The sequence below is a fragment of the Callorhinus ursinus genome, unplaced genomic scaffold, assembly GCF_003265705.2.
Source record: "Callorhinus ursinus isolate GAN/ISIS: 27379988/994484 unplaced genomic scaffold, GSC_fseal_2.0 scaffold15, whole genome shotgun sequence".
In the NCBI taxonomy this organism is placed as follows: domain Eukaryota; kingdom Metazoa; phylum Chordata; class Mammalia; order Carnivora; family Otariidae; genus Callorhinus; species Callorhinus ursinus.
The window spans coordinates 33475707-33540445 of record NW_027397077.1 but is presented as its reverse complement, the minus strand read 5'-3'; the positions used below and the strand labels follow the sequence as shown (position 1 = coordinate 33540445).

The window sequence follows — 64739 nt, the reverse complement described above, 5'->3', positions numbered from 1 at the left end:
CCCCCCTTCATTCTTCCCCTCCTATCTTCTTCTTCCTTTTTTTTTTTTCCTTAACATATATTGCATTATTTATTTCAGAGGTACAGATCTGTGATTCAACAGTCTTGCACAATTCACAGTGCTCATCATAGCACATAACCTCCCCAGTGTCTATCACCCGGCTACCCCATCCCTCCCACCGCCCCCCAGCAACCCTCAATTTGTTTCCTGAGATTAAGAACTCCTCATATCAGTGAGGTCATATGATACATGTCTTTCTCTGATTAACTTATTTCACTCAGCATAACAACCTCCAGTTCCATCCACGTCGTTGCAAATGGCAAGATCTCATTCCTTTTGATGGCTGCATAATATTGCATTGTATATATACACCACATCTTCTTTATCCATTCATCTGTCGATGGACATCTCGGCTCTTTCCACAGTTTGGCTATTGTGGCCATTGCTGCTATAAACATTGGGGTGCACGTACCCCTTCGGATCCCTACATTTGTATCTTTGGGGTAAATACCCAGTAGTGCAATTGCTGGATCGTATGGTAGCTCTATTTTCAACTTTTTGAGGAACCTCCATACTGTTTTCCAGAGGGGTTGCACCAGCTTGCATTCCCACCAATAGTGTAGGAGGGTTCCCCTTTCTCCACATCCCTGCCAACATCTGTCGTTTCCTGACTTGTTAATTTTAGCCATTCTGACTGGTGTGAGGTGGTATCTCATTGAGGTTTTGATTTGGATTTCCCTGATGCCAAGTGATGCTGAGCACTTTTTCATGTGTCTGTTGGCCATTTGGATGTCTCCTTTGCAGAAATGTCTGGTCATGTCTTCTGCCCATTGGATCATTTGTTCTCTGGGTGTTGAGTTCGATAGGTTCTTTATAGATTTTGGATACTAGCCCTTTCTTTGAAATGTCATTTGCAAATATCTTCTCCCATTCTGTCAGTTGTCTTTGGTTTTATTGACTGTTTCTTTTGCTGTGCAAAAGCTTTTTATCTTGATGAAGTCCCAATAGTTCATTTTTGCCCTTGCTTCCCTTGCCTTTGGCGATGTTTCTAGGAAGAAGTTGCTGTGCCTGAGGATGAAGAGGTTGCTGCCTGTGTTCTCCTTTAGGATTTTGATGGACTCCTGTCTCACGTTTAGGTCTTTCAACCATTTGGAGTCTATTTTTGTGTGTGGTGTAAGGAAATGGTCCAGTTTCATTCTTCTGCCTGTGGCTGTCCAATTTTCCCAACACCATTTGTTGAAGAGACTCTCTTTTTTCCATTGGATATTCGTTCCTGCTTTGTCGAAGATTAGTTGACCATAGAGTTGACGGTCCATTTCTTGGCTCTCTATTCTGTTCCATTGATTTATGTGTCTGTTTTTGTGCCAGTACCATACTGTCTTGATGATGACAGCTTTGTAATAGAGCTGGAAGTCCAGAATTGTGATGCCGCCATCTTTGCTTTTCTTTTTCAACTTTCCTCTGGCTATTCGAGGTCTTTTCTGGTTCCATACAAATTTTAGGATTATTTGTTCCGTTTCTTTGAAAGAAGTGGATGGTATTTTGATGGGGATTGCATTGAATGTGTAGATTGCTCTAGGTAGCATTGACATCTTCACAATATTTGTTCTTCCAATCCATCAGCATGGATTTTTCCATTTCTTTGTGTCTTCCTCAATTTCTTTCATGAGTATTTTATAGTTTTCGGAGTACAGATCTTTTGCCTCTTGGGTTAGATTTATTCCTAGGTATCTTATGGTTTTGGGTGCAGTTGTAATTGGGATCAACTCCTTAATTTCTCTTTCTTCTTTCTTGTTGTTGGTGTATAGGAATGCCACTGATTTCTGTGCACTGATTTTATATCCTGCCACTTTACTGAATTCCTGTATGAGTTCTAGCAGTTTTGGGGTTTTCCACATAAAGTATCATATCATCTGCAAACAGTGAGAGTTTAACTCTTCTTTGCTGATTCAGATGCCTTTTATTTCTTTTTGTTGTCTGATTGCTGTGGCTAGGACTTCTAATACTATGTAGAATAACAATGGTGATAGTGGACATCCCCGCCGTGTTCCTGACCTTAGGGGAAAAGCTCTCAGCTTTTCCCCATTGAGAATGATATTCGCTGTAGGTTTTTCATAGATGGCTTTTATAATATTGAGGTATGTACCCTCTATCCCTATACTCTGAAGAGTTTTAATCAAGAGAGGATGCTGTACCTTGTCAAATGCTTTTTCTGCATCTATTGAGAGGATCATATGATTCTTGTTCTTTCTTTTGTTAATGTATTAAATCACGTTGATTGATTTGTGGATGTTGAACCAACCTTGCAGCCCAGGGATAAATCCCACTTGGTCATGGTCAATAATCCTTTTAATGTCCTGTTGGATCCTATTGGCTAGTATTTTGGTGAGAATTTTTGCATCCACGTTCATCAAGGATATTGGTCTGTAATTCTCCTTTTTGATGGGATCTTTGTCTGGTTTGGGGATCAAGGTAATGGTGGCCTCATAAAACGAGTTTGGAAGTTTTCCTTCCATTTCTATTTTTTGGAACAGTTTCAGAAGAATAGGTATTAATTCTTCTTTAAATGTTTGGTAGAATTCCCCTGGGAAGCCATCTGGCCCCGGGTTTTTGTTTCTTGGGAGATATTTGATGACTTCTTCAGTTTCCTTAGTGGTTATAGGTCTGTTCAGGTTTTCTATTTCTTCCTGGTTCAGTTTTCATAGTTGATACAACTCTGGGAATGAATCCATTTCTTCCAGGTTATCTAATTTGCTGACATATAGTTGCTCATAATATGTTTTTATAATTGTTTGCATTTCTTTGGTGTTGGTTGTGATCTCTCCTCTTTCATTCATGATTTTATTTGAGTAATTTCTCTTTTCTTTTTGATAAGTCTGGCCAGGGGTTTTTCAATCTTGTGAATTCTTTCAAAGAACCAGCTCCTAGTTTCGTTGATCTGTTCTACTGTTCTTTTGGTTTCTAGTTCATTGATTTCTGCTCTGATCTTTATGATTTCTCTTCTGCTGGGTTTAGGCTTTATTTGCTGTTTTTTCTCTAGCTCCTTTAGGTGTAGGGTTAGGTTGTGTATTTGAGACCTTTCTTGTTTCTTGAGAAAGGCTTGTATTGCTATATACTTTCCTCTCAGGACTGCCTTTGCTGTATCCCAAAGATTTTGAACAGTTGTATTTTCATTTTCAGTGGTTTCCATGAATTTTTTTAATTTTTCTTTAATTTCCTGGTTGACCCATTCATTCTTTAGTAGGATGTTCTTTAGCCTCCATGTATTTGAGTTCTTTCTGACTTTCCTCTTGTGATTGAGTTCTAGTGTCAAAGCATTGTGGTCTGAAAATATGCAGGGAATAATCCCAATCTTTTGGTACCGGTTGAGACCTGACTTGTGACCTAGGATGTGATCGAGAATGTTCCATGGGCACTAGAGAAGAATGTGTATTCCGTTGCTTTGGGATGGAATGTTCTGAATATGTCTGTGAAGTCCATTTGGTCCAGTGTGTCATTTAAAGTCTTTATTTCCTTGTTGATCTTTTGCTTAGATGATCTGTCCATTTCAGTCAGGGGGTGTTAAAGTCCCCCACTATTATTGTATTGTTGTCGATGTGTTTCTTTGCTTTTGTTATTAATTGGCTTATATACTTGGCTGCTCCCATGGTAGGGGCATAGATATTTACAATTCTTAGATCTTCTTGTTGGATAGACCCTTTAAGTAGGATATAGTGTCCTTCTTATCTCTTATTACAGTCTTTGTTTTAAAATCTAATTTGTCTGATATCAGGATTGCCACCCCAGCTTTCTTTTGGTATCCATTAGCATGGTAAATGGTTTTCCACCCCCTCACTTTCAATCTGGGGGGGTGTCTTTGGGTCTAAAACGAGTCTCTTGCTGACAGCATATTGATGGGTCTTGTTTTTTAATCCAATCTGATAGCCTGTGTCTTTTGATTGGGACATTTAGCCCATTTACATTCAGGGGAACTATTGAAAGATACGAATTTAGTGCCATTGTATTGCCTGTAAGGTGACTGTTACTCTATATTATCTGTGTTCCTTTCTGGTCTATGTTGCTTTTAGGCTCTCTCTTTGCTTAGAGGACCCCTTTCAATATTTCATGGAGGGCTGGTTTCGTGATTGCAAATTCCTTGTTTTTGTTTGTCCCGGAAGCTTTTTATCTCTCCTTCTATTTTCAATGACAGCCTAGCTGGATATAGTATTCTTGGCTGCATATTTTTCCTATATAGTACTCTGAATATATCATGCCAGTCCTTTCTGGCCTCCCAGGTCTCTGTGGATAGGTCTGTTACCAATCTAATTATTTCTACCATTGTAGGTTACATATCTCTTCTCCCGAGCTGCTTTCAGGATTTTCTCTTTGTCTCTGAGACTTGTAAGTTTTATTATTAGATATCGGGATGTTGACCTATTTTTATTGATTTTGAGAGGGGTTCTCTGTGCCTCTTGGATTTTGATGCCTGTTTCCTTCCCCACATTAGGGAAGTTCTCTGCTATAATTTGCTCCAATACACTTTCTGCCCCTCTCTCTCTTTCTTCTTTTTCTGGGATCCCAATTATTCTAATGTTGTTTTGTCTTATCGTATCGCTTATCTCTTGAATTCTGCCCTCGTGATCCAGTCATTGTTTATCTCTCTTTTTCTCAGCTTCTTTATTTTCCATCATTTGGTTCTATATCACTGATTCTCTCTTCTGCCTCATTTATCCTAGCAGTTAGCACCCCCATTTTTGATTGCACCTCATTAAGAGCCTTTTTGATTTCGACTTGGTTAGATTTTAGTTCTTTTATTTCTCCAGAAAGTGTTTCTCTAATAACTTCCATGCTTTTTTCAAGCCCAGCTAGTATCTTTAAAATCATGATTCTGAACTCTAGGTCTGACATCGTACTAATGTCCATATTGAGTAGGTCCCTGGCAGTCATTACTACCTCTTGTTCTTTTTGTTGAGGTGATTTTTTCTGTCTTGTCATTTTGTCCAGAGGAGAACAGATGAATGGGAGAACAAAATCCTAACAGGGTTACAACGTCCCCAGAAAATATACTCTAAACAAATCAGAAAAGACCTGAAATCAGGGGAAAAGAAAGGGAAAGAAAGAAAAAAGAAAAACAAAATAAAAAGCAAAAGATAAAAACAAAGAAAAACAGAACAAAACAAAACAAAAAAAACAGAATATGATCACATATGATCAGGCTGGTGCGTAGATCAGTGCCACACACTAGATTTTGGGTTTATTCTGGTCTGTTAGAAGAAAGTGCCTTGAAAAATATATATATGTGCAAAAACAATGGCTGATACGATGAAGGGATGGAATATGACTGTAAAGATGAAAAGTATAAAAAAATTTATAAAAGGAATTGGTAAGAAGTTGTTTGAAAAAAGAAAGAAGAAGGTTAAAAAAAAGAAAAAAAAAGGGAGAGAATATGATCAGGCAGGAGACTAGAACAAAGCCTTACAGTAGAGTTTTAGAGTATATTTTGATCTATTAGAAGAAACTGTATCTCAAAATTTTAAAGAGTGAACAATTTATATATATATGCCAAAAATAAGAGTAAGCACTGTTATGGGATATAATGTGACCCTAAAAATGAAAAATAAAAATATTTTTTAAAAAAGGGATGATGAGATGTTGGTTGAAAAAGGGAAAAAGAAAAATTAAAAAAAAGTTAAAAAAAATTAACTTTGAAAGACTAAAGAATCATGGTAAAAAAGCCATGGATTCTACCTGCAGTATTCCCCTAGTGCTGTATTTCTGCCTTTGTCATTGATCTGTAAACCTGGTCTTGGCTGGCTGTTCTTGCTCATCTTCTCCGGGAGGGGCCTGTTTCCGTGATTCCCAAATGTCTTTGCTGCAGGCGGAATTGCCCCGCCCCCGCTGGGTCCGGGCTAAGTAATCTGTTCGGGGTTTGCTCTCGGGAGCTCTTGTTCCCTGCAAGCTTTCCCTACGGCGCTGGAGGACGAGAGTGAAAATGGCGGCCTCCCAATCTCCGCCCGGGAGGAGCCGAGAACTCGGGGCCCCACTCCTCACTGAGCCCCAAGAGAAAAGCAGTCAATTATTCCCTTTCCCCGGTCTCCGGCCGCACTCTGTGTTCACCTGGCCTGTGACTGAGCATTTCTATCTCTGGCACCCAACCCCGTGTGGAGTCCCCAAACCCAGCAGATCCCTGCTGTGTGCTCCCGTGCCGCTCCTCCCAGGGGAGGAAGGGGAGTCTCCCTGGCTCTGCCGCTTGTTGGGTCCCTGCTGGAGGAGCAGTGGCGCGACTGTGCCATGGATCACGGTCTATGGCAACCCCGAGCTGAGAGCCTGTGCCTCGGCTTGTCTCTGTAGCTGGCTTCCCCGCTGCATTTCCTGGGAGCTCTGCTGCACTCAGGCACCCCTGGTCTTTCTGTGACCCCGAGGGTCCTGAGACCACACTGTCCCCTGAGGGTTCCCCCCCCCCGCTTAGCCACTGGAGCGACGTCCCTCAGCGAAGCCAACTTCTAAAAATTCTGAATTTGTTCTCCGTGGCCCTATCACTTGCCAGAAGTGGCCGATGGAGGCCCCCTCCCCCGCCGTCTATCCTCCCGATTATCGCCTCAGATTCACTTCTCCGCACGTCCTACCTTCCAGAAAGTGGTCGCTTTTCTGTTCAGAGAGTTGCTGCTGTTCTTTTCTTCGATCTCCTGTTGAGTTCGTAGGTGTTCAGAATGGTTTGATCCGTATTCAGCCGAATTCCTGGGACCAGATGAAATCCAGGTCTCCTACTCCTCCGCCATCTTGCTCCAGCATCCCCATTCTTTATCCGGCAGATTACAATAGTAGCCTTTCCCCTTCAAGTTTTCCCCAGGCATTGCCAGATGCCGCTGAGGGACCAAATCACCACTGGTTGAAAATCACTGCTTCAGAGCATAAATGAGCTTCTGCTAGATGGGTAATTTATATGAAGATTTAAGTCCAGTGCACTGTGTTCTACATATTTTTCTGTGATACCCAGCAAAGACTTGTGTTTGTTCTAAATTCTTATGACTCAACAGGATGTGAAGATAATTTCACGGGTTCTTTGTGATTAGTTAAAATGTCTGATTTCCTATTTCCAGTCTGGCCATAAAGTCAGAGTGGGTGATCTAGTGAGAAAACAGACTAGAGACTTTAAACTTTGATTGTTTTATTTATGGGATACATTAGCTCCTTCTTTGGAAGCCACATAAAATCATTTAGGCCCAGTAAAATGGGATAATGTGGTGATTTGCATTTGCCTGCCATTGAAAAAATCCTTTTTTATGAAGTAGGAGTAAAGCAGAATGGTATAGTTGGATTTTAATCATTAAAGTTTGACCTCCCCTCTTGGGAGCTATTATGCAATTTTAAAGATTAGAAACTACAGAGAGCAAGAGAATAGAGGTAGCTGAGATGGAAGGAGTGGCTTTTTTTTTTTTTTTAAGATTCTATTTATTTGACAGAGAGAGAGATGGTGAGAGCAGGAGCACAAGCAGGGGGAGTGGGAGAGGGAGAAGCAGGCTTCCCGCCAAGCAGGGAGCTCGATGCGGGGCTTGATGCGGGACTCGATCCCAGGACCCTGGGATCATGACCTGAGCCGAAGGCAGACACTTAACAACTGAGCCACCCAGGTGCCCTGGAAGGAGTGGCTTTTAAATGAGTATTTGCTGAGGATGTTTTTGCTAACAATTGTAAACCACAGAATCTCACACTTTACCTTGGGTGCCTTGCTTTTAAGATCATACTTACACCAAAATATGGGGATTGAAATGAGGCAGAATGGCCTCACAATTATATTAGGCTCACCCAACAATTATTCTCAAATACTTATTTGGCATAGAAGAAGTAATCTTCTCCAGCTCTCATTTAGGGATTCACTTTTGTTCATGGTCACAAATAATATTGTTTTCATGACTCGAAAGTTAGAAACACTGTTGTTTCAGTGGAGCCATTAACCAAAAATTTTAAGTGTAATTTTTTTTAAATTAATTCATCCATGAAGTACTTTAATCTTGACACATACTAATGTAAGTTTCAGCCTTGCATATTTTGGTTTGGTCAATTCAAAGGTGACTTCATTGAGGAGAAAGTGGCTTTTAATGGGGAAATTAACAACTCATCTTGAGGAAGTCATTGTCTCATTTCTGGGCTTGGGTGCCAAAAGCAAGCTGGGAGGTATTATCAAGTCTAAAGAAAGTGTGAGATCTGGAATATACTGTAGAAATCAGTGCAATGACTGCTTCTCTAGATAGAATTCTTTTGATTGCAAGGAACAGAAGCCACTCACGTTAGAGCAAGAAAATTGGATATTATACAAGGGTTTGAACAGGTTTCATGGAATCCAAGAAAAGGACACAGAGCATTGCTTGACTTCGTAAGAACCAGAAATCTGGCAGAAACTAGGTCTGCCTTTGCCATCATCTCTCTGCTTCAGATTGGCTTCATTTTATTGCTCTTTGCTATGGATTATTTTCCTCTGACATTCCTCAGATTATCAAGGGTCCAAAATACTGGACTAAGGGCAGGAGTAGACATGACTTTTCCTAACTTCACATAGTTACTGACCTAGAGTCCCAAAGCCAAAATCTCTTGGAGAGTCTGATTGGCTCAGGCTCAGTTATCTGTCTACCCTTCTTCCTATCAGCTGTGGCTACCTGGGCCAGCACCTTGTGCAGGATTTGGATGGGCTAACATAATAAACCAGGTGTGCTAGGCTTTCATTTTAAAGATGAGAGAACTAAACACCTGTGAGGGGGTGATTTGTCTTTACTTACATAGCCAGTTATCAACTGGCAGACAGTAATGGAAGCCAGGGCTCCTTATTTCTCTACAGTTCACACCACATTTCCCCCTTTCCTTTTTTAATCATCAAAGGTGTATTATATTTGTCACACCTCTCTAGCATTTTTTCCTAATTAAAGGGAAGGAGAACACCCTTGGACTGGGAAACTGAGGCAAAGGGTGATTGGCAAGTCAGAGACACATCTTGGTTTTCAACCTTACTATTCTGTAATTTAGTAGGTTGTCAATTCAATTTCTGTTTAAACAGCTTTACTGAAGTATAATTTACATACCATTAAATTCACCCACTTTAAATGTACAAGTCAATGAATTTTAGTATATTTGCAGTTATACAATCATCACTGCAATCTAGTTTTAGAACATTTCCATCACCTTATGCCCATTTACAGTCACTCCCCACTCCTAACCAAACCCTAAGCAATCACTGTTCAACTTTCTGTCTCTATATGTTTGCCTTTCCTGAACGTTTCATAAATATGGAATAATATAATGATGGGAATTTTTTTGTGCCTGTTTTTTTTCACAAAGGATAATGTCTTTGAAGTTCATTCTTGTTGTAGCATGTATCAGTACTGAGTTCTTTTGTACTACTAATAATACTCCATTATATGGAATATATGGATATACCACATTTTGATTCTCTTTTTACCAGTTGATGGATATTTGGGTTGTTTCCACTTTCTGGCTATTGTGAATACTGCCTTCATGAATATTTGTATACAAGTCTTTGTGTAGATATAGTTTTTCTTTTCTCTTGGGAATATACCTTGTAGTAGAAATCTAAATTATATGATAACTCTATGTTTGACTGTTTAAGGAATGGCCAAATTGTTTACCAAAGCAGCTCCACCATTTTACATTCCCACCAGCAACATTTGCAAATTTCAGTTTCTCTCTACATCTTCAACACTTATTATTGTCTGTCTTTTTTATTTTAGCTATCCTAGTGGATGTGAACTGGTATATTACTATGGTTTTGATTTTCATTTCCCTAATTACTAATGATGTTGAACATATTTTCATGTGATTATTGACCATTTATATATCTTTTTTTGAGAAATGTATATTTAAACCTTTTGCCAATTTTTAAAAATTTAAAATTAATTAATTAATATATAGTGTATTATTAGTTTCAGAGGTAGAGTTTGGTGATTTATCAGTTGCATACAACACCCAGTGCTCATTACATCACATGTCCTCCTTAATGCCCATCACCCAGTTACCTCATCCCTTCACCCACCTCCCCTCCAGCAACCCTCAGTTTGTTTCCTATATTAAGAGTCTCTTATGCTTTGTCTCCTCTCTGATTTCATCTTATTTCATTTTTCTTTCCCTGCCCCCATGTTCATCTGTTTTGTTTCTTAAATTACACATGAGTGAAATCATATGATATTTGTCTTTTTTTGACTTATTTTGCTTAGCATAATACCCTCTAGTTCCATCCATGTCATTATATATGGCAAGATTTCATTCTTTTTGATGACTGAGTAATATTCCACTATATATGTATACATCTTCTTTATCCATTCATCTGCTGATGGACATCTGGGCTCTTTCCATAGCTTGGCTATTGTGGACGTTACCTTTTGCCCATTTTTAAATTACATTACTTGTCTTTTTATGTTTGAGTTATGAGAGCTCTTTAAAATCCCTTATTGATTTGCAAAAGTAAATTCAATTTTGCATATACAACAATAATTCCTTATGTTTTATATTTTTTCAACTACAGTGTAAATCAGGCATTATGCTAAAATTGTTATAAAACATTATCTTTTTTCTGTGCATCTTGTATTTGGGCTGTGACATATATCTGAATAATATAGGAAAAATGTAATATATGCATGGACAAAGGGCAGTGGCAATGCAGGGGAAAAACCAATTCATAAGTACATAATATAAAATAATCATTTATTATAATTTATAATAACTATAATAACATTAACTATAACATTATATATTATAGTTATATATTATTATAATGAAATTATATATTTTATATGGTTTTATATATTATTTATATATTTTCATACTAATTATATATTATAATATATTTATATATTATAATATATATTATATATTATTATATATATATTATAATATATAACATTATTACCATAAAATGGTTGCCTGGTATGAAACTTACTACACGTGGGACAATATGCTAAGTATTTTGCACATGTAATTTAATTCTAATATTAATTTTACAGAAAATGTGTCTCTGGATTTTCACATTCAAAAATTATAATATTAGAAATTATATATGATATTAAACCAACTTGAGAAATATATGTTAACTATCTACATACAAATCACCTTGGATGACACTATAAAGAAGAATGTGGTCCTGCCTCTACAAGTCTAGAAGGAAAAAGTATATACTCACAAATTACTATTTTATAAAGGCAGAATATTATCATATCCCTTCAAATAGCTATGAAGTCATAGCAAAGAGAGAAATGATAACTTATGAAATTAGGGAAGACTCCTTGTAAGAGGTAGTAATTAAACTTTACATTGAATAATGTGGACAATTTTAAAAAATGAAAATGGACCTAGTGAGTTGATAATTTATTGGTCATGCTTGGACAACAGGAGAGAGAGCAGAGTGAAAGGGGAGCCTATTAATAATTACACTGATGCAGTAGGAATAAACTGGGAGTGTCCTGGGAAATGGATGTGTTATCACCCTAGTCTTTGGAGGGAAGATATAAATGGATGAGACAGGAGCAAAAGCTCAAAGGTGGGAAAGGGGAAGGCCATTTAAGGAAACAGCATATGAAATGATGTTGCTATGCTAGCAGCACTCTAGTTCACAGGAGCCATGTCTACTGGGTTCTGTCCTCTCCCATCTTCGGTCATGAATCCATTTCCCCACCAACTCCCCACCCTTTAGGGACAACAGATGTGGATCTTGGGAAGCATGGGAAGTTGGGGACTTTGGATAGTCAATGGTCCATAAGGTGGCTCCTGGAGGTCATCACTCACTCAGTTCCCAATCCATTTTCTTTCTCCAAGTGGGGTTCTTTTTCATCCCTCCCACTTCAAATACTCCAGTTTCTCCACTCCTATAGTTTAAGTTATTTTTATAATTCCTCCTCCCCCTTTCTAGCCTAGTTTTGTGGGTTTTTATAGAAGAGCAAACTCTGCAAATTTTTCTGTCTCCAATTTCTGCCAGCTAATTATTTGAGTCTTTGTTTTTCTTTCAGTGTGAGCTAAGGAATAAAGGTGAGTTATAACACTACCAGTACAGTTACTCTAGTATGGTTGTTACCTAATTGTAACTGGGGCAGTGGTGGTGGGACTGGAAAAATTCATGAATGAAGGACAGATTTGTTTTGAGTGAAATTCCTGGGGTCCAGTTTCAAAATGCAGAATTTCACAGAAGTAGAAAAATTCCATTAATTTTCAACAAGGATCATAGAATAATGTCACACATGGCAAAGGAACCAGGTATTTACTAGGGAGATCAAATTAAGATTCTGGAATATGAGGACAACTAAAAGGATTGGTAATGGATGACAAATGGTGCCAAAAAATTTTTTTAAATACAGTTTTGTTTAGAAGAAGTTCTGTGAACAAATTAGGAGCATTAAAAACTAGGGCCTAATTTAAAGAGATTTAATTTGGGAAAGCATGAGCTATATCTTTCATAGAAGTTGCCCATGCACCCATCTAGACATCTATTACTTGACCTTCATCTTGAGAACAATCATATTTCTTTTTTTTCCTTTATTCATTCAACAAATATTTATTGAACAACAGAAACAGAATTACAGAGATTCTTAGAGCTAGAAAGAATCTTAAAATCTTTTGTTTTATTATGTTCAGTTGGCCACTGTATAGTACATCATTAGTTTTTGAGGTAGTGTTCAATGGTTCTCTAGTTACGTATAACACCCTGTGCTCATTACAACACGTGCCCTCCTTAATATCCATCACCCTGTTTACTCCTTTGTTCTAAGGATTACATAGGCCCTTCCCATGAAGTACCAAGAGGAAAACTGAATATGAGACATGAAAGTGGGATATGTACATGTGGGATTTATTCCAAGATATTGTCTGGAAGTTAAAAGCCTCCTGAAATGCTATCCTGGAGAAACCTTAGCTAGTTTCTCATCTATCAACATTTCACCGTGCATAATAAAACATAATATTCTAAGACTTCCAGAGCCTATATAACTCTTGATTTTCATATAAAATATTAATATTAAACAGCTTTAAAGTAAAGTAGGACTCTGGTTTCATGTGCTTCTAGAGCAATTTAATAAAGACATCGTTGTAATAAACCAGCAACATTTCAAAGATACCCACTGAAGAACTCCAAAATGAAAAGAAATGATCTTTAATGTACACTAAGCTAATTAAAAAAGAACTTGGTAATTTAAGGTTTTTCATTTTCATTGTAAGTCAAAGTGTAATCAAGATAGTTAAAACAATATAATGAGATACTGATACTTTTATTCCAGTAATCCTATGAAGCGGAGATCGGCACCTTGGAACCATCATTATTCCATTAAAAATGAATCAGCATTGAGTGTCTGTGTAAATTTATCACAGTCCGATTATGAAGCCACATTAACTATAGTTTATGTAAGCTGCTAGCACACAATAAGCTCTAGACAGATTATTATTGAGCATAAATCCAACAAGAAATGAATAAATCTGTAGCATTACTTTAATAAAGAGAGAAAGTTCTTTCTTTATATCCTAAATATTATAGAAATTTATCCAAATGAAGAGCAGTGGACTTCATCTTGTCTAACCTAGTATTTAATAAATGAAGAAATTGAGAATTATTAAGTGATTTATCCAAAATCACATAGCTAATCGGCAATTGATCTAGAATAAGAATCCATGTGATAGAGTAAAAGTGAAATATACTAACAGGAAGTAGTGTTCTTCATAGAGTACTGCTATGCTTAGTTGTGACTTGCTGGTAAAAAACTCTTTACCGAAAGATGTTTGTTTTAATAAGGGGTAGATGGAAAAGTATCTCTTTCTGGCACTTATAAGCTATGGCCAAGATACTTAATCTCAGTGTCATGATTAACTGGTTAGCTAATGGAGATAATATCTGTCATGCTTCCTTCTTAGTTTGTTGTGGAAAATGAATGAACCAAAAATTCCTTTATTTATTCTGTATTTTATTGGACACTTACATATTTATACTGTCATGTTGAACATTATCTCAAAAGTAGGTATCATTGGATCCTGTCTTTTAAAAGCTTGCAGGATAGTCAAAGAGCTAAGACTTGTCTGTGTTCCCCACCAGAGTGCGGAATTGTGTTCATTGTTGTATCACCAGGATCTGGTTTATAGGCAATGTTCAATAACTACTAAGTGAATACATGAGTAAAGGACCAACTGAACACGTGGAAATAACTCTAATGTAAGGTAAGAAATAGTAAGAGTCCTAAGGGCACACCAGGTTGAATTCCCTGGGTGTTTATAGGTTTTTGTTAGATTGCAAAGAACACATGAAACTGATGTTAACACCTTTAGCTCAGACTCCACAAGTCTTGGGTTCTAGAGCCAATCCTAACACAGTACCTATTTCTACAATATTGATCAAACTACACAGACTCCATTTTATTTGTAAAATGGAAATGTTAGACCACAGAGATCAGGCCAATAATATAAATGAAGGTAATGAGGCCTGGGAGGGACTGTATCAATCTAGAAATCTTCCCTGTCTGAAAGAGATCACTCCTTCTCAATCCAGCAGATTGTTTCCAGTCAGGAATAAGGACACAGTGCTATCTAATCATTCACATTTTCAAGAGAAATCCAGATTTTTCCAACTTTATAGTTTTCTAATTTTTAAATGTTAGCAATTCATTCAATTAAAAAAAATGCAAGCCAAACAAATCTGTCTCTGGACCAGATCTGGCCCATGGGTCACTATTATTTTATGTCTAGATTAGATCATCTTCAAGATTCCAATAATAATAATATTCCAATAATCTCTAATTCTTCATTTTGCTGCATGTCTCAAACCAAGATTGCTAAGCTTAGGAAATGACTCATTAATTTTGGAGTGACCCCTAATTTTTCCCAAAATATCTCTTAGTCAACTTTTACTTGTGAGGTGTGTGCTGACAGTTTGCTGTGCAGGTATGGTCTGTCACATCACAACGTAAATACTGCTTCCTGAAATTTTCAGAGGATAATTAATATTTGAAAATTAGGCTGAGATCTAGAATTGCTTCTAATCATAGACAGAAGGACAAAAGCGAGTAGTTTGTCTTTATTAGGGTTTCTCTATTCAGTTTATCTTGCAATCTTTTATGAACTGTTTTTCCAGAGAGTTTGCCCTTACTTCAATGTTGACAGCTTAGAACTAACTGGATGAGGTTCTTGGCTTTCCCAACATGCATTTCTCTCTCTGGTCTGGGTATCCATTTACAATGAGCTGACTGTTTTAGAACAGTAGATTCCTTTTATTATTGCTGACATAGGTCTTGGGTGTCTTTTCCCCCCACATTTGCACCATGCAGATTGATTTCTTTTATTTTATTCAGCTAAAACTTGCATGCCTGAGAAAAATTGAAGTTGTATGCCATTTGTCATTTTACCTGGCCATGCCTTTATATAATGCCTGTTTTTTTAACTGAATATTTGCAAAAATAATTTATTTATAGAATTGATATGAAAGCAGCCTGGTAGCATATTGCAGTATCTTCTATCCATTGACCTTATACTGTACTTCTTCCTCTTTCCTTTTGTAAGACATGTTTTTTAGGAGGAGGAATTCATAGGCCTCCTTTTACTTCCCTGTAACACAATCTACCTTCAATAATTTATCTTCATTGCACTTTTTTCTAGTACTTCTTGAACAAGGGAGCATGGAATAGTATGGTTCCTGCTCTGAGTTAGATTGTCTAGGTGAGTCTTTCATCTATTTCCACCACTTATTGTGTTACTTAACCATACCCAACCTCAGTTTCCTCATCTGTAAAATGGAAATAATAACAGTGCTAGCTCATAGAACCATTTTAAGAACTAACTATTAAAATTAATAATACATGGTACCCAATAGTTATTAGGCAATAATTGTTAGCTGTTATTTTCATTATTATCATTTTAAACTGTCTCTTAGGAAGGATAGCTTTAGGCTACAAGTAACATTAGGCTGCAGTTTAGGGAGTAACATATGCACTGCCCTGTCCCCTTTTCCAAAACTGCCATCTTCCCTCCCGTTCTTTCTTCCTGCCTTCCATTGTCCTCTCTCTCTGTTTTTTAATTTTCTCTCAGTCTTTAATTCATTCTTGAACATTCGAGTACTTACTAAGTGCCAGCCATGGTCAAGAAACCACAAAGACAGTAGTGATCCAAAAGACTCAGTCCCAGTTCTCAGGGAGCTTGCAGGATGTTGGGGGCAGGAGGCAGCCATTAATCCAGCAATGGCATGAATATACAATTCCAGACAGTGACAGCTAATCAAAATTAATGAACACCCTCAATTTACCCTTGCTTGAAGAACTGTGAAGCATAATAACATTAGCAACTAATATTTAAGATGTTTACTGCTTGCAAAGCACTTGTGCTTACTTTATTTTATTTGAACCCTATAATGGTGGTATGATGTAGATATTATTAATTCCCGCTTCATATATGAAGAAGCTGAGAAGTTAAATGACTTGCTTATGGTCACACAGTAATCTTAGTAAAAAACTTAAAGCAGTATCTTCTGTCTCCAAACTCTATACTCTTTAATAATCCGCAAAATAAGAATTTTTTTTCAAAGAAGATTCATTTATTTTCATATTACCCTCTCATCAAAACTAGGACTGAATTGCCATACAGGAATGTAATATTGGCAACATTTTCTAAGACGGTGACATCTATTTTACCTGGGACTTTTAATGTTTCAGACTTAAGACGTAGAAGAAAAAATAATATCTAACATTGAATATTTTGCCTACTCTGTACTCATATCCTTCAGATTCTCCACAGGAAATAGATTTCACATTTAAACAGGGTATTTGAAATATATCTGAGGAAATATTGAGGAAAGAACTATTTACAAAATGTGGGCAATTAAGGAAAACCAGAAAGTTGGGTGAAGCATGCAGGGCTAGCAAGAGCTATGAGCTGCTAATGCTCAGTCAGATTTGAAGAGGCAAGAGGATAAAGCAATTACTAGAACCTGGAAAATGCAACTATAGTAGTAAGAGGGGGCTCTGAGGTTGGAGCTGCAGTGTTTAAAAGACTCTGCAGGAGTCCGAGGAATACATACCCCAATCTCAACTTCCTCCTTCCATCGTATCTTTTGCAGATGCTTCCCATTTGTCACACCCGGCCCTAGGGTAAAGGAATTCTTTGATGCAGTGTATAACATTAACTTCCCAGGGAACAGAACAGGGTGGGAGAGCTGAAGAGGAGATCTGGAGAAGTAAACAAAAATATCCAGCACTATCCACCTCTTTTGTTTTTCAGTATCTATTCTTGTTCTTCTTCTTGATGAGAAATTTATGGACCCATACAAGATATTTCATTTTATAATATTTCATTTAATCATGGGATGATAGCACTATAGATATACTCCCACGGAAAATATAAAATTTTAGCCACCACCATTTATTAATACTTAAAGGGGGAGGGAAAGAAACAATGTAAAACTTGGCTTTAACACTCCTATTTCTGTAACTTCCATCTTCCAACACCCATTTAAGGCCCCTTTTATCTTCTGCAACTACCTAAAATGGATAGGATTCTTTACAAAGTGGTGTGGCCCAAACCTGTATTGCTGGGATCTGAATCTTTTCTGGCCCTGTCTTTAGTAGACTGCTGCAGTGTTCCATTGACCATTATTGAGGGGGCACTAAAAGGTACTAACAGTCAGCGAATCCTCTGGTTCCAGACATTGTCCTCCTTGTTGCATGTGTAACAACCATCCATTTTTCTCCTTGATAACGAAGATCAGTCACTTTGTCAGGAGAGTGATCCTCTTCTCTGGGTGAGCGGATTTCTTGATGTTGAACCCGTGAAACGTGTATTCGGTTCTAGAGGCTAGAAGTCCCGAATCACAGTTTGGCAGGGTTGGTTTCTGGTGATGGTTCTCTTCCTGGCTTGCAGCTTGTGCCTTCTCTTTCTGTCCTCACTTGGCCTTTCCTTGGTGTGTGTGCATGGAAAGAGAGCGAGTGAGAGGGTGAGAGTGCAAGAGCTACACAAAAAGAATTTTTGAAATTGTCAAACTCCCCTGGAAGCTTGTGCAAATGATTGTGCCTCTCAAGGGACTCGTATTCAAATGGTGTTTGGGGGCCCAAACTCTAGGGTGTAATCCCTGAATAGGCCAGTTGACCAGTCTACCTCTAAGATGTGGTTCTATTCCCAGTCAGTTCTGCCCAAAGCAAGTTGTGAATGCCAAGGAAGGCCATTGAGAGTATAGCCCTGGTTTATCAGGACCCACCACTGCTTTGGGGAAAGCCCACTTAAGGTCCAGATAAACGTGCAGATTCTTTTCTGCCCACTTGGTTGCCTCTATACCAGAGTTCCTATTGTTGCTACACCCACCCGTGTGATTTTCTCTCAGGCTGCAAAGACAAAAAGACGTTAGTAGAAAATACTCATTTCTTTCCAGCACTGTTGGAATTCTTAGAATATCTAAGAACAGAGTTGAAAAGCTACCAACTATAGCTAGACCAAGTAGGAATTCCATTCTTCCAGGTATGTGTGCAGATGCTTCCCTGGGCACAATGAAGCCTGTGGTGGCCTCACATTTCAGGAAATGAACATGGGACTGGGTCACCACACCTGGGATACATACTCAGAGGAATGTTTAAGGAAGCTTTGCATTTATTTCCATTGAAGCTACACCTTTAAACAGTCCATCACATTGACTAGCTTGCCTGATGGTAAAATGTGGCTCTAACAGAAGTGATTCTATTTTATTACATTCAGGAGGATCATAAGCAGCTTTTTTTTTTTTAAAGATTTTATTTATTTATTTATTTGAGAGAGAGAGAATGAGAGACAGAGAGCACGAGAGGGAAGAGGGTCAGAGGGAGAAGCAGACTCCCCGCTGAGCAGGGAGCCCAATGTGGGACTCGATCCCGGGACTTCGGGATCATGACCTGAGCCGAAGGCAGTCGCTTAACCAACTGAGCCACCCAGGTGCCCCATAAGCAGCTTTGTAATGTAGGGCAGCCTCAGCAACTAGTTTCAGGGATCAACCCTAAGCACGCTCCATACTCTGTCCTTGAGACTGCCTAGTATTTACAGCCATGATGCCTTAACTCACTCTCCACTATTTGTCCTGGATGGCATAAGCACTGTCTTCATATGAGAGATTTTGCCTTTACTTTTAGCAAAATTTTTCATGAGTTGTTATGGAAAAGAAACACAGGAGCAAAACATAGGAGCAAAAGGAGTTGTGACATTTTGGATTTGAAAGAGCTTTAGTTCAGTGCCTTCAATTAGTGATAAGTTAACTGGGACATTGTGGCAGGCAAAACCATGGCTCCTCAAAGGTGTACATGTCCTAATCTTCAGAAGCTATAAAGTATTACCTTACATGGCAAAAGGGACTTTGCAAATGTGGTTAAAGTTAAGGTCCTTGTGGTGGGGAGATTATCCTGGGTTATCCCGATGTGCTCATTCTAATCACATGAGTCCTTAACAGCACAAGAGAAAGACAGAAGAGTAGATCAGAGAGATGCAGTGTGAGAACACCACCAGTGGCTGCTGGCTTTGAAGCTGGACGAAAGGAACCTCCAGCTAAAGAATTTTAAGTCCTGTAGGAGTTGTGATTGGCTCTCCCTCACAGGCAGCAAGACAATAGGAACCTTGGATGAACAAAAGCAAGGAACTAAATCTTGCCAACAGTCTGAATGAACAAAGACACAAATTCTCCCCTAGAGCCTCCAGAAAGAAAAACAGCACGGCCTATACCTGATTATAGCCCAATGAGACCCATGTTGGATTTCTGACCTATTTGTGTTATTCTAAGAAGCTAAATTTGTGGCAATTTGGTCTGGCAGCAATAGGAAATTAATATATAGGCATACACAGGGAAAGAGACTTTGCTATGTCATGTATTTAATTTATGGCCCAGCTGGGAGCTGTACCCAGGACTTTTGACCACTTGTTCTAGGTCTTCCCTATTCATCCCAACTTTAGTTCCTCTCTAACATATCACTTGGATTCTTTTCCTTATCCTGGGGATCATCCCTCAAATGAATCTGAAGCTGTCTTGCCTCCTTACTTGGTTTCATATCCTGCGTCACTGTCGAGACTGGAAGCTCCATTAGGACAGAAAGTTTGTTTTTACCGCTTACTACTTCATACTTAGTTACCAGTATGATGCTGCATATGGAGTAGTGCTCAATAAAATATGCTGAATGAATGAAAAAAATGAATGAATGAATGAGTACAAGAATAAACAGTATGTCAAAATTAATGACAATGGAGCTATCAAACTGAAAGTATTTCATGAATTGGTACTCAAATTTCTCATTTTACAAATGAGGAAATCTAGGACTGAGCAGATCACAGATCCAAATCTTAACAGATCCAGAACAGAGCTGAGGCCTCCTGACCACCTGTATAGCACATTTCTGTTTTTTATTTGATGTGTCCCAAAATGTCACATTTTAAAAGCAGTATGGAAGTAAATAGATGTTGTGCAACCAAAGGATGGGAATTGGAACTGATACTACCTGGGTGTATATATTTATGAAAATACTCAGAGGCAGTACCTGCCCTGACATTGTTTGCCTTTTAAATCTTTCTTTCTATAATTAGCTCAGATAGACCATAGGCATCTCAAGCAAGCACTTTCATCATTTTTGAAAAAAACAAAAAACAAAAAACATGGTAATGCTCTTTAGTAGGAACAGGTTTGGAAGTTCTGTCCAGCATCCTATTTGTGCTGGTCTGTGTTAAAAGGAATTACTGTCTGTCTGGGCTATAAGTTTGGTTTTTAAAATCCACTTTTTTTTTTTAAGATTTTTATTTATTTGACAGAGAAAGACACAGCGAGAGAGGGAACACCAGCAGGCAGAGTGGGAGAGGGCCCACTGAGCAGGGAGCCCGATTGTGGGGCTCGATGCAGGGCTCAATGCGGGGCTTGATGCAGGGCTCCATCCCAGGACCCTGGGATCATGACCTGAGCCGAAGGCAGATGCTTAACGACTGAGCCACCCAGGCACCCCTTTAAAATCCACTTCTAAGTGGCTTATTTGTTGTTCCTATTTCTTTTTTACTTTATGCCCCCAGTGTCCAAACTTTTAATTACTACCTCCATGTAATTAAGGTAGTGGTTCACTACCTCCATGTGTTATAATCAAAACTTTTTTGTGTTTGTGTTTTTTATGCTAGAAAAAAAGTTGGAATAAAGCAATTTCTAATCTCATCTACCAGTTGCATCAACAAATAGCTACTGAGAATTCTCCAGGGACAAGAGCAGAGATGCCAGTTTTGAGGGGACATGCAAGCTTAGACCAAGGGCATCTCTGCAGTGACTGTCATGGACAGATGCCTGTAGGGCTCTTTCTGAGAGGGTCACAGCAAAGCCACCAACTCCTTGTGAAGCTGGGCTATGGGCCAAATCATGGTTTGCACTTCTGCATTACACATGGTGGTACAGACTGAATGTTTGTATCTCCACAAAATTCATATGTTAAGACATAATTCCCAAAATGATGGGATTTGGATGTGGGGACTTTGGGAAATGATTAGGTCATGAGGTAGAACCCTGATGAATGGAATTAGTGTCCTTATAAAAGAGGCCCCAGAGAGCTCCCTCGCCCCTTCAGCCATGTAAGGACATAGCAATAAAGAAGTCTGCAACCCAGAAGAGGGTTGTCACCAGAACTTGACCACACTGGTACCCTGATCTTGTATGTGCAGCCTCCAGAACTGTGAGAAATGAATTTATGTTGTTTATAAGCCACACAATCTACGGCTCTGTTTGAGCAGCCCAAATGGACTGAGACACTTGGGGTATGATTTTCTGTTGAAACATTTTCCTTTGATTCACAAATCCTTCCTCACTCTTCCCACACTGGCCTCATCGCCTTTTTCTTTCCTGAAAATAATAACCCTTTCCCCATCAGGGCCAAGGGTAAGAAAACTAGGACATTTTATTTATTTATTTATTTAATTTATTTTTTAAATTTTATTTTATTATGTTATGTTAGTCACCATACATTACATCATTACTTTTTGATGTAATGTTCCATGATTCATTGTTTGTGTATAACACCCAGTCCTCCATTTAATACATGCCCTCCTTAATACCCATCACCAGGCTAAGCCATCCTTCCACCCCCTCCCCTCTAAAACCCTCAGTTTCTGAGTCCGTAGTCTCCCATGGTTCATCTCCCCCTCCGATTTCCCCCCTTTCATTTTTCCCTTCCTACTATCTTCTTCTTTTTTTTTTTTAACATATAATGTATTGTTTGTTTCAGAGGTACAGGCCTGTGATACATCAGTCTTACATAATTAACAGTGCTCACCATAGCACATACCCTCCCGAATGTCTATCATTCAGCCACCCCATCCCTCCCACTCCCCACCACTCCAGCAACCCTCAGTTTGTTTCCTGAGATTAAGAATTCCTCCATATCAGTGAGGTCATATGATACTTGTCTTTCTCTGATTGACTTATATTGCTTAGCATAATACCGTCTAGTTCCATCCACGTCGTTGCAAATGGCAAGATTTTGTTTTCTTGAAGACTGCATAATATTCCATTGTGTATATATACCACATCTTCTTTATCCATTCATTCATCTGTTGATGGACATCTTGGGTCTTTCCATAGTTGGGCTATTGTGGATATTGCCGCTATAAACATTGATGTGCATGTGCCCCTTCGGATCACTACATTTGTATCTTTGGGGTAAATACTCAGTAGTGCAATTGCTGGGTTGTAGGGTAGCTCTATTTTCAACTCTTTGAAGAACCTCCATACTGTTTTCCAGATTGGCTGCACCAGCTTGCATTCCCACCAACAGTGTAGGAGGGTTTCCCTTTCTTTGCATCCTGCCAACATCAGTCATTTCCCGACTTGTTAATTTTAGCCATTCTGACTGGTGTGAGGTGGTATCTCATTGAGGTTTGGATTTGGATTTCTCTGATGCCGAGTGATGTTGAACACTTTTTCAAGAGTCGGCCATTTGGATGTCTTCTTTGGAAAAATGTCTGTTCATGTCTTCTGCCCATTTCTTGATTGGATTATTTGTTCTCTGGGTGTTGAGTGTGATAAGTTCTTTATAGATTTTGGATACTAGCTCTTTCTCTGAAATGTCATTTGCAAATATCTTCTCCCATTCTGTTGGTTCTCTTTTGGTTTTGTGGACTGTTTCCTTTGCTGTGCAAAAGCTTTTTATCTTGATGAAGTCCCAATAGTTCATTTTTGCCCTTGCTTCCCTTGTCTTTGGCGATGTGTCTAGGAAGAAGTTGCTGTGGCTGAGGTCAAAGAGGTTTCTGCCTGTGTTCTCCACAAGGATTTTGATGGATTCCTGTCTCACGTTTAGGTCTTTCAACCATTTGGAGTCTATTTTTGTGTGTGGTGTCAGGAAATGGTCCAATTTCATTCTGCTTGTGGCTGTCCAATTTTCCCAACACCATTTGTTGAAGAGACTGTCTTTTTTCCATTGGACATTCTTTTCTGCTTTTTCAAAGATTAGTTGACCATGGACTTGAGGGTCCATTTCTGGGCTCTCTAGTCTGTTCCACTGATTTATGTGTCTGTTTTTGTGCCAGTACCATACTGTCTTGATGATTACAGCTTTGTAATAGAGCTTGAAGTCCGGAATAGTGATGCCACTGGCTTTGCTTTTTTTTCAACATTCTTCCAGCTATTCGGGGTCTTTTCTGGTTCCATACAAATTTTAGGATTATTTGTTCCATTTCTTTGAAAAAAGTGGATGGTATTTTGATAGGGATTGCTTTAAATGTATAGATTGCTCTAGCTAACATTGACATCTTCACAATATTTGTTCTTCCAATCCATGAGCATGGAACGTTTTTCCATTTCTTTGTGTCTTCCTCAATTTCTTTCATGAGTATTCTTTAGTTTTCAGAGTACAGATTCTTTGCCTCTGGTTAGATTTATTCCTAGGTATCTTATGGTTTTGGGTGCCTTTGTAAATGGGATCAACTCCTTAATATCTTTTTCTTCTGTCTTGTTATTGGTGTATAGGAATGCAACTGATTTCTGTGCATTGATTTTATATCCTGCCACTTTACTGAATTCCTGTATGAGTTCTAGCAGTTTTGGGGTGCAGTCTTTTGGGTTTTCCATGTGAAGTATCATATCATCTGCAAAGAGTGAGAGTTTGACTTCTTCTTTGCTGATTCGGATGCCTCTTATTTCTTTTTGTTGTCTGATTGCTGAGGCTAGGACTTCTAGTACTATGTTGAATAGCAGTGGTGATAGTGGACATCCCTGCCGTGTTCCTGACCTTATGGGGAAAACTCTCAGTTTTTCCCCATTGAGAATGATATTCGCTGTGGGTTTTTCATAGATGGCTTTTATGATAACTGAGGTATGTACCCTCTATCCCTACACTCTGAAGAATTTTAATCAAGAAAGGATGCTGTACTTTGTCAAACGCTTTTTCTTAATCTATTGAGAGGATCATGTGATTCTTGTTCTTTCTTTTATTAATGTATTGTATCATATTGATTGATTTGTGGATGTTGAACCAACCTTGCAGCCCAAGAACAAATCCTACTTGGTTGTGGTGAATAATCTTTTTAATGTACTGTTGGATCCTACTGGCTGGTATTTTGGTGAGAATTTTTGCATCCATGTTCATCAGAGATATTGGTCTGTATTTCTCCTTTTTGATGGGGTCTTTGGTTTTGGGATCAAGGTAATGCTGGCCTCGTAAAATGAGTTTGGAAGTTTTCCTTCCATTTCTATTTTTTGGTACAGTTTCAGAAGAATAGGTGTTAATTCTTCTTTAAATAAGTTGGTAGAATTCCCCTGGGAAGCCATTTGGCCCGAAACCAGGACATTTTAAAATTGGATAAACAGACCAGTAGGATCAAGGGGGAAAATAGGTAAAAACATCAACTCCTAGTCATGGGTGACTTGAGTCTTACTGCATTTCTCTCCCTTCTTGTCCTGTACTGCCATTTCACTTCCACCAGGCAGTATCTTCTGTTGGGCCAGAAGGTCAAGTCAGATATGTCTTTTGGGCTGTCTGGAAACACAGCCCGTGCCCATGCTGGTGGCTTTTATCAGCACAAAATCTTCTTTCTGCTTTACTTCAGCTTCCTGCCTGCCATGAGGAAGCAACAGTCACAAATGGGCTCCCATGGGTGAGTGCCACAAATCAAATTATCATTTGTTTCATAAACCTGACCCAGGCAGTCACTCCCATGAAACAGCTGTTTTCCAGGAGAGCTTTTTCTATTTTGACAAAACCCATGAGGCAACTGTTTGTAAAGAAATTGAATCTAGCTCTCCCATCAGGATGAAAACTTTAAAAATTACACTCTGGGCAGGTCCAAGTCACAGGAGACCTGCATAGAGTCCAGTCTCATTTTGCTGCTCACCAGCTGGGCCACCTTGGGAAAAATGTTTTAACATCTCTGGGCCTTCACTTTCCCATCTGTAAAATGAGAGTTGTCTAGTATCAGATATGACAACATGGAGCCCTGGGGTCTGAATTCAGCCTGCATGTGTATTTTATTTATTTATTTTTATTTCTATTTTTAAAGCAAGAATTTTAATGTCTTTAGTTGAGATGGTTGCCTACCAGTCTCTCACAGTCCTCCCCAATCTGTCTTGGTTTAAATTGAGTTTTAGTCATTTACCTTATTTGGTCCCTGGTGGCATTTCAGTTTACACCCCTGGACTAGATGACCTTAAAGTTTATTCTTGGATTTAATAGTTTATGATTCCCTAATTCTAAGTCACATGTGATGGAACAAAACAAAAAGTGATGAATTAGACATTTCAAGTATGTGTTCAGCTAGATGATAGATTCTAGAGGACTAATGATTGTTCCCATTTCTCCAATTTCCATGCATAGTACGTATTTTCAGCAGCAACCTGGACTTTGGGAAATGTGTTTAACTTGGTGCCTCATGAGAGAGGAGAATGTGAGAGGTAGTGCCTGTGCAAGTCAAGGGAGTATGTGCAGCAGGTTTAGACTTGCAGAAAGGGGACACTCTGTGGTAGATGGCACAGTAGTTGTAATTCCCGTTATGCATTGCTTTCATATGATGACTTTGCAGCTTCTCCCACTGAGGTAGAGTCCATTTTTCTACCCCTTGAACCTAGGCTGGCTTGTGACTTTCTTTGGGCAATAGAATGTGGCAGAGTGACCTTATGACAATTCCAAGTCTAGGGCTCAAGGAGTCTGACGCACTCCATTGGTTGCCTCAGAACCCTAATTAATACCTGATAGCTGTCAAATGAATAAGCCCTGGTTGGCTAGCTGGAAAATGAGAGACACGTGGCCTCATTACCCACATTACCCCAGCCAACAGTTTGCCATCCCTAGGAGCACAGTTGCCTACCTGACCAGCAGTTGACTGCAATTGCATGAATGAGCCCCCCAGGCACTAGAAGAACTTCCCCAGCTGATCCTGGTCCAAATAGCTGAGCCAAATTTCATAAGCTAAAGAAATGGTAGTTGTACTGAGCACTGTTCTGGGGGTGGTTTGTTACACAGCAGCACATGGTACAGACTCAGGTGCTCAATTCATCTCAACAAATTCAACAAGTAGAATGTGAGAATACAGATGAGTAAGATACTCTCTCTGTCTCCAAGGAGTGTATAGTTTAGCTGAGAAACAAGAAAATTGTACAGATATTGACAGGGAAAATGAGATATGGCAGATGTCACAATGAAGGCACAAGCTTTGGAATTTAGATTGGAAAATACTTCGTCAAAAAGGCACCGTTTGAAGTGGATATTAGATCATGTGTAGGATTTATATAGGTGAAGATGAGAGATGGGTTTGATATTTAGGGGGATAGGTAGGTGGATAATAACAATAATACAGATGCAGAAACAAGAAGCAAGAACAGTTTCTACAAGCATTACTGTGCTCCCATTTTCCCATTTGTGAAAACACAAAGACACACATGATAAATGCCTCATGATCCAGTTGGAAAGACAAGACACAACTACATGAAAAAAATTATAAAGTAAAACATGAGGCTTCTCCCCAAGCCACCGCACAGGAGGGTAGCTATGATGGCAGATGAGATTGCAAGGCTCAGGTTGTCCAGCCTGAAAACAATGTGACCTTTGGGAAGATTATCCGCAAGACAATCCCAGCCTACTTCATTTTCATGAGTGACTAGAATCTTGCTTTTCATGATATTTCCCTTTGCACACCAACACATTTTCTGGTGATAGTTCAGAAAAATGTTTTTCAGGTTTCTGTAGCAGAAGGTGATGATGATAAAAGGTTTTTCTTGGGACATTTTATGATTTTTGGCAAGAAATGTGCTGTTGATCCGGGCTTGAAGAAGTTACTGAATGGCAGTGAAGGAAAGTTTGATGGGGAATCGTCTGTCTACTATTTTCATCCCCATGTTCCTGGAGGTTAGCAGATGAATTGGCCTCTTGGCTAAGCATGCCTTAGGAATAATTTATCCTCCTCTAGGCAGTAATGAGGTTTGCAAGTTCCAATATGTTAAACAATATACTTATTTTTTGTTTGTATATGGAGAGAATGAGGAAATAATTTAAAATCCCATATATAATAAGATATATTATTGCATGATTTATAGTAAAAAAAAAGAAAGGCATGGGTTAACTGACAACACAAAAGTAGCCACTTCCTCTATCAGGACTATGAGACACTCCAGAAAGAGGGTTCAATATTTTTCAGAGTTTTCTACTGGGTCTCAGTCCTATAAGATGCTGCATGGTCCAGTAAGCTTAGGAAAGGCTACATGCTATAAATTGCTCATGAAGATTAATTCTTTGTTTTAATGTATAAATGTTCTTGAGATGTTCCTGCTTTAAAAAGGCCAATGTAGGGCACCTGGGTGGCTCAGTTGGTTAAGCGACTGCCTTCAGCTCAGGTCATGATCCCGGAGTCCTGGGATCGAGTTCCACATCGGGCTCCCGGCTCAGCGGAGAGCCTGCTTCTTCCTCTGACCCTCTCCCCTCTCACGCTGTTTCTTGCTTGCTTGCTCTCAAATAAATAAATAAAATCTTTTAAAAAAATCATTAAAAAGGCCAACGTAACAGTGTTTCTTGAGGAACAACTAAAACATCTTGGCAAACTTTCATCTACTCTGATCTTTTCCCTTGTCAGAAGGAAACAGTTAGTGGGCTAAGTGATTTACTTAAAATCTCAACCCAGTTTGTGCTAGAGATGAACTAGGACTCAGATCTCACCCAGAGATTCTTGGTCAGGGGTGTTCTCCCTCAGACCTCTCTTTGCCTCACACAAGGTAATCAGAGACCCTGTCCATTAGCACCAGGACAAGGAGTACAGTGAATCCATGAGTAGGAGTACACCAAAGCCTGTGGGTGAGAATCATGGGGAAGGTCCCTGATAATGTTGTGTTGGGTATTGAGTGACGGAGGGATTTGAGTAGGTCAAACGAAGCAGAGGACATTCCAGAGAATGCATAGAACATTCCAAATGGGACTCACTCTCACTGCTGCATCCCACCCCTTCCCTTTTTCTTTTTTTTTTATAGATTTTATTTTTTAAAGGAGATTTAGGTTCACAGCAAAATTAAGCATAAGGTACAGAGATTTCCTTTATACCCCCTTCGTCCACATATGTATAGCTTCCCCCACTATCAATAGCCAGCATCACAGTGGAACCTTAGTTACAACTGATGAACCTATACTGACACATCATAATCACCCATAGACCATAGTTTACCCTAGGGTTTACTCTTGGTGTTGTACATTCTATGGGTTTAGACAAATTTATGGTGACATGTATCTACCATTATAGTATCATACAGAATGCATCCCTCTTTATATTTGCCATAACAGATAAAATCGAAATATAACAGCAAAGTACCTCCACTCTATACAAATAAAGCAAAATCCAATTAGGGGAAAGAACCAAATTGCCTCAGGAATGCAATTTTATAAATCATTTGCATTTAGGTTTTTTTTTTTTTAACAGTGCATTCATGCTGTGATATTATGAATCGTATCCAGTAATAAAATAGGATAGGGTTGCCCCTTCTCTGTTCTCTCTTATTCTTGAGTATGTTCTCAGTAATTGTTTCTGTCCTCTCCATATGACTTTGTTTTTAGGGTATACTAATTCAGCTAAGATTGAGGAATAAGCCAGAAGTTATTTAGGAAATTGTGAGGGCAGGGTAGTGAAGAAAGATTTGTTTAAAGGTATTAATTACACAGTGCTGTGAAGATGCAGTGTGGGGGTCATGTAGATTAGAAATACAAGGATTGCCCAGAATGTCAGGATAAAGTGATCAGATGTTCGCACAGATGATGGGCATTCCTCAGGCCAGAATTCCAATAGACCTGATATGTTCTCAGTCTCCAGCATGACAGGTGGGCCTTTTGTTACTGCATGAGTCTTCCCACAAACCAAGGAGAACTCACTTAGGAATGAAGAGGAAAAAAAGAAGAAAGGAAGGGAAGGAAAGTTTACTGTAAAATATAGTCTTAGGTTTGAGAGCAAGATGCCTTCTACAAAGTGTTTTGAATATGGTTTTCTTGCTCCTTCATTTATTCCGAATAAATGAACATGATTTTAGTGCTGGGTTGACTGCTCAAGAAAGAGGGATTTTTCCTTCTCAGACAGGCAAAATGCAGAACTTTTCAGAGAGCTTCTCTCTCCATATTACCTTTCCATTTTTCTCTGCCTTCAGGTTCAAGGGCTGCAACTTGCTCTTTCTTGGACTCCCTTTCCTGTGATTTGAAGGATGCACATTTTTAGAGGAAAGATTATCTTCCTTTCTCATTTAAATCTGTCAGGCCAGCTTCCAGAGCTCTACCTACCTGTGGAAGAGAAACATTGGTGTAGCAGGTGTAAATGCTGTTCTTTTGTGGCCAATATCCCGTCTCTATTAATTTTATATGTGATAATGAAAAACATATGTTTTCAAGGGCCTCTTAAACTTTGGTTCCGTGTTTTGAAGACTCGAGTTAGCTTCCAGAACTCTGTTAGTCTAAATTTTACAACTGGCATCAACTTGGCAGTGTATTTCTTTGACCAGATTTCTTCTTGCCTCTAAAAACACCGGCTGCTCTCTCTTCTGGCCTGCTTCTCCTCTACCTCATCCAAAAAAGCAAACTGCTTCTTGCCTCTGGGCAGAACAAAAGCATAAGTGAACTGCAGAGCCGGGTTGGTGTTCAGCCTCCACTCAGCGTTATCTCTGGCTGACTGATTTAAAGAGACATTGCTCACAACGGCCATCCTGGGGCCTATAAAGACTTTTAAGGGAGGGAATTACTGAGAAGGAATGGCCCAGCCATTTCCATGGGAATTTCTCTGTACTTCGGAGGGCCTGAGTTTCCCACCGTGGCAGGATCAGTTAGCTGTGGGTTGCAGCTTTTTAGATTATGGAGTGGAGGTTTCCTCAGGCAGAGCTGGAGGGGGTGGGTGGGGGTGGTTTGGCAGAGAGGTTATATGGCACTGGAGGAGGCTGCTAAGCAATAGAAAACATAATGGCTGTCCTCCAGGGGCATAGAGTCCATTCTAGATAAGCAGTTAGGACACAAGGGTGGTAGGGTTGGGGGCAGTGACGGCAAGTCATTAAAATGGAAAACGATACATAAGTGTCGTGGGAACAATTGTGAAAGAATTTAGAGAGGAAAAATTATTTCTTTCCAGAAGGTTCTGGAAAAGTTTGAGAGGGAAAGTAGGATAGGATTTGGAATTCAAATGAACCTGTATTACATCAACTTAAAAACTCTACGAACACTTTTTTAACGTAAAAACTGAGGGTGGAGTAGGCTTGAGATTCTCCCTTCTGCCTCTTCCCCTCCCCCCGATTGCTCTCTCTCAAATAAATTAATTAATTTTTTTAAAAAGAACCTGGAGATTACAGTGTGGTGGAGATGAGTCCGTGAGCCTATAATTTTATGTGCACATAATGACTGGCCAGGGGAAGGCATCCTGGAGGAAGTTAGATTTCATGAGGCCCAAAGAAGAGTTAGCGAGGGCGAAAACCACCTTAAATACACTATCCCTGGAAGCACACCCACTGTGGAAGGTTAAATTACATTCCCAAGGTTGTTTTGACCCTAGAATAAAAAATCTAGGAGAATATGGAGTTGACCGTGTAGGGGAGGAGTTCTGTCTCCATGACTCAGTAGTAGAACTGCATATCCATTTTGTTCTTCTGAAATGATAAGGTTTGTTTATTTGTTTTTTACATTGGTAACAAGTTTTACATTTTTTCAATTCTTGAACTTCAGATAGAGCATTGACTTACTGGTCTCAATTTATATAGATGAATTCGTAAATTTCTGACTCTTTTTCTCATGTTCCTGACAATTTAAACATATTTATTTCCTGTCTGCAAAATTTGAGACACATGACCTCTACCTACCCTTTGACTTAGGGTGATAGTCCTAAAGGATGCCCCTTCCAACCTTAAAATGATTGTATGAAAACAGACTGGTGGGAGGCACTGCATCTCCACAGGCCTGCATACATACTGCCCAAATCTTCTCCATTTTTTATATTCCATGTGGGCCACCCCTCATTTCTATTGATGTGCCCTTTCTTCAGATATGCTAATACCATTGATTAAGCTACTGCTTTCTTTTGTAGTCAAACTTTGATTAGATGTTCACAGTCCTTTTCTTTTTTTCTTACTTTTAAAAAATTGAATTATAATTGATATATAATATTACATTAGTTTCAGGTATATAACATTAATTTCACATTTTTATATGTTACAAAGTGATCACCTCAATAGGTCTAGTTACCTTTTGTCACTGTACAAAATTACTATAATACTGTTGACGATATTCCCTGTGTTGTACATTACATCTCCATGACTTATTCATTTTATAAATAGAAGTTTGTGTCTCTTAACCCCTTCCACTTGTTTCTCCAGTCCCCCCAACAGCCTCCCCTCTGGTGACCATGAGTTTGTGTTCTGTATCTGTGAGTCTTTTTCTGTTTTATTTTGTTTGTTTTGTTTTTTAGATTCCATGTATAAGTGAAATCACATAATATGTCTTTCTCTGTTTGACTTATTTCATAACACCTTCAAGTTCCATCCATTTTGTTGCAAATGACAAGATTTCATTATTTTTTATGGCTAAACAGTATTCTTGTGTGTGTGTGTATCACATCTTTTTAATCCATTCATCCCAGTGCTTTTCTTTTTGCCTTTAGCTTGGGAAATACTCTACAAGGAGAGTGGCTTTCTGAAGCAGTTGAAAATCAGTCAGTAGGATTTTACTGGTGATACTCTCAGGGATTGTGGGGGTATCCACAGGTTGCCCTATGTTTTAAACATATTTATCTGTTGACATTCTTTCCCCACCCTATCCCATGCCTTGTTCCAAACAGGGAATTTTATGTGCCTCCCTTAACTTCCAAATAAGGTGCAAACCCCTGAACAGGAATAAGAGGACCAACCTTCTTGGGAAGCTTAGAAGTAGAAGTCATCCCTGTCCCCAAGAAACTTGACATTCAGGAACTCTCATAATGCATTATTCATTTCCAAATGAAAGATAGAAAAGAACACCAGAGATTTTCAGTTTAGGGGGGAGAGAAATTTTTGTGTAGTCCAGGAACATTTAATGGAGGAAGAGACTTGATCTGGGTTTTGAAAACTAGGGAGTGTGGAGCTTCTAGTTGAAACAGCTATTTCCCTTATTACCATATTGTCATAAGTAATGGTAAGGTGCAGTGGTATTTTCCTTTGCAAATGTGTTTCATATAATACTTGGGGCTTCACATAAAGCCCACTGACCCATAGAAGAGACCTTGAGAATGCTCCTTAAATAGGTAACTCCTTACCTGGAACAGGTTAAGATTAGGAACCTGGGGTGAAAGGTTTGCTTCATTTCTGTCCAAGCTTATGAGTCTATGGCCAGCCTGACCCCTCTGCCATTCACACAGCTGCCTCTTCTAAGAAAGCGATGATATATACCATCCTCTCAAGCAGAGCAGTGACCAGGCATCAGGCTGTAGCAGGGAGCTGGGGAACAAGGAAGAAGGCCCTATTGATGGAGAATACCTAGTCAGATTTAAGATGTCCCTGCAAACCCAGTCCGGCACAAATATGGCTTTACTACTATATAAAATAATAAATCATAAAGAAAAATGTGCTAAATTTTTTTCCAAATTAAATTTTCATTGATGCCCATGGCTTTTGAAGAATAAGTACAGCTAAGACAGACATGTATTTTGTGAAGGCTTAAAATAAAATTTCAACTGAGCAAAAAGACAGTAATAAAAAAATGCAAGTTTAATGTCTAAAAAGACATACTGTATGTAATTAAACTCAACTTTATCAGCTCCAGCATTCATTAATGGATTCTAAGCCTGAGGAGCTATGAAGTTCTTTAAGAGGCAATCAATAATCCATTACAATTGTGACACAAACTCTGAACCTAATTACCAGCAACAGAATAGTTGTGGCCCATTTAATAAGATAGGAGTATTATTAGAGGTGAGCAAAAGTATGTGGAGGTTAATCGACATTGGCTTGTATTTCACCAAACCTATACCTTAATTTTTCCTTTATAATTCCATCTAAGAAAAATGCTAATTAGAACTGTTCATTAAACCTTCTTGTTCTTTCTAACCTTGAACTCCAGGTTTGTTCTTTCTGAAAACTTTGCTTTTCAAGTGCTTTGAGGAGTGGATCATTTAATTTTATGGTATTTTACAAGATTTCCCCTGCACATTTCTTGTTTTCAGCAGCCTTGTGAATTGCCTTCACCGTTCTTTCTCGTAATGCCCTTTAGTTTACTTTGGTAGAACCCCACTCCCCCACAGGCATTCTCACTTGGATCTTTGAGTGTCATTGTCATGGACACTCTATATTGAATCTTCTATGTGCCTTCTCTGCCAGAACAAATTTGAAAGAACCAAATTTTATACATGCTACTACCCTATGTTACTGATGTTACTGACTTTCTTACTTTGTGTTCCTCAGAGCAAACCATGAGACAGGATTTGAATATAAGCAGTTTATTTGGGGGTATAAAGAGAACCCCAGTAGGGATTGGGGAAGTAAGACAGTAAAGGGAAGGCAGACAATAAAGAAGGGTATTCATCAAACCTGATTTAGTATGGCCACTGGAGTTTAATCCTGTTGGGGAAACTCTGGAGGCGAGGGAAGAGAACATACCCCAGAGTTTTGCTTCCCAACAGGCCAGGGAACTGGGTAATTATACACCAACTCTGGTCAGATATTGGTTGAGGACTATTCTAAGTGTACATTAATTTCCTGGTTTTTCACTTGGATGGCAGAGTGCTTAAGAGGTAAGGAATGCCCTCAGTATTGGGATTTGGAAATCAGGCAGTGTGCACTGACGTGGTAAGGGCAGGGGATGTGAAGAAATTACCCAAAATTTCTGCTTCTTTCACCATTGGTGATCTTCTGCCCACACCTCCCTAAGAACAATTACCCTTAAACAATGTGGTAGTTAGGGATGCTGACCCCCTGTGCAGTTGAAAATCTTTGTATAATTTTTGACTGCCCCAAAGCTTAACTACCAATTGCCTACTGTTTACCAGAAGTCTAAAGGATAGCATGAACAGTTGATTAATATATATTTTGTACAATATATGTACTTCGTGCTGTATTCTTACAACAAACTAAGCTAGAAAAAAGAAAATGTTATTAACAAAATCATAAAGAAGAGAAAATACATTTACAGTACTGTACTGTATTTATTGAAAACAATCCACATATAAGTGGATTTGCACACTTCAAACCCTTATTGTTCAAGGGTCAACTGTACTTGAGGTCTGTAGGACCTTCGCTAGAATCTTACATTCCTAGCAATGTTTGTTGTCCTGGTAGACATTTTAGATTTACAGTAGATGTTGGTAACTAGAGAAATGGGTTTGGGAGATAGCTATAGAAAAAGAATGGGAACAATCTTGGCAGGAGAGGAAGCTAAATGTCTTAAGATGGAAAGAGGAGGGAAGAAGAAGCTTAATGACTGTCCCTCATGATTTTACAGATGCTTACCACCAGGGACAAAAAGAAATCACACAATAAAATCATTTGTTAAGTCTTGGTAGTTCCCAGAGGGTCAAAATCAGGTAATAGCCTATGATCAAACTGTGGGTATGCAAGATCCTAGGTGTATGCACATATGCACATGTGTGTGTGAGCCAGAGGGTATGTAATACATGTGCCTTGGCTAAGAGATGGACTCAAAGGACCGCAAATCAGAGATCACTTGTTTTGTTTATAGATCACTTGTTTGGACTGAACACTCTAATGCAACCCACAGTTCCACAGTCTTTCTTTTGTCTTAAAACACTCTTCTTCAGGTGTATTTTCAAAACCATGACCTGTTGCTAAAGGCCAAATGACTCCAGCTAAGTAGCATTATTTTAATGAAGAAGTAGAAGGACTTCTTAAGAAATTCAGCTGGTTATCTTGACTATAACCCATGAGGTTTTCCTGTGGTGGTGATTTTCTCTTCAAGAGTGTTATTTTGGGGACCAAAATCAGCATGTGTGAGGCTAAACTTCCAGACTGAGTAAGAGTAAGGAAAATCAGACTTAGCTCTTCAGCATAGATTGTTCAGTTGTCTCTCTTTGGGACTATTCATGTGTCTGTCAGTGCTTATGGTGGAAAACCCTGCAATTATGTGTGCTTACCTATGTAATCTAGATATGGACAACTGTAGATTACATTGTGCATATGCATGCAAATGGAATCCCATGGAACATTTTAGAATCTGCAAGTTTCCTTTGTTTTGACTGAGCTTTCATTGAAAGCATTTTTTCCCATTTTCTATTTCTCAAGGACCAGTACTATATCTTGAAATGATTTTCTGTGCAACAGTCCTGTGGATGCTAATTGGAAAATCATCAGCTTTTGTAGTCTTTTGGAATATCTTAGGAAATTAACATAATTGGCTATTTCTTGTGTTTGAATTTTCGTACACTTGATGAAGGACACGTTCATCTTGCATTGATCTTTCCTCAATTCCACATCCCTGTTTTTTGTACCTAATGGGTGTTCTAATAAATCTTGGTGGAAATAAACGTATCTTCTAAATCTTTCGAATTCAGTCCTTCAGTCTTTTGTTCAGTTAATACTATGGAATATTTCAAAACAGTAAAGCTGTTTGTTCACCATCCCTTTCAGCTGCAATGACCTATGGGACCCACTGCAGGCTCAGCTCACTCAATCCCTGTGAGAGTAAGCATAGTATGAAATTAGCCCAAGCCAAGATTAGGCTTTGGAATTAGACTTGTTGCTTTGAATTTGGAACCTGTTTCACCTGAGGGTACAGGTCCACTAAGCCTTAGCATGCTCTTCCTGTGGTGGCCTAGGATGTATGGCTATAACTTTGATTTCCTTCCCTAATCACTCAGTTCTTTAGTGGAACTGCAACTTGTTTAGAATCCAACCTACTCAGTCAGGCCTTGATACCTTGCTTAAATCATGCTCTCTTTCTTCTCAGGAGCTAAATCATACACAAATAACTCAAGCCCACTGTCTGTAGTTCGCCTATGAATATAGTTGGCATCCAAAATGATTTTTTCACAGCACACTTGACTGAAGGAATTTGATGCCACTTAGACAAACGACATTGTATCATGATGATTAAATTTGATCACCTCAGTTTTCTGTTGTCCTTAGTCATTCAAACATCTACCCATCCAATTTTTTATTCATTGATTCTCCTGCCCTTCTGTGAGAACTACTTTGCCCCAGGCACAATTTCAAAAGAGATTCTGTTTTGGACCTGTGCTTTTTTTTTTTTTATTATGTTATGTTAATCACCATACATTACATCATTAGTTTTTGATGTAGTGTTCCATGATTCATTGTTTGCATATAACACCCTGTGCTACATGCAGTACATGCCTTCTTGACTGTTGGACCTGTACTTTGAATTGTCAGCTACTCTACCAAGAGCCAGTTCTACACCTGCTCAGTCTCCCTTATCCCTTGATTTTCACCATACCCAGATTCTCTTCCTCAGCTGCCCAGTTATAGAAGTTCCTGCTTATCTTGTACCTAAGGCTACTCAAATCTAACAAAAGCTCATCTCACTTTGGTCTTTATATATTCCTTTTACTCTTGCCAAGCACATCCTATTGTTTCTTTATATGTCAATTGAGGTTAAGAATTGAGTTTTGTATCCTGAAAGGAAGAATAAAATAATATAAATTAGTTAATTGAACACATATTTATTGTGTACCTACTATGTGTCAGACATGGTGGGATGCAGTGAATAAGGCAGATAAGACCTCACTCTCAGGAAGTTTGTGACCTAACAGGGGAAGCGTTCATTTTAACTAGGACAGTTGATCCCTCATTATTCCCAGATTCCATATTTGCAAATTCATCTACTTACTAAAACATATTTGTAACCCCCAGATCAATACTCACAGCATTTTCATGGTCATTTGGAGACGTGCATAGAGCAGCAAAGAATTTGAGTTGCCCAACCCCTATGTTCCCAGCCAAAGTTAAATAAGATTTAACCTTCTTGTTTCAGCTTACATACTGTAAAAAAGTATCCTTTTCATGGTGGATTTAGTGCTATATATATATATTTTTGTATTTTTGTTGGTAAGTTTTCTGTTCAAAATGGCCCCCAGGCTTTGTGCTAACGTGCTGTCTAGTGTTTCTAAGCACAAGAAGGCTGTGAGGTGCCTTAACATATTAGATAAGCTTCCTTCCATCATGATTATGGTGCCATTGACCCTGATTTCAGTGCTAATGAATCAACAATATACACTAAATGAGGTATCTTTAAACAGACACACCATAAAACAAGGTTATGTATTGAGTGGTTGATGAAAATGTAATGACCAGAGACTTGCAGGAACCTAACCCTGTATTTCCCCTGGGAGCCATGCTTCTCGTATTTGCTAATTTAGTGTTCATGGTGACTTTGTAGAACATAAGTGCTGTCAGTGACCAGGATCATCTATAATTTAGTGAAAAATTCTTTAATTGTGTTATGATAGGTACTACAAATTAGTGGCACTCATACCGTGAGAGTGTATAATAGTGACTTAACTTCATATGAATGATTTAGAAAAAGCTTCCCCGAGGAAATGATGTTTTGGCTGGGACATGAAAGAGATGTGGGGATTAGCTGAGTCAAGAGTGGGAGGAAGGGCACTTCAGATAAAGGCAACAGCATGGGGATGGACCTGATAGAGAAAAGATTGTGATTTATTTGGGAAATACAATAGGCCACTGTAAGAGAATGATTGTGTGTGTGGAGGTGGGGGCAGTTCATATAGGACCTCGTTGGCTAGGTTAAAGATTTGAACTCTATTTAAGAGCAGTGAAAAGATGCTGACAGGTTTTAATGGGAGGACTGATCTTTCCTTCCATTCCAAGAAGAACAGAGTAAAGATAGCCAAACTAGAAATGGAGTGACCATTAAAAGTCTATTTCAGGATTCCAGAGAGGGGATGATGATGATTTGGACTAAGTTGTGAGAGTGGATATAGAGAGAAGGAACTAGATTTGTAAATGTTAGAGGTAAAAATGGCAACACTGTGATTAAAGAAAGGTAGAAGTTGAGGTTAAAGGAAGGTAATCATAGTAGGAACATCTGGGTAGATGGTGATACCATTTATGAAAGGGGAACTCTGGAGGAAGAATACAAGTAGGGAGAATGTAGAAACGTTTTAGGTATAATAGCTGAGTTTGCACCCTTAAGTGTGTGCAAGGCACTGTATTGGATTCTTCACATATATTATGTCATCTCTAATTTAACCATTATATGAACCATATTTACTTTTGGAACAATTAAGGCTTAAAGAAATTAAATTTTTCAGCTGGTAGGTGGCTACGTGGCCTCTCTTCCTGTCTCCATGCCCCCCTGCCCTCTAATTTGCTCCTCCAAGTCCATTAAAGGAAAGAAAGCTACATATGCAAGCTTGATACAATTGTGTCCATAAGGAGTAGAAAAGTAGCTGTTACTAAGATAGTATTAATTATTTTAGGTGAGATAATTGTCATTTTCTTGGGAGGTTTTTAGAGTGTTTTAGAGTCTTACCTTTTAGAGGTACAAACTGAAATATTCTCAGATGAAATTTTACATCTTGCATATGCTTCAAAATAATCTGGTTGAGAGGGGAAATAGATAGGGTATAGATGAAATTAGATTAGCCATGAGTTGATATTTGTCCAGGCTGTGTGATGGGTAGAGTAAGTATTATACCGTTCTCTCTACTTTTCTATAGTTTGAAATTTTTTATGATATAAAGTTAAAAAAATAAGTGTCTCAGTGAGTCTCTGAGGGCTTCCCAGTGGATAAAAGCACATGGGCTTTGTAATAGCTATTTTGGTACTTAGAGCTTTATTTCTGGTGGTTTTTTTTCTCTAGTATTGTGGATAGCTAGAGGTACTAGATAAATGGCACTGGACATAGGAGGAACTATTTGTTAAGTAGTCTATAAAATCTGCAAAAATATGAACCTCAAATTTCAATTTACTGAAAAATCATTAAGTATGGCATTCATCATCACTCTATAAGCTTAGTAGCATTTTCAAGATGACAATTAATTAGCTGGATGGTTTTATAAAATGCATGTTTCTTTTAATTGCTATGGTCCATTTTCCTTATTTAATACAAAATTGGAAGCTCTTAAATGCATCAGAAATCTTTCTAGATTTGCAGTTGCATGGTTCCACAGACATTTTCCCCCAGGAGACATGGTAATTTTGCAACTTTTAAATATTCAACACAACTCTAATTATAAATAGTTCTCTTTCAAAAGCGATAGCCAGACTCTTGGCACAAACCACCTCTTGTTATATGAGTAAGGATGACAGCACAATGACTGATGATATGTGTTAGATTCCCTCATTTCTCTTAATTAGGATTTTCTCTGCATTATCATGCTTTGTAACTAATCAGCTTCTTCCTGACAATGGTTAATGTGATTGGGAATGGTTTTAACTTTGTATTTCATCTGGAGAAACAGCCTAGCCAGTCTGTCTGGAAGACAGCATGAACAGAGGAAGAAACCTCCCCAACTCCTTCACTTTTCCTGTTCTATATGGGCTAGTGGGGATATGAAGAGGGGTAAGGGGAAAGGGAGTACGTTTTGTGCTCTTAGTAATGGAGGAATAGATGCAGAGGGAAGAAGGATGCAGCGTTGGGATAGAAGGCAATGAGAAGGTTAGTGAAGGTCACCATATGGAGTCATAAATCAGCAGCTACCCAGGCAACAAAGCTGATCCTGGACATCTGGTTCATGACTCACCAGTTATTTATTGAGCACCTGCTGTGAGCACAACCCTGCCTCAGCCACTGTGGGGGAATACAAAAGACTCCAGAGACCTTTTTTCTGCCTTCAATTCTAGTTGGAGGCAGGCCATCTACAATTCAATAGCCTCCTTGAAGACAGAGGCTCAGTCTCTTTGGTTCAGCCCTATATCCCATTGCCTGATACCAGGTATAGCTCAGAGTAGTGACCTTTGATAAATGATTTGCTAAGAAAAGGTGGATGAATAAATAGTTATGGGCCACTAACAAAGTGCCATCATGACTCACTTTAAACTAAATGTGTAAATGCTGATGGGGTGGTCATAGAATATAGGAATGATCAGAGCAGAGTGAGTTTCTACAAGACGTCAGCATTCTGGAAAACCTACCCTAGATCCTGTTCCCTCCCTGCATCCAAACGTGGGATAAATTAAGATGAAGACTGTGAGGGTTGAATTGCCTAGTCCCCACTCATGGGACATTTGTGGCAGCAGAATTCCTGGCACCCAGCTCTCAGGTAGGTGAGAGTGTCTGGCAGTTATAAGAAGGTGAGAGAGTCCCAACTCCTCACAGGTTGCACAGACACCGATGGGTCTGCCACGTGGAAGACCTATGAGCTGGATGCAGGATGCAGGTGGATTTTACCATGCCCTTTTGGGAGTTTGTGTTGTGGCCAGTCCTGTGTCTTTCAAAGCATAAGAAGACAGTGTTCTGGAGGTTAGTCTTTATGGTGTCCTGGAAGAAAGAGCCTTGTACACATGGCTTGAGAGGGCAACACATGGCAGCTTTACTGCAATACTCTGGAAGACTCAAAAAAGATACTAGGCTTATGCTGTGCCTTCAATCCGTAGGTTGCTCACCATCAACAAAGTAAACACTTAGGAATTGGTTGGAAAATGTAAATTTTATTTCAAGATCCTTCTCTGGATTCATCAGAATACGGAATTGAAACAAATATTTAGGTAATTCTATGGTGTTGCTTTATCTAGAAGTTCACATCATATTTGTCCTTCAAAGTAGTACATATAAAGAAAAATAATTCAACTAGAGAATTTATGAAGAATACTCTCCCATCACCTTCCCCACACACACTTTTGAGAACTTCTTCTTCCAGTGCATATGTGAAGGTTTTGCTAAATGTAACACATTGATTAATTGCTACCACATGGCTAAACCCCTGCTTAGGACTGAACTGTGTCCCCCAAAATTCATATGTTGAAGTCCTAATGCCCAATGTGACTATATTTGGAAATAGGGCTTTTATGGAGATAATTAAAGGTACATGAGATCATAGTGGTGAGAACTTAATTCAATAGGACTAGTGTCCTTCTAGGAAGAGGAGGAGATACCAGGCATGCACACACACAGAAAGGAAAGACCATGAGAAGACCAAACGAGTAGGCAGCCATATGTAATCAAAAGAGAAACATTTCACCAGAAAACAAACCTACAGTTACCTTGCTTTTGAGCTTTTTAGCCTCCAAAACTGAGGAAATACATTTCTGTTGTTTAAGCCACCCAGTCTGTGGTATTCTGTTACAGTAGCCCTAGCAGACCAATATAATCATCTAAAAGTAAATAAATAGGGGTCCCTGGGTGGCTCAGTCAGTTAAGCATCTGCCTTAGGCTTGGGTCACGATCCCAGCGTCCTGGGATCGAGCCCTGCAACCCAAATCGGGCTCCCTGCTCAGCAGAGGGCCTGCTTCTCCCTCTCCCTCTGCCTGCCTCTCTGCCTACTTGTGCTCTCTCTCTATCTCTCTGTCAAATAAATAAATAAAATCTTTTTTAAAAAATAAAAGATAATAAATAAAACATGGCTTTTCTTGTCAACGAACTTTTCAGTTGAGGAGAAAAGACTAATGTGAGTAAAAGAGAGAAGATACACTGCTATGTTGAAGAATGCTGACAATAATATTATAAAAAATAATAGCCCTATTTTAATGGTCAACTTACTATGTGATCATTAAACTTACTATATGGCCATGTCAACTTTATGTTAGACCCTTGTTATGGGTTGAATTGTGCCCCTGCCCCCAAAAGATATGTTGAAGTCCTAACCCCAGTACCTCAGAATGTTACCATATTTGGAAAGAGGGTCTTTTTTTTTTTAAGATTTTATTTATTTATTTGAGAGAGAGAGAATGAGAGAGAGAGAAAGCACATGAGGGGGGGAGGGTCAGAGAGAGAAGCAGACTCCCTGACAAGCAGGGAGCCTGATGCGGGACTTGATCCAGGGACTCCAGGATTGTGACCTGAGCCGAAGGCAGTCGCTTAACCAACTGAGCCACCCAGGCACCCCATGGAAAGAGGGTCTTACAGAGGTAATCAAGTTAAAATGAGGTCATTAGGAAGGGCCCTAATTTTCTGTGATTAATGTCCTTATAAAAAGGGGAAATTTGGATACAGAAACAAATGCACAGAGGGAAGATGATGTGAAGACACACAGGGAGAAGGAGTTATGTAACTGGAGTGCTACATCTACAGGTCCAGGAATGAAGGATTGCTGCCACATACCAGAAGCTGGAAGAGGCAAGGAAGAATTCTCTCTTAAATCCAGCAGAAAAATCATGGTCCTGCTGACAAATGGATTTCAGAGTTCTAGCCTCCAGATCTGTGAGACAATAAACTGTTGCATTTTTCTGGTACGTTGTTCTCAAAGCTCTCAGAAACCAACACAGCCCTGTTCTCAGAGCTAGATAAAGGGTGGTTTACCAGAGCAACTTCTCAGTCACTAAACCACAAGAAGTTCTAAACTGTCCCTGGAATGATCTAGAAATTATAGTGCCAGCCAACTCAACTTTCCTCAGATGGGGTGAAATGTTCTTGCTGAGTCGTTAAGTGTCTCTACTGGAAAGAAAATAACAATCTAAAACATCACTTGCTGTCATCCAACTAACGCTGGTGAATATTTTTGTCATGCACTTTCTATACAGCGACTTTCTATAAAGCAGATACTGTTATTATCTTATTTTACAGCTCAGGGAAGGAGGGTCAGAACAATTAAATGATTTGCCTGACTTGCCCATGGTCACACAGTTAGTAAATTGTAGGCTGGCATTAGAACTAAGGTTTCCTAGAGCTAGGTACTCAAAGGTGAAAGAATTTGGATAAATAAAGAAGAGACTAGGTGGAAGGCTAAATATAGCTATTTCCACGAGAACTGTTTCTAGGCATACATAAAAGAGTGGAAGATGTAACTGGGGAATGAGGAGCCTAACATAATAGGATTAGGGTGGGAAAAGATCAAGGTGGCCCTTTAGTTACATTTAAGGCCAATTTTCCCCATCCTTAGGATCTCCTGCTTCTAAGAATAGATTAAGAATAGATGAGCAGACTGTAGAACTTGACCTAAATCCATTTAGCATGTGTGATATAATGATTTATAAGAAATATATGCTGGTCATCTGAAGATATATTTGGTCTTCACCCAGTTTCTGAAAATGCTTCAGAATCATACAAGTGAAATAGGTATCTTGTTATTAGTGAAGGTGACTTTTGGACCCCACCCAAGGGAGGAGGCTAGTTGCTAGGAGGACCATCCATGTGATTAAAAGGTTCAGACTTTCAGTCCCACAGTTCCCCCACCCTCTAGGGAGTATAGAAGAAGTAGAGGTTCAATCAGCCAATGGCCAATGACTTAGTCAATCATGACTGTGTAATTAAGCCTCCAAAAAAACCCAAGAGGACAGCTTTTTGGTCATTTTTTCTGGAGAGCTTCCACATGTAGGAAAACAGAATATCCCCCATGTGCCACTGAGACTGACCCAAGCTCCAGTGGGACAGGAGCTCCTTTGTTCAGGACCCCAACCAATATATCTTTTCATCTGCCTTGTATTCTTTATCATATCCTTTAATAAACTAATAAATGTTAAGTGTTTACCTGAGTTCTATGAGCTGCACTAGCATATTAATAGAACCTAAGGAGGAGGTCATTTGAGCCCCCAATCTGTAGCCAGAGGTTAGAAGCCTGGGCCTCTGAAGTAGGGGAGGGGGCAGTCTTCTAGGACTGACCCCTTAACCTGTAGGATCTGATGCTACTTCTGGGTAGATAGTGTCACAATTGAGTTGAGCTGAGTTGAATTCTTGGACACTCTGATGGTATCTAAGAATTGCTTGGTTGTATTTGTGGGAGCCCCCCACCCCAACACACACACATTGAATTTGGTCTCAGAGCACCAAAAAAAAAAAAAAAAAAAAGAGCATACTCTGCCCAACATGAAATTCTGTGTCCTCTTCTTGCTGCTCTATATCCTATCCTTATCTCTTGAGATTCTATGAGGTGTGGGAGACTATGTAGATCAATGATCATTTCAATCACATAGAAAATGCATGTGTCCCTTCTGAGATTTACATGGGAGAGTCTACGCAAATAAGGAGCATTTTCTCCAGAGCTATTTTGTATTTTACAAATAAGTAGTAATAAGATCATTTTCTTTTATTATTTTTCCATTCCTAAAGCACTGTGCTGTAGTAAATCATCATCATCATCATCTAAAATGGTAAAACAAGATAATAACAGCAAACAATGCAGATGTTCCAATGGGAAGATCATGCTGCTTCACTGAAATTCTGAATTGTGGAGAAGTTAACAGGAAATGTAGCTTCATAGCAGAAGTCTGCAGCTAAGTATAGGCCAATAGAATGTGGCCAAATAAAATGTAAAAATTTACTTAATAAGTAAGAGCATCTTGCTATTAATAAAGCAGGGTTCAGGCATAGTGTTTTATAGAAAAAGTTCTCATTTGTGACTGGAAGATCTGGTTTTGGTTCTGCTGCTTTGTGTCTTTGGGAGTCTCTTCACCTCCCAGAGCCTCATTGGTCTCATCTATATAAGAAGAAGATTTCATTCGGGCCTTATCATGTGTAGAACTCAGTGCTTCTCAAGTGCCTAATGGTCTTCCAAGTGTCTCTTTGAACTTTGTTAACATGGGGAACATTGTCTCCAAGCATTACCTTCTGGCTTATAAAACCCTGTCTTGGTTCAATTAGAATTACAATAAATTCAAATCAGTGAGGTCTAAATGAGGAAGGTATTACAGTTAAGCTATATATAAGCAGGCCTGTGTGGTTACACTAACATGATCTTTCTCTAATCAGTAACTTCTTGTGCCCTATTGAGAATTTATTGCTTGGCAAATGATTATGTATCTTAGATTCTGAACTACCTATTTAAAGTTGTATCAATATATGAGCAATAGCCAATTGGCTGTATTATTACCTCAAATACAGAATACTTATTAAAGCCACTGCAATCTCCTGGATTTCACATATTATTTACATGGAATTTCTTTGGTATATCATTTAGATATAAAGCACATAATGATACAAATAATAATTTTTAAAGGGAAATAGTAGTATTTCTCTCCCTTAATTAATATGCACTCAGGGAGGAAGTTCTGTCCCCATGCTTTTTCTTCTTATTATTCCTCACCATGTTAGGAGGAATAAATAATCTGATTGATCAAAACTGGGGACATTCACTGAGCCACATTTCCTAGGAGACGGGATGACTAAATTAAAAAGGCAGCACCAGACCCTCTATTGTTTTGTCGTGTGCTGCATTTTGCTGCTGTTGATGTTTGGGGCAAGCTATTCTCTTCTATTCATCTGACTGAGTGAGAGAACACATCTCTTCCACGGATCTACCTATCCTCACATGGGTTGACCGCAAGATCCAGGTTTCTGAAGGAAGTTACTCACTGAGCTCAAAGATACATTCTCCAAAACCATTTACCACCCCACCTCCTCATTTGAAGGTCACTGGGTGCTTGTCCTGCCATGAGTAAAGCTAATGTATTCTGTCAGTTTCTTGCATCCACTGGTTAGGACCCTGGTATGGAGGAGGGGTGAATCTTGGTTCTCTCCCAACTTCCAGTGTTGTGCATCGGCGTTATAGACAAGAACTTGAAATTCCTGACTCTTCATCTGATTTGATCTGCCTCTTGACACAGCCTCTCTATCCCGGTTTTTTAAGACATGTCTCTGTGTGTATATATATATGCATATATTTTAAAGTAATCCCATTTTAACTAGCATAGCTGTTACTTTTATGTGTTATTATTATAAAACAGTGCTTCAGCTGTCAGCATGCTGTTCTCCTTCCATATGTTTCCCCCATGTCTTCTGACACTGCCTTTCCCAGGGCACAGAGGAACCACAGGGAGTCTACAGCTTGCCTGGAGGGCTGCCTCTGGGTCACGGTGCAGTTCTGAACAGCTCTGTCTTCTCACTTAGTACTTCTCAATGCTGCTTTGCTGTGTCAGTAAGATGCACCCATATCTGCATGGGAGCTTTTGGGCATGAGGCCTAGTTCTTAAACCTTGGTCTTATAACCCAATGCTGAAATTGCTGTTGCTGCCAGCTTATTGTAGCAGACAGTGTTTTGAAATTTTATATCTTCTAAGAGTGAAAACTATCATGTTCCTTTGGGCTTACAAAAACCCCTTGCATTTGTAGAGTGCTTTATGGTTCACAAGATGTTTTTGTATTATTATCTCCACTGAGGCTCACAACATTAAATACTTGCTCAATACCTACTATCTATAGACCAATTAAAATGGTGACAAATCAGCCACTCAACAGGCATTGTTTGAGCACTGACTGTATGCTGGGCATTAGGGATTTGAAGGTGAGTTTATTGTTGTTATGATTGTTGTTATTTATTTTTTATTTACTACTTTATTTATTTTTTAGTTCCACTTTACAGATGAAGATGTGGCCGAGAGAAATTAAGTAAATTATCCTCAGTCGTCCAGATAGTAAACTATGGAGTCAAATTCTTAAAATCTGTTTTTTTCATTCCAGCTTTAGTCCTTTTGTATACCATTCTGACTTGTTCCTCAGGTGGGTTCTTCTAACTCACCACTGCTCTTTGAGAAATTTTTTTGTTTCTGATACAGCTCAAAGGTAAACAGAAAAAGCAATTCTTTGCTGAGTATCTGATAGCCCTTGGATGTTAATAACACTAGGTTAGTGTCAGAAATGAGAAGAAATATCTTGGAAAAAATATAGATCTAGAGAATCAGAGTAAAGAGTTACAAAAAACAGGAAAGTAGACTTTAAGGAGAAAACAGGTATGAGAATGATTTTTTTTGTACTTTCCACACTGATGTATAGATTGTTAAGTATTTTTCTGGACTGGCAACTGCCCTCTTTGGGCATATGGAAAAAATGGGCTTCATTTTTTATTTTATTTTTGAAGTTCATTTTATTTTTATTTATTTATTTATTTAATTTATTTTTTATTGTTATGTTAATCACCATACATTATATCATTAGTTTTTGATGTAGTGTTCCATGATTCATTGTTTGCGTATAACACCCAGTGCTCCATGCAGGATGTGTCCTCTTTAATACCCATCACCAGGCTAACCCATCCCCCCATCCCCCTCCCCTCTAGAACCCTCAGTTTGTTTCTCAGAGTCCATAGTCTATCATGGTTTGTCTCGCCCTTCGATTTCCCCCCCTTCATTTTTCCCTTCCTGCTATCTTCTTCTTCTTCTTCTTCTTCTTTTTTTTAAACATATAATGTATTATTTGTTTCAGAGGTACAGGTCTGTGATTCAACAGTCTTACACAATTCAAAATTGGCCTTCATTTAAAAAAATGTATAGTTTCCGGGTGCCTGGGTGGCTCAGTTGGTTAAGCGACTGCCTTTGGCTCAGGTCATGATCCTGGAGTCCCAGGATCGAGTCCCGCATCGGGCTCCCTGCTCAGCAGGGAGTCTGCTTCTCCCTCTGACCTTCTTCCCTCTCATGCTCTCTCTCTACCATTCTCTCTCTCTCTCAATAGATAAATAAAAATCTTAAAAAAAAATAAAAAAATGTATAGTTTCCATCATAATACAGGTTTTAACCTATAAAAATGCTAAATAGCAGCTAGGAAATTATTTTGAATGAATAGAAAGAGATTTAACTGAAAAACTATTGGGGATATGAACTAACTCCAAAATAAAATGAGGTGTAAAATAAATATCTTAAAAATTATGTTGCCTATGTACCAGTAGTAATATGTTAGACAATTTGTTAACATAAGAGATGATATTCAAAATAGCATGACAAATACTAAAGACCCAGAAATTAACTTAGAAAGTAACATATTACTCCTAAAGGAAAAACAAAGAACTTAACCAAGGGCTCAAATATTGAGCTTTAACACATGGACAGGTAAGTGAGTATTATAAATACTTTAATGTTTCATAAAGAAATACATATGTTAGAGGAGGGGCTCCAAGATGGTAGGGTAGCAAGATCCAGAACTCACCTCCTCCCATGGACACAAATCTATAGCTACATAAGGATCATTTCCTTCTGAACTTGATCTGAAAACTAGAGGAACTATTTTCCTCAATAAGGGATAAAAGGACCACATCAAGAAGGTAGAAGAGACAGAGACATAGTCTTGCAAAAAAACTACAATTTTTGCGCACACAGTAGGGAGAGATCTTACCAGCCAAGTGCTTCTCCCAGAAGAGTAAAGGGTTCGTGCCCCACATTGAGCACCCCAACCCCTGGAATCTGTATAGGATATCTGGCTTGGAAAACAAATGGGGCTGATGTCTGGGGGTCCCAAAGTGTTGTAGGAACCTGTGATTCCCCTCTTGGCTGGCTCGTGAGCAGTCTTGCTCACCCTGAAACCAAGTAAAAAAAAAAATAACAGTATGAAAATTACCTAGACTATATGTGAGGGAGATTTATTGGCTGATCTGGGGGCTTTGGCTACAGGGGCAGGTGATAGCTGAGAAACTCCCTAGAAATGGAGGTTCTGGTGGAAGTCATTGTTGCACTCTCCACATAGCCTGCCAGCACAGGTGGGTAAGCTTAAGGTGGTACCTTCCTACCACCTTGCTGTTTCAGGCAGAAGTGAATGGTCCTGGCATTTGCTGAGACCTGAGAGTACCAGTGGTTGCAGTGCTTCCCTGCTCCCTTAATGGGATGGGCAAGTGAAAATGGTCATGGAGTTCTCTTGCTTCCTAGCTCAAGTCTGCACACATGGGCACTTCTGATACTCCCTTGCCCCCTGGCTAGGGCTGGTGAGTGCTAGCAATGGCACTCACCACTACTGTCCTAAAGCCAGCATACAAACAGACAAGGAACTCTTCCTGCTGTGTTGCTAAGGATTTTGGGCAGGCACAGTCAAGACATTTTCCTGCTGCCTTTCTGAAACCAACAAGTGTGCCTTGTCCCCAACACCCTCCAGCTGCCTTTCTAAAGCCAATGGGCACATGCAACCCACACAAAGGACGCCCCTTGATTGCCTGGTTGTGGTGGCCAAGAGGGCTGGCATTCCAGAGCTCCAAGGGACTATAACAGTTGGAAAGACACTTCTTGGCAGGCTACCACCCCCAGGGCACTACACAGACAGCAGGCTGAAACACACCTCAGTCTTTCTGTGAAAAAGGCTTATTTACTTAGCCTGGAACTTCAGCTTAAGGAACAGGCTTCAGGTTTCCCACACATCTAGAGGGTAGGGAAGTGTTCCCAGGGAATGTAAGCAGGGAGATACCATCCTTGTACAACCCTTTGGCTTTGCTGTAGCTCAACAAGACTTCCCACAAAGTAATTTATACACTTATCAGGAGCCCCAGTTTTTCCAGCTGTCACCCAAGGGGATGCCTCCAGATCTCCCAGCAGGGATTACAATTGTGGTTCCAAAGGACTGTATATATTTGCATACTTTATTTTTTTTTATTTTATTATTTTGTTATTTTTTTCATTATGATAAGTGTACCCTTTAATCCCCATCACCTATTTCACCCTCCCCCATCCACCTCCCCTTTGGTAACCATCAGTTTGTTCTCTATAGTTAACAGTTCTGTTTCTTGGTTTGTCTTTCTCTCTTCTTTCTTCTTTGCTCATTTATTTTGTTTCTTAAATTCCACATATGAGTGAGATCATATGGTATTTATGTCTTTCTCTGACTGACTTATATCACTTAGCATTATACTCTCTGGTTCTATCCACGTTGCAAGTGGCAAGATTTCATTCTTTTTTTATGGCTGAATAATATTCCATTGTGTGTGTATGTATGTATATATGTGTGTATACACATATATGTGTATTCAATTGTGTGTGTGTGTATGTATATCTATCTATCTATCTATCTATCTATCTCACATCTTCTTTATCCATTCATCTCTCTGTGGACACTTGGCCTGCTTCCATAATTTGGCTATTGTAAATAACACTGCTATAAACAGGGATACATGTATCCCTTTGAATTAGCATTTTTGCTTTTTGGGGTAAATACCCAGTAATGTATCTCACTGTAGTTTTGATTTGCATTTCCCTGATGATGAGTGATATTGAGCATCTTTTTATGTGTCTATTGGGCATCTCTATGTCTTCTTTGGAGAAATATCTGTATATTTGCACATTTTAAAAGCTGCTGTCTGAGGGTCTGGCTTCCAGTCATTCTGAAAGTAGGTGCTAAATGAGATTCCTCCTCTTGTATTACTAACAAGTTTTGCCCCCAATAATGGGGGCATATTAAAAATAAATCATATGATTTTAGACAATCACAACAGTTCAAGAGACAAGCAAGAGCTAGGGCAATGTTGAATGAGAATGATCAACACTGACACAAGGCCACTCCATTAAGATTGAGAGAGGTAGCTTTCACTTAATACACAGAAACAAACACAGAGAGCCAAGCAAGGTGAGGAAATAGAGAAATAGGTTCCAAATGAAAGAACCAAACAAAACTTCAGAAAAAAAATCTTAATGATATGGAGATAAGTAATCTACCTGGTAAAGTAATAAAACTAATGGTCATAAAGATGCTCACCAAACTCAGGAAAAGAATAAATGAACATAGTAAGACTTCAATGAACAAATAGAAGACATAAGAAAACACCAAACAGAAGTCACAGAGCTGAAGCATACAATAACTGAGTTGAAAAATACACTACAGGGGTTCCATAGCAGACTGGATAAAGCAGAACAGATCAGTGAACTGGAGGATAAAGCGGTGGAATTCACCCAGATAGAGCAGCAAAAAGAAAAAAAAAGAATTTTAAAAAATGAAGATGGCTGAAGGGAGGTCTGGGACAACATCAAGCAGAATAACATTTGCATTATAGAGGTCCCAGAAGGATGAGAGAGAGAGAGAGAAAAGGGTTGAAAACTTATTTGAAGAAATAATGGCTAAAACCTTTGTAACCCCGGGAAGGAAATAGACATCCAGATCCAAGAAGCCTAGAGAGTTCCAAATAAGAGGAACCCAAAGAGAGCTATACCAAGACACATTATAATTAAAACATCAAAAACTAAAGATAAAGAGAGAATTTTAAAAACAGCAAGAGGAAGACAAATTGTTATATGCAAGAAAAACCTCATATGGCTATCAGCAGATTTCTCAGCAGAAACTTTGCAAACTAGAAGGGAGTAACAAAACATATTCAAAGCGCTGAAAGGAAAAAAGAAAAAACTTCCAACCAAGAATACTCTATCTAGCAAGATTATCATTCAGATTTGTTGGAGAGAGAAAAGTTTTCCAAACAAGCAAAAGTTAAAGGTTTATCACTATTAAACCAGTCTTACAAGAAATATTAAAGGACTTTAAGCTGAAAAGAATTGGCATTAATAATAAGAAAACATATGAAGGTAAAAATGTCACTGGGCATAGATAATATATAGTAAAAGTAGTGGATTAATCACTTATCAAGCTATTAAGGTTAAAAGACAAAAGTAGTAAAATTAACTAAAAACTACAGTAATTAGTGAAGGGATACATAAAATAAAAAGAAGTAGAAAGTAACATCAAAAACAAAATATGTGGAGGAAATAAAAATGTAGAGTTTTGGAATGTGTTCAAATCTGAGTTGCTATCAACCTAAAGTAGACTGTTATAGACATAGTATGATATATGTGAACATCATGGTAAATACAAAGCAGCAACTTACAGTAAATACACAAAGGAAAATGAGAAAGAAGTCTATAAACAACACTAAAGGAAGTCATCAGACCACAAGACAGAAACAGAAGAAAGGAACAGAGAAAAAGAAGTCTGTCAATAAAGCAAGAAAATTTTGAGCAAGAAGAGTAATGAAGGGGAACCTTGACTTCCTAGATAGAAAAATATATTAGAAGCCACTTCAAATCAAAATATCACGTTAATATTTCAAAATTGGACAGATAGCAAATAAGTAATAGAAATACAAAAATAATTTTTAAAATTTAAAAAAAAGATATAAATGGAAAACGAATGTGTTAAGGGCTCAAACTTCTAATAATAAAAAATCCAACTTAGACATCAAAATATACTATTTTTCATCAAATAAGGGGAGAATTATTTGGCAGAAATTTTAAAATTATGATTTTTAGTGTTAGTACATTCACATATGATCACAGAAATAGTGATGGGGAATATGGGTGGAGAAACAAAGTAAGCTATTATATTCTTTTACTCTTAGACAAGAAAGAGTATGAGTTGGCATGTTAGTACTAGATGGAATCCAGGAACAATCAAAAGTCTAAAAAATATTCATGACCTTTGACCCCATCATTTGACTTCCAGAAATGCAATAGAGATGCATGCAAACAATTATCTATAGGCATATTTATTGCATCACTAGTTATTTTTTTAAAAAGATTTATTTATTTACTTGAGGGAGAGAGAGAGAGCATGCATGAGTGGGGGGGGTGGCAGAGAAAGAGGGAGAGAAAGAATCTCAAGCAGACTCCCCGCTGAGCATGGAGCCTGACCTGGGGCTAGATCCCAGGACCCTGAGATCATGATCTGAGCTGAAACCAAGAGTCGGATGCTTAATCAACTGAGCCACTCGTGTGCCCCATGTTATTACTTATTTTTCAACAAAATTGGAAACCCCCCAATGGTTAATGATAAGGACTAATTAAACCATGATATATATATATATACAAATGAGCAACTACCTTATAATCATCAATAGTACATTTTTAAAATATATCTCATAAAATGGGGGAAAGGAACAAAATCTAATGTAGGTGAGAACAAAAAAGAATCCATAATCATATATACGAATGAATTACTGAGTTGAAAGACCTACCACACTGTTACTAATGGATATGTGTGGAAGAAAGAAGTTAAGTCCACACTAAATGTTAGTCTTCATATTTGAAAAATGTCCACAAAAAGCATGTGTTATGGTTACATTTTTAAAAAACGAATGATATTTATTATTTTAATAATATTTCATTATTTAGTTAAAAGTATTATTTTATGTATCCAAATCCAGAAACCAGTTACTTACAAAGTCAGCTTTCCTGAATGCTTCTTTTGGTTAATATTATAATTTTACAAATTTCTGCTTAAGATGTGCCATTTGATAGTTGTAAGGAGTATTTTTGATGTTTTAACTGGCATTTCTTTGATATTAATAACGTTAAACTTAGTTTCCTATATTGAGCGGTCATTATTTATTAAATATTTTTATATACTAAAGTATGATTGCTTTGCACGCTATTCCTTCAATTCTTTGGCCGTTCTTGTGCCACTACCATATACCATTTATATAATAATTAATTTTATAATATGCTTTAATGGTCAGTCTTGCAAGGGCAAATTATTCTCCCTTTACCTTGCAACTCTGCTTTGCTCTTCTTTTGAAAATATTCTCAGTTGTTGATCTGAGTGGCACATTAGCATACAATAGAACCTATTTTCCGAGATAAACAGATTATGACACTTAGGATTAAGTAGTTAGGCCTCATCTTTAAACATATATATATTTGAGTTGCTGATGTAAGTTCCACTGCTAAATAATTTTGAATTAAGAATTCAAACCCATCTTGTGTTAATGAACCAAAATGAATATCAGATTCAAGAGTCGTAAGTACTCAAGAAATGAGCAGATCCGAAGACCATAGATGAGGCCACTGGGCATGCAGAAGTTAAGTGTTCAACTCAGAAGTTGCTTTCTTCATTTAGTGGTTATTGGACATAGAAGAGTGAGTAGAATACCGAACCTAAGTTGAGATATAAATACGATGGTTAGGTTGGTTTGTAAGAGGACATGTTAATCATGTACGCTTTTTTTTTTTTTTTTTTTTTAAGTAGGCTCCATGGGGCTTGAATTTATGACCCTGAGATCAGGCTCTGAGCTGAGATCAAGAGCCATGTGCTCAACTGACTGAGCCACCCAGACACCCTGATCATGTATACTTTTTAAACATTTGCAGGGACAATTTCTCTTTCTCAACCATTGGTGATTTGGGGCCCTAAGGGTCATTTGGCAATATCTGGAGACGTTGTGGTTTGTCACAGTTGGTGTGGGAGTGGGTGTGTGCTGCAGGCATCTAGTGCTTAGAGGCCAAAGATTCTCCTAAACATTCTAAAATGCGCAAGACAGCTCTCGCCAACAATGAATTATTTGGTCCAGAGTGCCAGTAATGCTGAGATTGAGAAATCCTAGCCTAGAATGACCAAATAACTCTTTCTGAAAAAAAAAGTGACATATGAAAGAGCAGTTTCTCTTATTTGGAGGCATTACTCCATCTGCCATCAGCCACAATTTCAATACTAGATTATCTGACTCTAAAACCATAAGCCTCTAACTGCGCTGGCCATTTATTAATAAAAAAAAATTTCCAGAAAACAAATACTAGTGCTTATTGAATTATTGAGTTCTACTAGGATTCCAGAGCCTAGTGTTCTTGCCCCTACCCACCCTGTTTCCATGTAGCTCTATGATGTGAAATAAGTTTCTTCATGTTTCTGGGGAATCTTCATATCCTAACCTATAACATGATGTGAAGATAGAGATAATTGATATAAAAGTAATTGAAACTATGAAGTGCTATGCAGAAATATATGGTGTTACTGAATATGAGATTGTTCATATATGAGATATATATTCAGTATGACCAGCTGGTAGCCACCTTTCTTTGGTTCTGACCAGAGTCACTTTCACAAAGGGCATTAGCTTTTCCACTAATTCTCTCTTTTCTCACAATAAATAAGAAAGAATAGCTGATTGAACAAATCAAGTTTTAAAAATATCTGCTAAATTTGAGGAATAATCCTCCATCCAGAATAATCCAGAACCAATTCCCTGATTTAAGGGGTTGTGAAACTTTATTTTTATTAAAGATCTATACTTCCTGCACTGGATGATATTATGAGCTGAGTTGTTTCCCCAAAATTCATATGTTGAAGTCCTAACCCCTAGTACCTCAGAATGCAATAAGATATTTAAAAAGGTAATCAAATTAAAATGAGATCATTAGGGTAGGCATCCTCATGAGAGATTAGGACACAGACAGATACAGAGGAAAAACCCCTTGAAGACACAGTGAGAAGGTCACCATCTGCTAGCCGTGAAGAGAGGCCTTAGAAGAAACCAAATCTGCTGACACCTTGATTTTAGACTTCTGGCTTCCAGAATTGTGAGTAAATAAATTTCTGTTGTTTAAACCACCTAGTCTGTGGTGCTTTGCTATGGCAGCCCTAGGAAACTAATACAGATGGGCCATTCTAAATGTTTCTCCCTGGAAACCATAGCACATAAAATATGCATCTGGTCTTCTGACTCCAAGATCCTGGGGTAATTTCAGCAAATAGAACTTGGCTCTGGAAAAGGCTTTGTGCTTTCATCGCCTGCCATTCTAGGGCTTTTCACGGAAGGCAGGGACAAGGGCCAAACCCACATAGACTCAGATGGAATCAGTTTGAGGGGGCTGTTATAAATCCGTCATTTCTAAGTTCCAGAGGAATTCTACATCACTCCGTCTTTCCTGCAGCCTTGGAGAACAAGGGCCTGTAGGCTTCGTGGGCAGCATCTGTTGCTCCTATGTGTGTGCTCAGCCTCAAGGCAGTGTGCCCTGCTTGTTTGTAAATGTCTAGCTAAAACCAAATATGTTGGTCTGTTCATGATGGCACTGCAAAACGATGTCCCTAGGTTGCAAATGTTTTGTATCCAGCTCACCTGAGTTTAACAGATGAGACCTAAAAGCATTTTGTTACTCTCCTGAGATAATGGGTAATTTGACTCTGGGGCATCTTGAAAGCAAGATGCTTCTTCCTCTACTTCTGTTTTCCTTTCCAAGATAGTCCTGGAAAGTTCTCAAACATGCTCTGTTGTTTGTACTTGTTTGTGCAAGAATGTGAGTCTAGGGCAGGGCTTAGGCTGGGGCTGGATTGCGTGAGTACAACTACTAATCTGCCATCTCCTGGCTTTATGACTTTGGGCAAGTTATTCAACCTTGCTGTGCTTTAATTTCCCTACCTGTGAAAAAGAATAATCCTAGTACCTAGCTCCTGTGGTAGTTGTAGGATTAAATGAGTTAATGCATGTAAAACCATTAGAACAGTATTTGGCACATAGTAAGCATTCAATAAATGTTATCAATGTAGATGGAATATAATAACTGTTGAATATGAGGTTTTTTTCAATACCATAGAAGGAGAATGGATCTTGCAAAATTTTTGCTGTGTAAATGCTGCAACATATCTGCTCCCTTAGGCAGAATAAAAACAGTACTATTGAGGCTTCTTATGTGTCAGGCATCATGCTGAATACTTTATATGCTTTATCTTATTTAAGCCTCATAACAGTCCTGTGAGGTAAACACTATCAGGGTAGGGTAGGTCAGGGCAGGGTAGGTTATGCTAAGTAGCAAATAATACCAAAATCCCAATGGCTAAATTGAACAAAGATCTTCCTCATTCACACTACGTTTCAATACTACATTTCTCCAGTGGGTAAATGGGAGTATTTGCTTATCACTATCATTCAGGTAGGTAGGCTGATGGAGGATGATGCTGTCATCTCAACACAAGCCTTGCCTTTAGGGCTAGCCATGGTAGGGGTGAGAGCCAGGAGAATGGGGTGCTAACTCTTCAGTACTTTGACATTGGAATCACATATATCACTTCTGCTAGAATCAGTCACGGAAAGTCAAATGACCATGTATAATATCAGTGGGGAGTGTGCTTGGAAGAAGAGGAGAGAGGCATCTCAGTGAGCACATACTGCTATTGTTCCTGTTCTGCACATGAGGTCACTTCCACTTAGAAGGGAAAGTAACTTGTTCAGTGTCACGTAGCAAGTGGAAAGCCACAGTTTCAATAGTAGATTATCTGACTCTAAAACTGATGCCTCTAACCATTGTGATAATTGCCTGTGTAGGCCAGTGACATTCTTGTTGAAGCCTGTTGTGAGTTTAATTGCGTCCACCAAAAAGATATATTGAAGTCCTAACGCCCAGAACCTCAGAATGTGACCTTATTTGGAAATACGGTCTTAGCAGATGTCATCAAGTGAGGATGAGGTCACATTACTTTAGGATCGGCCCCATTCTGATATGACTGGTGTCCTTATAAGAAGAGAAAACAGAGACACACACAGGGAGAACCATGTGATGATAGAGGCAAAGCCCCAAATGCCGAGGATTGCCAACAATACCAGGAGCTGGGAAAAGTCAAGGACACATGCTTCCCTAGAGCCTTCAGAAGGAACGTGGCCCTGCTGAATGTCGATTTTAGACTTCTAGTCAACAGAATTGTGAGAAAATAAATTTCTGTAGCTTAAAGCCACCCAGTTTGTACTTCATTACAGCAGCCCTAGGAAACTAATACAAAGCACATCCTACAATATTGTGTTTTAGATCTTCATTTTCACATTGTCTATTCACCTCATGTGTCCTCTCTAACCAGCCTGGAACTTTTCAGGGGCTATCTGCAAGAAGTCTTTCACGTGCCATGTTTTACTTTTTGTGTCTCCGATGCCTCAGACATTTTCTTACACTGAATCACTGAATAGGCACTCAATAATGCTTGTTGAATGCATACAATAGAGTCATTTTTATTCTTTGTTTTCCCAGCTTTGTAACGAGACAGAATGTTTATTTCAGACTTTGGGAGATACTGAGAGTTTATAGAGCACAGTTTATGTATTGGTTCTCCTTATGAAATGCTTGAGCACAGGTAATGGGCTCAGCTTCATATATAAAACTTATTGCGGTTTGGTCCATGTTGGTCTCTAGGTTGAGCTCTCCAGAAGAAGAAGTGAGATGGAGTTTGGGGTTCCAGATATTTCCTGGAGAGCACTGCCAATGAAAAGAAGGAGGGGAAGCAGTGTTGAAGAAAAGAAGTTGAACTGTGATGCAGGCCCGACATGGCCTCAGTTAACCTACCTATTTGGGGCTCTGGAGAAGTGCTATCAGAGTGTCCCCTGTTGGGCCAAAATCACCAGGCCTTTAGACCCTGCAGGCTGCCCCTTGGACAAACAAACAACAAAACCTTGGACAAACAACTCTCTGCCGCTGAGCCCACCCTGAAATGTTGACAGCTGGAGTCCAGCTGCAGACTGCACTCCCTGCAGCCAAAAGTAAGACCTTCCTTGAAGAGGAATATACATGGTGCCTCTACACCTCTGCTCCATCCATTCACCTCTCTGACGTCATCTTCTTTCCCACCATCACCTCTAAAACTCCAGCCTTCCCCTACCACTCCACTTGCAGATTTTTTTTAAGATTTTATTTATTTATTTGAGAGAGAGAGAGAATGAGAGAGAGAGCACGAGAGGGGAGAGGGTCAGAGGGAGAAGCAGACTCCCCGCAGAGCAGGGAGCCTGATGCGGGACTCAATCCTGGGACTCCAGGATCATGACCTGAGCTGAAGACAGTCACTTAACCAACTGAGCCACCCAGGCGCCCCCCCCAGCAGATCTTTAAAACCTCCTGTTTTCTACCTCCATGCCTTCACTTTACCCTCACCCTGGGGCGCCACTCCTCTGTCTCTCCCAGCAAACTCAGTCTTCGTCTCCAGCCTTCCAGATCTCATCTTCTTAGAGAGCCTTTGCTGACCTCATGTCTATTTCTTCTTTGTATTTGGTGTACCCTGTAACATCATCATTGCAGTGCTTATTACACACTATCACATCAGCTCCTCACTGGACCCTGAATCACCCTGAAAAGGGACTTTGAATTCAAACTCTGTGGCACCTGTGCCTAGTCTGATGCCTGGCCCATATAGGCAATTAATAAATATTAATTGATGATGGACTGACTGAAATATACAGAAGGAAGCAAAAGGAGCCTTGTGATGTCAAGAGAGGGAACATTTGACTTGATCATAGTACAGCTCAAATTCAAGTTAAGTATTTAATATCCTCTTCTGTTTGGCCTTAGACCAGCAAAAGCCAGTATCCTATGAAATCCAGCTTTAACAGATCACCTCCTCAAAGACCTGCAAACCCAAACAGGAATGCTACAAAGACAAACAGGGAAGATGTATAACTTAGACGTGAGCAACTTACCCATGGGATGTGTTGTGTAAACCAGACTCTAACTGCAGAGGCAAGTATGCCCTAAGGATTTGTCAGTGGAACTGGCCCCGTCTTTTAGCTGCTAAAAGGCTCCAGAGGTAACTACAGGGTTTAAAGAGCCCTGGATGGCCTAATAAACATCTTCTGTCTTTGTCTAGCCAGTACAGATTTCTCCTTTATTGGAAACAGCCCTTGTTTTTCCTTAGGGAACTATCCTTTGCTCATTTGCATCCAATTAGGAGGAGACTATCAGTCAAGGACTCTGCCCTCTCCCAAATACAATGGGTAGTTCTGCAGAGGGCTTGGTACTCAAGACAAGCTAGTCAATCAGTGGGCGTCAGTTCTGGGAAGGAGAAACTCCGACTTTACTAGTTGTGAGGGTGATAGAAGGTAAGACTGGAGCTGCTGGAGATCATCAGGATACCAGGCAGGTAGACGTCCCGGGAGTGAAGCCAATACTAAGAACTTCAGAGACAAAGGATGGAAGGAGACAAGTTCTTGATATCATTAGAGACAGACTTGCTTGAACTTAGCACAGTCATCAAATTTTTAATTAGTAAGCCAGTAAATCCGTGTTCTTTTTTGCTAATGCTATTTTGAATTGGGTTCTTATTACTTGAAACTGAAAGTTTCCTCCTCATCAGGAACAATCTTGTCCTTTCACTTGAATTTTCAGATGAAAGAGTAGGAGAGGCAGGGTAGGAAACACTGTTTGGTCTACTCTATCTTTGACTGAGCTCTGTACTTCAAACCAAAAACCAAACCAAAGCAACTCCTTTATGTCATTTGTAAAGTGAATTGTATCCCTGGGAACGACAAACGATATATGGGAGGTTTTCTCTACCCTCAAGCAACTCATCGCTGAGCGGGGGAGACAGGCTCAGCACCTATGAAAACAAGGCAGTATCAAAGTTTAAGTCTCACTGGCCAGGCAAAGATTCTGACCTCTGATGATCCTGGTGCTCACCCTTTGGAAGGCCTGGCGGCAGACTCATGCAGTTTACCAACATGATCAGCAGGAAGCTTCAACTGGGGTGACAAATGGTGACCCCTCCACCCTGATAATTAGGTTTTGTCAGCCTGGGACTTAATGGAAATTAATAAAATGGTATATTGCGGTGCTTTGCATGGCCTTGTTACCGGGAGCATAGTTCCTTGGCAGATTCCTCAGAGTTTCAGCCTTTTCAGGATTGGACTGAATCATTCATTGGTTACATTGCTTGAGAAACAAATAGCAAAAACATGGAGGCATGGGAGATGGCTTTGTCTTTGGAGAGTTTTGCAATACAGTTAAAAAAGTTGAGGCTTGGTTCAATAGATAATACAGTGTTTTATAGTTACCACTTATTGGACATTTACAACATGCCAGACATGGTGCTAAACACTTTACATGGATTGTTTCATTTAATTCTCATAATAACCTTGTGAGGGATGCAATTCATCCTCCTTTTGCAGATATATAAACTGTGGCTCAGAAAGATAAATTCATGTGCTCAAAGTAGTGGAGCTAATGAATGTAGGAGCCAGGATTTGAAATCAGTTCTGGAGCCTGAGTCCTGGCACCACTTATACTGCCTTTCCAGCAAGGGCAATGACCTAGTGACCTCAAGGACTGATGAAGAATGTCATCATACAGAGTAATGTGTGGTAAGGAGGCCCTGGATCCAGAAAGACCAGTTCAGAATTTTCTCCCGTTATCCCAAACCAAAATAAAGAAAGCCTGGACAGTGTGATGGTAAGAGGAGAGGCAAGGACAGATTTTGTAAAGAAACACTGCAGGATTTAGATACTGGGTGAACAAAAAAGAGAAAGAACAATGAGTCAAAACATATCAGAGTTCACTTTAAATGCAGGTATAAAATATCTGTGTCCAAAATAGTAGCTGTCAAGAGATTACTTGCAGTGTATTACGGGAATGCATTTAGTTTTCGTGGCAGAAAGCTGTGTCAAGTAAAGAACTCTTCATATACACATTTATTGGAGGTTCATTCATCTATTTAGTGTATTTTTAAATTTTTTAAAAGATCATTCGCCACAACTGTGGGTGCATATATAAGGGGGAAAAATCAATGTTGAATTTTACAAATAGATGCCTGTCTCTGCCCTTACTTTATCATTCTCATTAGGCAAATGACAAATAACATTATTGTGCAGAGTGGAGCTGTTTAGCAAGCTTGAAGAAAGTTCCAAGATGCTGGCCCTTTTGTTTTTTTAAACACAAGTTCTTTATGCCAGCGTTTCTTCAGTTTCATGTTCACATTAAACCACTCACACTGTGTTTATTATTTTTTAAGGTTCATGTTGAAATAGATGAATAGGAGATATTGCAGATGGGTTTCCCCAAGCCTGCAGGCTGGAGTGAGGATATAATAAGAAAATGTCCACTAAATACTAGGGAAGAAAATAGGAATCAGGCCGTGAAAGGCAGTAAACCTGTGGTTGGTGACCACAGAGACTGCTACAAAGCCTAACTTAACTTGGTTCATGGATTGGAGAGCTGGTCATCCCAACACACCATCCTCAGCACTTCACACAGTGCACTCTCCTTATGATGCCATCAGCATTTAGTACAAAGCATGTCAGGCTCACCTTTACCTCTCTCCCTTAGAGCGATTCCAAACTGGAGAAGGAGCCTACTTAAAGTAGTAAAAGGACCCCTGCACTGGAGATCAAAAGACTGAGATGGAATCCTACCTGTGTGGACTTGGTTGTGTCATTTCCCTGTGCTGGGTCTCAGATTCCTCATCTGTAAAATGAAAAGAAGGGACCATGTGACTCTGACAGTTCCTTGGAGCTCACGGTCTGATTTTACTCATATGGAACACATCTAACACATAAAATAAAAGAATATGGACTTGTTGGGGAAATAATGTAACAAACTTAAAACACTACATCAAAAACTAAACATGTAATGTATGGTGATTAACATAACATAATAAAAAAAGAAAAAATAAATGTACAAATGGTGATATGAGATGATTTGGGATGACATGCAGATAAACATTTTAAATTTTAAGTTCCTCATCTCTCTTAAACTATATGAGAAAAGGTATGACTAGCACTTCAAACCTGTGATTACATTGTTATTGCTTACAATGATGATACATTTATTTAAGGCAAAAAATGAGTTGATTTAAAAGTGTTTTATAATAAAGAACTTGACTGGCCTTTGTTTCTGGTTCCCTAGAGGTAACTTCTTAATCCTTGGAATCACCAAGTGATAGAAATGTTTTTGTTATTCATTGGGGGTTTTTCAGAGTTTATGCTACAAAATGGCTCACGGGGGACCCTTAGATAGTTTCAGGATAGGTGCCAGCCATGCTATAAAAACCAAAAATCAACCATGTGATTCAAAGATCGGGGCTCTAAGCCAAGAGACATCAACCCAATCTCTGGGGAGGTTGTAGACTGAGTGCAGTCATCTGACCAGTGAGTCACTCATGGCTGTGCAATAAAGCCCCAATAAAAACTCAAGACACAATGGGGCACCTGGGTGGCTCAGTCAGTTAAGTGTCTGCCTTTGGCTCAGGTCATGATCGCTGGGATCAAGCACCTCATCGGGTTCTCTGCTCAGTGGGGAGTCTGCTTCTCCCTCTTCTACTCTCCCTGCTTGTGCTTTCTCTCTCTGTCAAATAAATAAATAAAATCTTAAAAAAAAAAAAACGCAAACAAACAACCTCAAGACATTGAGGTCGGCTGAGTTTCCTGGTTGGTGATACACAGTAATATGCATCCTGAGAACATGGAAATTTTGTGTTTGGGATCCTCCTAGATCTTGTCCTATTTGTCTTAGCATTTAGCTGGTCCTGACTGTATTCTTTATAGTAGAACTGTGATCATAAATATAGAACTTTGCTGAGTTCTGTGAATCATCCTAGCAAATTATCAACTTGAAGAGGCAGTGGGGACCCCTGAGTTTGTCTGGGAGCCCTGGAGCTTGCGGCTGGTGTCTGAAGGAGAGCTAGTCTTGTGGAGGACTGTTTCCTTAACTTTTGAAGTTTGACCTAACTCTAGATAGTTAGTGTCAGAATTGCACTGCAAAAGGGCAATATTAAGTCAATAGCAATTTATTTAATAATAAAATGTACATTTGGGTATGGCCTAAATTCTGTACATGGTATAAAAATGACCAAAGTCTGGAAAACTCTAGTATAATGTTCTCTGCATTGACTCTAAAGCCTGTTATGTCTTTTTTTTTTTATAATTTACTACTCAGAAAAACCCTATGAGGTTGATAACTACTAAAATTTCCATTTTACAGATTAAGAAACTGAGGCCTAGAGAGGTTAAATAAGGTCATGTGACTGGTAAGTGGCAGTGTTGGAATATGAACTTAGGCAATCTGTCTCTCGAAAATCTTGTTCTTAGTGTGTTCATCATTGCACTAGTAAAATACCCACCTTGTGGGGCATCTGGGTGGCACAATTGGTTAAGTGTCGGACTCTTCATTTTGGCTCAGGTCATGATCTTGGGGTCTTGAGACTGAGCTCTGCATCAGACTCCACACTCAGCAGTGAGTCTGCTTGAAAATATTTTTTTCTCTCTCTCTCTAAAATAAATAAATAAAATCTTTCAAAAAATATTCACCTTGTAGGATCACTATTAAGATTAAATGATATATTGCATATAAAGCTCATTGAAGAGCTTCTAACACATAATGCTCAGTAAATGTTAGCTTTTGTTATTCCTGTTGTACTTAGATATATATTTCTGTATTTAACAATATCAGTCCTTAAAATAAATTAGGGGACATGTGATTTGGTTATACCCTATAGCATTGTCTAGAATCAATTGAAAGCCATATATATATGCTTTGTTTTATATGGAAAAGAGGAATTTTCTGTCTGTAAGGTAGAGAAGGTGCAGGACTTGCATTGCAGACTTTTCCTGGCATAGAACAATTACTTTTCCAGGCAAGGAATATCATTAAGTCCAAAAGTAAAGTCAGCATGACAATGAACCTGAATTTTACAATTTTTTCTTGGTATTATGTAACTCTAGGTCAGCTAGTAGAAGACAAAGAGAGGAGAAATTTTAGCTAACATAGCAAAGTGTGCATTTTGAGATTCATTTAGGTGACTACAGTGCCTTAGTTAGAATGCCCTAGACTGGTAATTTATCTTTATTTGTCAGCTCCCTAGCAATGAGTTTTTATGAAGGGCAAAAAGTAAGTAGGAAGCAAAAATAACTGCCGATTTTTGACTAGTGATTGTCTTCCAATTTTGGGGTGATACATCTTTAAAAATCTTTTGTCAGAAGAAAGCCTAAATACTCCCCTAAAAGGTCAAATGTATAACTTAGAAGGAATTGGGAAACATTAATAGTTCACGTATTTTCTTTCACATGAACATATGATGACATTAACAATATTGGCTGGGAAATAATAC

At 38.9% G+C, this 64739-nt stretch overlaps 1 pseudogene; it reads left to right on the top strand.

Annotated features, from left to right (window-relative positions):
- Positions 1–26948: 26948 nt before the first annotated feature.
- On the top strand, positions 26949–27331 carry LOC112833567 (adenosine 5'-monophosphoramidase HINT1 pseudogene; annotated as a pseudogene).
- The last annotated feature ends 37408 nt before the right edge of the window (positions 27332–64739 follow it).